This window comes from Rutidosis leptorrhynchoides, chromosome 6 (genome assembly GCF_046630445.1).
Source record: "Rutidosis leptorrhynchoides isolate AG116_Rl617_1_P2 chromosome 6, CSIRO_AGI_Rlap_v1, whole genome shotgun sequence".
Classification (NCBI taxonomy): Eukaryota; Viridiplantae; Streptophyta; class Magnoliopsida; order Asterales; family Asteraceae; genus Rutidosis; species Rutidosis leptorrhynchoides.
This window is the reverse complement of record NC_092338.1, coordinates 130,455,455-130,527,543: the sequence shown is the minus strand read 5'-3', so window position 1 is coordinate 130,527,543 and position 72,089 is coordinate 130,455,455. Positions and strand designations below refer to the sequence as shown.

At 33.6% G+C, this 72,089-nt stretch overlaps 2 protein-coding genes across 2 annotated transcripts; both read right to left on the bottom strand.

Annotated features, from left to right (window-relative positions):
- Positions 1 to 40,576: 40,576 nt before the first annotated feature.
- LOC139854073 (uncharacterized) lies at positions 40,577 to 42,990 on the bottom strand. Its single transcript, XM_071843396.1, has 4 exons — positions 42,576 to 42,990; positions 42,130 to 42,257; positions 41,680 to 42,037; positions 40,577 to 41,382 (listed from the first exon to the last, which is right to left on the bottom strand). The coding sequence occupies exons 1-4, from the start codon at positions 42,988 to 42,990 to the stop codon at positions 40,577 to 40,579; spliced, it is 1,707 nt and encodes a 568-aa protein (XP_071699497.1).
- A 219-nt stretch (positions 42,991 to 43,209) lies between these two features.
- Positions 43,210 to 51,486, bottom strand: LOC139854071 (uncharacterized). Its single transcript, XM_071843395.1, has 5 exons — positions 51,393 to 51,486; positions 45,253 to 45,608; positions 44,105 to 44,804; positions 43,852 to 43,898; positions 43,210 to 43,737 (listed from the first exon to the last, which is right to left on the bottom strand). The coding sequence occupies exons 1-5, from the start codon at positions 51,484 to 51,486 to the stop codon at positions 43,210 to 43,212; spliced, it is 1,725 nt and encodes a 574-aa protein (XP_071699496.1).
- Between the last annotated feature and the right edge of the window lie 20,603 nt (positions 51,487 to 72,089).

Sequence of the window (72,089 nt, the reverse complement as noted above, 5' to 3'; positions counted from 1 at the left end):
GGTTCCAATTATTGATGAGAAACGTCTCAAAATTACAAGAGTACAAGACGCGAAATGCAAAATACAAGATATTAAATTGTACGCAAGGACGTTCGAAAATCCGGAACCGGGACCAAAGTCAACTCTCAACGCTCGACGCAACGGACTAAAAATTACAAATCAACTATGCACATAAATATAATATAATATTTAAATAATTCTTAAAATTATTTATATATTATATTTATTTATTAATCCGTCGGCAAAGAAAGAAACAAAGTTTTGTGAGCTGGAAAAAGTGGCCATGCGATCGCATGGCCTGGAAGAACAAATTCCATGCGATCGCATGGCAGTAAGTGGCTGGCCACATCCTATAAATTTCGCAGTTTGGTGATCAGTTTTATATATCCTTTCCATCTATCTCTCTCAAACGTATAATATATATATATATATATATATATATATATATATATATATATATATATATATATATATATATATATATTATAATTATAATTTTAATTTTAATTTTAATTTTAAATTCTAATAATAAGGGTATGTTAGCGAATGTTGTAAGGGTGTAAGTCGAAATTCTGTCCGTGTAACGCTACGCTATTTTTAATCATTGTAAGTTATGTTCAATCTTTTTAATTTAATGTCTCGTAGCTAAGTTATTATTATGCTTATTTAATGCCGAAGTAATCGTGATGTTGGGCTAAATATTAAAATTGGGTAATTGGGCTTTGTACCATAATTGGGGTTTGGATAAAAGAACGACACTTGTAGAAATTAGACTATGGGCTATTAATGGGTTTTATATTAACTAAACGATACCTCGTTAATTTAATATATAGACTTATAATTTGACGTATTTATATATAATGTAACGACCCTACTTTTTTCGTTATCTTTTACCGTTAATTATTTAACGACCGTTAACTGTTATTCGTGCCACGTCATTTCTATGACCTATATTATTATTTTTGTAATAATATATTAATTATTATGTGTTATATGAATATTTGTATTCATATCTTTAATTTTAGGTTTCTACGTGTCGCGGATTTCTATCCGGCGAATATTCTCGATTTTCAAACCAACGGTCGAGTTTTTGGGATTTTAAAACCTAATTATTTTAAATATGATATTTTAAGATCATGTTATTATATAGAGTATTTATATTTATTTTTTCGTCGCCCGTTTGTTATCTTTCCGAATAATTAATCGCGTAGTAGCGTTTTCGCGTTTCGGCCTTCGATCGGGCGTTCGGGCTAAAAGTAATTATCCAAATTATGAAGTTGGCCCACCATGGGGCCCACCCCATGCCAAATTCGGCCGAACCCTTGTAGAGGGGGGGAGTCTTGCCTTTTTTTTTTTTTTTGTCATTCCACATTTACACTTCAAAATTTATTTCCATTTCATTAAACCTAACAACTTTCTCTCAAAGTTTTCTTCTCCTCTTCTCCCTTTTGTGTCCGCCACTTTCACATCACCATTATCATCAATTGATCATCTTCTAGTACTTGGGTCAAGGGGCTTTTTGCATAATCGGATTCATCTCTTCAATCTCTACGCGTACATATTCATCAATTCTTGATTTGGGTATAAACCCTAACCCTAGATTTTCAAATTTTCAATTATTTTTCTGTTATTACATGTTATATTGATGGTATGATGATTATATGTTATTGTATTGATGATTGTATGCATAGAAATGCTCAAATATATATGTTTTCGGTTTGATTGAATTGGGACAGCAGCATATTCGTTCATTTCTGGTTATGTAACTGATATAAAAGTGAAATTAAAGTATCTATATGAGTTCCTCTCATCAAGATATTAATTTTAGACTCCGGATTCATGTCGTTTCGATTCCCGGAGCCCTAAATATGATCAAAGTGGTATTTTGTTAAGATTGAAATGTGATTTTGGTATGAACCAGGTTTGGTCCGACTTTGTGACCATATTTGGTGACTTTAGGGTGTGTTAATGTGTTAGGACTGATGGTGGGGAGAACTTTCATGTTCGGGTCATCTCAATCCGAGCCACGAATCACCCGTTACGTCTAAAACACGTTTTTGATTGAATTGAAGTTCCAAGTAGTGTAAGGGCTGTACATCACGACTTGTGGACTATTCTTGGGGTGTTCTTGAGTGTATCAAAGTGTCGGGTGGTTTGCTTAGGCGGAGATATATGTAAGGCTCGCCGAAAACCGACACCCGGGGCTCAGGATACGACCCGATGAACTTTTGATTTAAAACTTGTGACAAATTATTAAACTTATGATATAAATAATGGATTTCATTATCATTTAATTACTTATGATAAAAAATAATTATTATTATTTAAGACTTATGATATATATTTATTATATCATTTAATTAATACTTATGATTTAATTAACATTTTAATAATACTTTTATTATTAATGGAAAATACTTATGATAAGTATTAAACTTATATTATAAGATTACTATTATAAGACTTATAATAAGGATTAATTAATTATTTAATTATTATAAGGCTTAGTTATTATTTAATTATAATTTAATTATTAAATATTTATGATTTAATAATTATAATTAGAAACTTATGATATGATTAATAATTCATTACTAATTAATAATACTTATGATATGATTTAAAATTTATTATTAATTAATAATATTTATATTATGACTAATATTTAATTAATTAATTAAATACTTATGTTATATTAATTATATCATTTAAACTTATATTAACTTTAATAATTCATTTTAATTTAATTAAACTTATGTTATGACATAATTAGACATATTTAACTTTAATAAACTTTATAACTTATATTATTATTATAACTTACACTTTTAAAATTTACATTGACCATGTTTGACCAAGGTTGACTTTTGAGTTGACTTTCGGTTGACTTTGACTTTCAGTTGACTTTTGTTGACTTTCTAATTAAGGAAACTTTCCTAACTTATAAACTTTCCTAAAATAGCAACTTTCTAAATTTGGAAACTTTCCAAAAATAGAAACTTTCCAAGAATAGAAACTTTCCAAAAATAGAAACTTTCCAAAAATGGAAACCTGCTAAAAATAGAAACTTTCTAAAAATAGAAAGTGTGTGTCCGTAAGCTGTTCCGATCAAACCGATGCATATTGAGTATTGTTCTATGACTACTTGCAACATGTACAATAGCTATCATACTAAGACTTGACCTAAGTTAGTTATTTATATCGACCTGCTTTATTTATAGGTCGACGTTGTGATCATTCCTGATCACTGTACTACATTTGCTATTCGCTTAATTGTGTTGGTTACTTCGTTACTATTAAGGTGAGTTATAGTCCCATTTTTCTATTTTTAATCTTTGGGATGAGAATACATGCAATTTATTTTATATTTTGGACAAGTGGAAGTTGGTTTAAATTATTCATTGTGAGTTGAACAAAAATATTCCCTAGTCTGGTAACTGTAATCACTGGTTTCTACTGGTGAACGCGAATCCTACGGATAGATCTATCGGGTTTGACAACCCCATTTCGAGCTAGTCGCGCTAGCAATTTATAATCGGAATATTTAGCACTTCGTATTTTGTTGTAGATACACTTGTTCGGTGTATATTATTTATTGTGTTTGGCAAGGGTAAATAAAGGGTTAAGTGGTTACCAGGTGGCTCACGGAAAATGGAATAATGTTTTATTATATGGTTTCTAGCATATAATTTTGTGGTCCAAAAAGGAGTTTTTATGTTTTCAAACATAAATTTTTATGATTTAAATTAAATATTGTTTGTAATATTAAACCTATAATTCACTCAACATCTTTGTTGACAGTTACTCGCATGTTTTATTCTCAGGTTCATGATTGATTGCTTCCGCTGTGCTTAGAGAGTCTGCATATTTATGATGGCAGCTTTTGTTAAACATTAACTTGCATTCTATTTTGATACATTTAATAATGGATGTTGTTGACTTTGTTTAGGTCAACTTTTGGTTAAGTAATAATGTATGATTTTTTCTAAACTTACATATTTTGATAGGTTTCCTTTATAGGAAATCATTTTTAAATAAAGAATGCAAGGTTATTTATTAAATTCATATAGAGTTATGATCAAGCCGTGGGACCAAGATAACGATGGTCGTCAAGTGTACTTTGATGGGTCGTTAAAGTTGGTATCAGAGCGTTGGTTATAGGGAATTAGGCTGCATTGATGTCGTTACCCGAGTCAATAGGGTGCATTAGTGAGTCTAGTCTACAGCCCGTCCTATAATATATTATTATATGTGATTATTTGTATCGTATTGGTATGTATATTGTTATCATACATACATCTCTATTATATTTTGAATCCGGGAAGAACTCCCATTCCGATTTAAACGTATTCTCCGACTCATGCGAACTTATCCTTATAAGAACACCTCGGGTAGTTAAACCTAGAGATGTCATTCTTGACTTCTGAAATTCTCGACATTTCTATGTCATCTATTATGGTTATGTATATACCGTTTGAGTTATATTACACGAGATGTCATTCTTGACTTCTAAATGCTCGACATTTCAATGTCAGTTATTATGTTTAGTTATATAACATTCTTGTTATATTACGTGCCTTTGTGCTGTTGTGCCTATGTGCTTTGGTTTTTGAACCGGAAGACGTCATTCTTGACTTTTAGAGATTTTTGGTACTTCGAAGACATTTCTATGTTATCGTTACTCCTTTTCGTTACTTATGATGTTTTGTCTCTTGTGCTATCCTTAGCCTATTATTTAAGAAATTGTTTTAGAGAAATTGTGTGGAAATCCTAGGTTGATCGCGTGTCCTGACCTCATGTAGTGCTATTGGAATGGAACTATGAATTAGTGAAATATAATGGTGTCAGGCCAACGTGATTATATTACGTTAATTCATAAAGAAGTCCCGATATTGTGACATGAGGGATAGAAAGCGAGTCAAAGAAAATATTTTTTTTACACTACTCGTTTAGAAATTCCGATGTATTACATGGGTAGGGAAAATATTCATTATCTCATTTGTTGATATACGAGAAGCTCGTTTTAACTAGATTATCTATCTCATGCTCTATCCTTTATAACTCGCTTGTTAGCAACAGCTTCGCTCCGGAACAGTTTTGGCCCAATGACTTCTGTCCTGATAATAGTCAAAATAACATTTAACTCATTGGTTTTCATGACCTCGTAACATAGTTGGTTAAATGTCGCATGACAATTTAAGTCATATACACGATCTTTCACGATCTTACTTCAACTTGTAACCTCCGAAATACAGATACTCTATTTATCATCGGGAGTTTTACACATTTGTTTAATTGGGTGGTTCTCACGGATTTATAGGTGAATAGAAGTAATGAAATATTTTGTCATGTATACAATTTATAAAATCATATATGTACGTATGGATTCAAATGAATAAGTTTACCTTAACCTATTTTGATTAGTACATACTAAATTATACCTTCAAAATTATTTTAAAACCACACCTTTATTGAGTTATTTAATTAAGTCAAATTATTTTATATAAAATGGTACACATTGTACATACTTCTAAATTACTAAGAACTTTGTTCCGTTTATGTTGTTACATCAAACATTTAAAGCTTTTTCAAAACTCCTTTGATTAATTTTATCAACTTTTCGCATTACCCTACAGAGTGTCTGGATCACAGTTCTTCTCATCCTCCGTTTAAGGATGAAACTTTCCATTAAGTTCATTGATAGAAACTCTTACGCCACTTTGGATGCCGGTTTTATAAAATTTGTTGGAAAGTCTTTGCGTTCATAAAATTTTCCCTCTTATGGTTGGACATGGCTGAAACGCGGACCGATAAATTAATTTTCTAGGGTACACTCGGTGGTCACCCTATTGTAGAAAAGGCGCTAGGTGGGTTTCTACCCCAACTGTAGTTATAGTGGGTATCATGGATATATATTACACTAGACCGTTTGAGGAGTTTCTACTCTCAATATTCGCTGTCAACCGCAACACCCTCGTAAACATCAATCCTAGGATTCAATACTTTGAGGTGCACGAAATTATTTTTGGAGATTCATCTCACCCGGAGTCGGCCTTTCCTTATAGTCCACGATTCACGTTTCCTTTCATCCGCATATAAGTTTAAGAATATGGATGAATCCTAGATTTCCTCGCTCATTGTACAAGGAAGTTCACTCTCGTTGAAATATCACACCTTTCGTACGTCTTCCTTTCGGAAATGTAATGAAAATTTACTTTGAAGTCCATGATCCTCGTTATTTCCCTTGAGAGAATTGCCTTATATATCTATGCCACCGATGTGACTACTCTATATATTTCTTCCTTCGTTGTTGCAACTATATTTCATTCGTCCCAGTTCGTCCCCTTGGGGAGCTCCTGTTTTGTTTATTAAGAAGAAAGATGGTTCGTTTCGGATGAGCATTGATTATCGTGAATTGAACAAGCTTACGGTTAAGAATCGTTACCCTCTTCCGAGAATTGATGATCTATTCGATCAACTTCAAGGTTCGTCCATTTATTCTAAGATTGATCTTCGTTCCGATTATCACCAACTGCGGGCTAAAGAAACTGATATTCCGTACCCGTTATGGTCACTATGAATTTCTTGTTATGTCGTTCGGATTAACCAACGCACCTGCTGTGTTCATGGACCTCATGAACCGTGTGTGTATACCCTATCTGGACAAATTCGTTATTGTTTTCATCGACGACATCCTTATTTATTTCAAGAGTGATGAAGAGCACGAAGAACATTTGAAGTTACTGCTTGATTTATTGAGAAAAGAAGAGTTGTACGCTAAGTTCTCTAAGTGTGCTTTCTAGTTAAGAGAAGTTCAATTCCTTGGACACATTATTAGTGAACAGGAAATACAAGTTGATCCTGCTAAGATTGAGGCGATTGAAAGGTGGGAAACTCCGAAAACTCTTACTCAGATTCGTCAGTTCCTAGGATTAGCAGGTTAATATCGATGGTTCATTCAAGATTTCTCTCGTATAGCGAAACCTCTACCTGCTTTAACGCATAAGGGGAAGAAGTATGAGTGGAAGGATGAACAAGAGGCTGCTTTTTAGATTTTAAAGAGGAAGTTGACTACCGCTTCGATATTATCACTACCTGAGGGTAATGATGATTTTGTTATTTATTGTGATGCTTCGTGTCAAGACTTTGGTTGTGTTATGATGCAACGAAAGAAAGTCATTGCTTACGCGTCGCGTCAGTTGAAGATTCATGAACATAATTATACAACCCATGATTTAGAATTGGGAGCTGTTGTGTTCGCACTCAAGAATTGGAGCCATTACTTATATGGGGTCAAATGTACAGTGTACAGTGATCACAAAAGTCTTCAACAGATCCTTGATCAGAAACAGTCGAATATGAGGCAACGAAGATGGATTGAGACGTTGAACAATTATGATTACGAACTTCTTTATCATCCGAGGAAGGCCAATGTTGTGGTCGATACGTTAAGTCGTAAAGAGATGACTGAACCTCGTAGGTTTAGGGCCTTTAATATGACCATTTGAACAAACCTCGCAAGGCAGATTCTTGCAGCTCAATAAGAAGCCTTGAAGGAGGAGAATTTTGTAACGGGAAGGTCCGAGGCTTGAGTAAACAGTTAGATGTACGAACCAATGGTACTCGGTATTTTATGGGACATATTTGGGTTCCAGAGTTTGGTAATCTACGACAACTTGTTTTAGATGAGGTTCATAAGTCTAGGTACTCTATTAATCCTGGTTCAGGAAAGATGTATCATGATCTTAAGGAGCTGTATTGGTGGCCTAATTTGAAAGCTGATGTGGCTACGTATGTGGCTAAGTGTTTGATCTGTGCTAAGGTTAAAGCTGAACATCAGAAACCGTCTGGACTTTTGGTGCAACCTGATATTCCTGAGTGGAATTGGGAAGGTATTACAACGGATTTTATTACGAAGTTACTGAGAGTTGTGGGTGGTTATGATACCATTTGGGTGATTGTTGACCGACTCACAAAATCAGCTCATTTCTTACCGATTAAGGAAATAGATTCGAAGGAGAAGCTTACTCGTTTGTATTTGAAGGAGATTGTTTCTAGACATGGTGTTCCCGTATCTATTATTTCAGACCGAGACAGTCAATTTACATCGAGGTTTTGGCAGTCCTTACAAGATGCTTTGGGGACTAAATTGGATATGAGAAGCGCTTATCACCCACAGTCGGATGGTCAGAATGAAAGGACCATTCAAACGTTGAAAGGCATGTTGAGGGCATGCAAAATTGATTTTGGTAATGGTTGGGATAGATACTTACCGTTGGCTAAATTTTCTTATAACAAGAAGTTATCATGCAAGTATTAAAGCCGCACTGTTTGAAGCTCTGTATGGTAGGAAGTGTAGGTCTCCTGTCTATTGGAATGAGGTTGGGGATGCTCAACTCACAGGTCCAAAAATTATTCATGAGACTACCGAGGAGATTGTACAGATTAAGGAGAGATTGAAAACCGCCAGGAGTCGGCAAAAGAGTTACGCCGATGTTAGAAGGAACGATATTGAATTTCAGGTTGGTGATCGTGTTATGTTGAGGGTATCACCTTGAAAGGGCGTAATATGTTTTGGTAAAAGGGGAAAGTGAATCCTCATTTTGTTGGACCGTTTGAGATTATTGAGAGAGTTAGACCCGTGGCTTATCGTTTGAAATTGCCACAAGAACTCAGTGCTGTTCATAACGTTTTTCATGTATCGAACTTAAAGAAGTGTTTGGTCGAGGCCGATAAGACTATTCCTCTGGAGGAGCTTCATGTTGTTAAGCAACTATATTTTATTGAGGAACCTGTTGAAATTATGGGTCGAGATGTTAAGACTCTCAAGCAGAACAGAATTCCTATTGTTCGAGTTAGATAGAACGCCAGACGCTATCCCGGGTTTACTTGGGAGCGTGAAGATCAGATGAGGCAGAAGTACCCGCATTTGTTCTCAGATGCCGAGTCAACCCCTGCACCTGCTTAAATTTCGGGACGAAATTTCCGTAACGGGAAGGTACTGTAACGACCCTACTTTTTCCGTTATCTTTTACCGTTAATTATTTAACGACCGTTAACTGTTATTCGTGCCACGTCATTTCTATGACCTATATTATTATTTTTGTAATAATATATTAATTATTATGTGTTATATGAATATTTGTATTCATATCTTTAATTTTACGTTTCTACGTGTCGCGGATTTCTATCCGGCGAATATTCTCGATTTTCAAACCAACGGTCGAGTTTTTGGGATTTTAAAACCTAATTATTTTAAATATGATATTTTAAGATCATGTTATTATATAGAGTATTTATATTTATTTTTTCGTCGCGCGTTTGTTATCTTTCCGAATAATTAATCGCGTAGTAGCGTTTTCGCGTTTCGGGCTTCGATCGGGCGTTCGGGCTAAAAGCAATTATCCAAATTATGAAGTTGGCCCACCATGGGGCCCACCCCATGCCAAATTCGGCCGAACCCTTGTAGAGGGGGGGAGCCTTGCCTTTTTTTTGTCATTCCACATTTACACTTCAAAATTTATTTCCATTTCATTAAACCTAACAACTTTCTCTCAAAGTTTTCTTCTCCTCTTCTCCCTTTTGTGGCCGCCACTTTCACATCACCATTATCATCAATTGATCATCTTCTAGTACTTGGGTCAAGGGGCTTTTTGCATAATCGGATTCATCTCTTCAATCTCTACGCGTACATATTCATCAATTCTTGATTTGGGTATAAACCCTAACCCTAGATTTTCAATTTTTCAATTATTTTTCTGTTATTACATGTTATATTGATGGTATGATGATTAAATGTTATTGTATTGATGATTGTATGCATAGAAATGCTCAAATATATATGTTTTCGGTTTGATTGAATTGGGATAGCAGCATATTCGTTCATTTCTGGTTATGTAACTGATATAAAAGTGAAATTAAAGTATCTAGATGAGTTCCTCTCATCAAGACATTAATTTTAGACTCCGGATTCATGTCGTTTCGATTCCCGGAGCCCTAAATATGATCAAAGTGGTATTTTGTTAAGATTGAAATGTGATTTTGGTATGAACCAGGTTTGGTCCGACTTTGTGACCATATTTAGTGACTTTAGGGTATGTTAATGTGTTAGGACTGATGGTGGGGAGAACTTTCATGTTCGGGTCATCTCAATCCGAGCCACGAATCACCCGTTACGTCTAAAACACGTTTTTGATTGAATTGAAGTTCCAAGTAGTGTAAGGGCTGTAAATCACGACTTGTGGACTGTTCTTGGGGTGTTCTTGAGTGTATCAAAGTGTCGGGTGGTTTGCTTAGGCGGAGATATATGTAAGGCTCGCCGAAAACGACACCCGGAGCTCAGGATACGACCCGATGAACTTTTGATATAAAACTTGTGACAAATTATTAAACTTATGATATAAATAATGGATTTCATTATCATTTAATTACTTATGATAAAAAAAATAATTATTATTATTTAAGACTTATGATATATATTTATTATATCATTTAATTAATACTTATGATTTAATTAACATTTTAATAATACTTTTATTATTAATGGAAAATACTTATGATAAGTATTAAACTTATATTATGAGATTACTATTATAAGACTTATAATAAGGATTAATTAATTATTTAATTATTATAAGGCTTAGTTATTATTTAATTATAATTTAATTATTAAATATTTATGATTTAATAATTATAATTAGAAACTTATGATATGATTAATAATTCATTACTAATTAATAATACTTATGATATGATTTAAAATTTATTATTAATTAATAATATTTATATTATGACTAATATTTAATTAATTAATTAAATACTTATGTTATATTAATTATATCATTTAAACTTATATTAACTTTAATAATTCATTTTAATTTAATTAAACTTATGTTATGACATAATTAGACATATTTAACTTTAATAAACTTTATAACTTATATTATTATTATAACTTACACTTTTAAAATTTACATTGACCATGTTTGACCAAGGTTGACTTTTGAGTTGACTTTCGGTTGACTTTGACTTTCAGTTGACTTTTGTTGACTTTCTAATTAAGGAAACTTTCCTAACTTATAAACTTTCCTAAAATAGCAACTTTCTAAATTTGGAAACTTTCCAAAAATAGAAACTTTCCAAAAATAGAAACTTTCCAAAAATAGAAATTTTCCAAAAATGGAAACCTGCTAAAAATAGAAACTTTCTAAAAATAGAAAGTGTGTGTCCGTAAGCTGTTCCGATCAAACCGATGCATATTGAGTATTGTTCTATGACTACTTGCAACATGTACAATAGCTATCATACTAAGACTTGACCTAAGTTAGTTATTTATATCGACCTGCTTTATTTATAGGTCGACGTTGTGATCATTCCTGTTCACTGTACTACATTTGCTGTTCGCTTAATTGTGTTGGTTACTTCGTTACTATTAAGGTGAGTTATAGTCCCATTTTTCTATTTTTAATCTTTGGAATGAGAATACATGCAATTTATTTTATATTTTGGACAAGTGGAAGTTGGTTTAAATTATTCATTGTGAGTTGAACAAAAATATTCCCTAGTCTGGTAACTGTAATCACTGGTTTCTACTGGTGAACGCGAATCCTATGGATAGATCTATCGGGTTTGACAACCCCATTTTGATCTAGTCGCGCTAGCAATTTAAAATCTGAATGTTTAGTACTTCGTATTTTGTTGTAGATACACTTGTTCGGTGTATATTATTTATTGTGTTTGGCAAGGGTAAATAAAGGGTTAAGTGGTTACCAGGTGGCTCAATGGAAATGGAATAATGTTTTATTATATGTTTTCTAGCATATAATTTTGTGGTCCAAAAAGGAGTTTTTATGTTTTCAAACATAAATTTTTATGATTTAAATTAAATATTGTTTGTAATATTAAACCTATAATTCACTCAACATCTTTGTTGACAGTTATTCGCATGTTTTATTCTCAGGTTCATGATTGATTGCTTCCGCTGTGCTTAGAGAGTCTGCATATTTATGATGGCAGCTTTTGTTAAACATTAACTTGCATTCTATTTTGATACATTTAATAGTGGATGTTGTTGACTTTGTTTAGGTCAAATTTTGGTTAAGTAATAATGTATGGTTTTTCTAAACTTACATATTTTGATAGGTTTCCTTTATAGGAAATCATTTTTAAATAAAGAATGCAAGGTTATTTATTAAATTCATATAGAGTTATGATCAAGCTGTGGGACCAAGATAACGATGGTCGTCAAGTGTACTTTGACGGGTCGTTAAATATAACCACATACGCTTGACTGGGTACGGTGGGCGGGATATCTATAAATACCAATAATTGTTCATTTTACCGGACACGGGATTGGATTAATAGTTAATAGACTTGTTGAAACAGGGGTGGATTACATTCAAGGGTAATTGGTGTAATTGTTAACAAAGTAGTAAAACCTTGGACTACACGCAGTCGATAACCTGGTGTATTCATTAAATAAAGTATTAAGACCTTGTTACAATTCGAATCCCCAATTAGTTGGAATATTTGACTTCGAGAATAAGAATAATTTGACGAAGACTTCCGCACTTTATGATTATGACTGATGGACTATTATGGACAAATCCATATGGACATATCAAATAATCCAGGACAAAGGACAATTAACCCATGGGAATAAACTAAAGTCAACACGTCAAACATCATGATTACGGAAGTTTAAATAAGCATAATTCCTTTATTTCATATTTAATTTCCTTTATTTCATATTTAATTGCATTTTTAATTATCGCACTTTTATTTATTGTCATTTTATTGATCGCAATTTTATTTATCGCAATTTCATTATCGTTATTTACTTTACGCTTTAAATTAAGTCTTTTATATATTTAATATTTTACATCAGGTTTTAACTGCGACTAAAGTTTTAAAATCGACAAACCGGTCATTAAACGGTAAAAATCCCCTTTTATAATAATAATACTACTTTTATATATTTTTGTATTTTTACAATTATAAGTTACAAATATAGCGTTAAGCTTGGCTAGAGTTCCCTGTGGAACGAACCGGACTTACTAAAAACTACACTACTATACGATTAGGTACACTGCCTATAAGTGTTGTAGCAAGGTTTAGGTATATCCACTCTATAAATAAATAAATCACTTGTGTAAAATTGTATCGTATTTAATAGTATTTCCTTGTAAAAATTAATAACTATTTTATACACCACCTCGCACACATCAAGTATTTTTGGCGCCGCTGCCGGGGAACTCTTGCTTAAATGCCGGAAGCGCAACGCTATATAAAAAAAAAATTATTAGAGTTTTATTAAGTTTTTATTAAAAAATATACGTTTTAAATATTAAAAATATACAAAAATATAAAAAGAAAAATAACAATATATATATATTTTTAAGAGTTTGTTAAATATATGTATAAAATTATAAAATATTTCTATTTCTATTTTTAGTTTGTAAAAATATAAGTTTTATTTAATTTATACTTTTTATAAATTTTAATACAGAAAATTAAAACAGGTAGCCAAAAAAAAAAAAAACATTCGGCCTGGTACTGTATCAGCCCATATACTGGCCCGAAACCCTTGCTCATGCGACCGCATGAGCCCGAAGACAAAAATTCATGCGATCGCATGAAACCATCTGACACGTCAGAGTTGACTGGTAACAGCAATAATTACGGAGTATATTATTATTATTATTATTATTATTATTATTATTATTATTATTATTATTATTATTATTATTATTATTATTATTATTATTTAATCAAAACCCTAATTAGGGTTAGTGTATTTAATTAATTAAGTTTTAGTTTTATATTTTTATATTTTACGTTTAATTAGTTTTAATAAATTATAAAATTAATACTTTTATAAAATAAATAATATAAAAATAATATATTTTTATAAAAATTGTACTTTTTACAACTTTAAGATTATTTTTATTTTTTTTGTATCTTTTTATTTGTTTTAGCGTAATATTTGTATTTTTCGCTCGTATTTAGTTTTAAGACATAGTTTTTTGCCATAGTTATTTTTATTTCTAGATTTTTAGGCTTTGTCGTAAAATCCATTAAGTGATTTTTCTTTAGACTAAGATTTAGGTGCTTTAGAATTTTGCGACGCCGTTTTTAATATTTTAGTACCTTTTTAAGTTATTACCATTTGGGATATAGTTTTTCTTTTAAACTTTAATATCTTTAGACGCAAATTTTAATTCTTAGTTTTTAGTTCCTTTTTACGTTTCGATGCGCTACGTTCTTCCTATTATTTTTCGATTTTTTATTTTTCGACGTTTTTCGACGTTTTTCGACGCGCTCTTTTTCTTTCTTATTTCTCGACATTCTAGTTTTTAGGACATAGAATTTTATATTTCTTCTCTAAATTTTTTTTAAATTTCAACGAAAAATTATTTTAAGCGGTTAAATTGATAGACATCCAAATTTTCTACTTCGTAGTAATAGTTGGATTTGTTAGTGGCTGAGTTGTGAGCTTCCGATTTAAAGGGTTCTGGCTCCCTACTGCATCTATTGGCTATTCGAAACGTGGGCAAAAGCAGAAAAGTCTATTATTTTGATAACTTATATAATTTTTATTTTTATAACTAATAGGATATTCAGTGAATGCACCGAGCAAAACGTTCACCACCTTTTGTACGTTCACCACCTGTAACTCGATCAAGACATCTAGCCAATATTGTCGCCGTTGATTTTTCTTTAGAATCGTCATCCAGTCGACTAAGTACTCCAATTCAAATTTCCGATAATCCATTTTTTGAACCCGACCTCACAATTGAGAACCCGGAGGATATTCAGGGACAATTCATAGATCCTGAACCATTAATCTTTCCTCCGAAACCACCAATCATTCAAACGGAGATTGTCGAGGAACAACCCATTAAATCAGAATCCTACAGTGATTCAGATTCAACAAATTCAATTATGAAAAATCTGAAACCTCTAAGTATGTAAGACCGAATGCGAGCTAAACGCACTGGCCAAGGTCACGCAATTACTCAACCTGACATTAATGCGCCAGATTATGAAATCAAGGGACAAATCCTACACATGGTAACTAATCAATGCCAATTTAGTGGTGCGCCGAAGGAAGATCCAAATGAACATCTTCGTACCTTTAATAGGATCTGTACTTTATTTAAAATCAGAGAAGTTGAGGATGAACAGATATATCTCATGTTATTTCCCTGGACTTTAAAGGGAGAAGCCAAAGATTGGTTAGAATCGTTACCTGAAGAGGCGATTGATACATGGGATGTTTTAGTTGAAAATTTTCTTAAACAATTCTTTCCGGCGTCTAAAGCCGTGAGACTTCAAGGAGAAATTGTTACGTTCACGCAAAAGCCAAACGAAACTCTATATGAGGCGTGGACAAGATTTGGAAAGTTATTGAGAGGATGTCCGCAACATGGTTTAGACACTTGTCAAATAGTACAAATATTCTACCAAGGATACTACATCACTACAAGGAAAGACATCGATATAGCAGCTGGTGGTTCCATTATGAAGAAAACCGCAACTGACGCTTACAAAATTATTGATAACACTGCTTCCCACTCACATGAGTGGCACCAAGAAAAAGATATCGTTAGATCATCTAAAGCAGCTAGAGCCGATTCTAGCCATGTGTGACGACCCCGTCAAAACACTTAACGGATCCGTCAGTTGGTCCCACAGCTTGATCGGACTTAAATGAATTAAATAAACAAAGTTGCATTCTGTTATTTCAAAAGTTTTCCCAAAAAGGAAACAAACCAAAATATGTAGTTTAAAACAACCCAACATATTAATAATCCAAAAGTTGACACAAAACATTGCCAACAAACCCACAATTTAAATTATCCAAAATAGAATGCGAACTTAAGTTTCATAAATAGTTTCATAAAATCTGCCCAAATGCATGCAGACTCTTCTAACGACAGCGGAAGCATCAAATAACTCAAGTACCTGTGAAAACATGCAAGTAAACTGTCAACACAAAGGTTGAGTGAATTATAGGTTTAAATAAATAAGTAAACTTTAGACCACAAGATTTAAAAATGTTAGAAAACATTAAACATTATTCCATTATCAATGAGCCACCTGGTAACCACTTAACCCTTTATTTACCCTTGCCAAACACAATAAAAATATACACTTGGACAGTGTATCTACAACAAATTACGAAGTACTAAACATTCCGATTATAAATTGCTAGCGCGACTAGCTCGAAATGAGGTTGTCAAACCCGATAGATCTATCCATAGGATTCGCGTTCACCGGTAGAAACCAATGATTACAGTTACCAGACTAGGGAATATTTTTGTCCAACTCACAATGAATAATTAAATTTAACTGTTACTTGTGTCTAACCGTAAATAAAAATCTGCATGTAATCACATCCCAAAAATATACTTTGAAAAGTATGTAAAAACGGGACTATAACTCACCTTAAATAGCAACTGAAGAAATCTCACAAACAAGCGAGCAGCAAGTAAAGTAATGTGATCAAGAAAGATCACAACGCCGACCTATAAATAAAGCAGGTCGAAATAAATAACTAACCTAGGCCAAGTCTTAGTATGATAGCTATTGTACATGTTGCAAGTAGGCATAGAACATTACTCAGCAAGCATCGGTTTGATTGGAACAGCATAAGGACACACACTTTCTATTTTTAGAAAGTTTCTATTTTTAGCAGGTTTCCATTTTTGGAAAGTTTTCTATTTTAGGAAAGTTTCTATTTTTGGAAAGTTTCTATTTTTGGAAAGTTCCTATTTTTGGAAAGTTTCTATTTTTGGAAAGTTTCTATTTTTGGAAAGTTTCCAAATTTAGAAAGTTCTATTTTTAGAAAGTTTTGAAGTTAGGAAAGTTTCCTTATTTAGAAAGTCAACAGAAGTCAACTGAAAGTCAAAGTCAACCGAAAGTCAACTCAAAAGTCAACCTTGGTCAAACATAGTCAACATTAATTTTAAAAGTGTAAGTTATAATAATAACATAGGTTATAATGTTATTTAAAGTCAAAAGTGTATAATAATGTCTTAACATAAGTTTAATTAAATAAAATGAATTATTAAAGTTAATATAAGTTGAAATGTTATAATTAGTATAACATAAGTATTTAATTAATTAATTAAATATTAATCATAATATAAATATTATTAATTTATAATAAATTTTAAATCATATCATAAGTATTATTAATTAATAATGAATTATTAATCATATCATAAGTTTCTAATTAAAATTATTAAATCATAAGTATTTAATAATTAAATCATAATTAAATAATAATTAAGTCTTATAATAATTAAATAATTATTTAATATTTATTATAAGTCTCTTAATAATTTCTCAAAAACAAATTTAATACTTATCATAAGTATTTTCCTTAAATAATAAAAGTATTATTAATCATAAGTCTAATTAAAATGTTAATTAAATTATAATTAATAATTAAATGATATAATAAATATTTATATCATAAGTTTTAAATAATAATAATTACTTCTTTTATCATAAGTAATTAATTAATAATGAAATCCATAAATTTTAACATAAGTTTAATCATTAACCATAAGTTTTAAGTTTAAAAGTTCGTCGGGTCGTATCTTGAGCCCCGGGTGTCGGTTTCGGGCAAGCCACATATGCAACTTCACCTTCTAAAACCACCCGACACAAATATGATCTCAAGAACACTCCAAGAACAGTCCCTAGGTCGTGGATATCAGCCATGACAACATTTGGGAAATCAATTTACTCAAAACAGTAATTCGGGCACAACGGGTGAACCGTGGCTCGGATTTAGGTGACCCGAACATAAAAGTTCGTCCCACCATCAGTCCTAACCAAATAACACACCCTAAAGACACCAAGGATGGTCACAAAGTCGGACCCAACCTTGTTCATGCCAAGAACACCTTTCAATCTTTAACATAAACCAAATTAAGCATATCTAGGGCTCCGGGAATCGAAACGACATGAATCCGGAGTCTAAAATTAATGTCTTGATGAGAGGAACTCATTTATGTACTTTATTTTAACATTCATATCAGTTACAAAGTCAGAATATACGAATCAAACTGCTGTCCAAAATTTACAAACCGAAATCATATGCAAACGAGTAATTCTACGCATCCAAACAACATTACAACAACTAATATACATCATACTAATAATATAAACTCAAAATACAGAAATATAAATAAATATGAAAAGTTCTAGGGTTAGGGTTTATACCCTAATCGAGAATCAAAGAATATGATCGCGTAGAGAAAGACGAGAGGAATCCGATTATGCAAACGATCAAGTAATACAAGCCTTTGATGATTAGAAAATGGTGATGATGATGATGCTTGTGGGGGTCGGCCGAAAAAGAGAGGAAAGGGAGAGGGGAGAGCAAGAGTGATTAGGTTAGAATGAAAAATGAAGTGGAATTAGGAGTTTAGGATACAAGTTTTCAAAAATTGCACAAAGCACCCCTCCCCTAAAAGGGGTTCGGCCGAGATTTGCATGGGGGTGGGCCCCATTGGTCCAATTTTGATAAATGTTAATTTCCTGATGGCCCGAAAGCCCGAACGAGTCCCGAAACGCGAAAACGCACTTACGCGATTAAAAATTCGGAAAGATAACAAACGCGCGACGAAAAATAAATATAAATACACCTAATAATAATATGACCTTAAAATATCATATTTAAAATATTTAGGATTTAAAAATCCCGAAAGCTCGACCGTTGGCTTAAAAACCGAAAAGATTCGCCGGATGGAAATCCGCGGAACGTAGAAACGTATAAATTAAAATATGAATACATATATTCACATAACACATAATAATTATTATATATATATTATTACAAAAATAATAATATAGGTTATAGAAATGACGTGGCACACTAACAGTTAACGGTCATTAAATAATTAACGGAAAAAGATAACGGAAAAAGTAGGGTCGTGACAGTACCTCCCCGTTACGGAAATTTCGTCCCGAAATTTAAGCAGGCGCAGGGGTTGACTCGGCATCTGAGAACAAATGCGGATACTTCTGCTTCATTTGGTCTTCACGCTCCCAAGTGAACTCGGGACCGCGTCTAGCGTTCCATCGGACCCGAACAATAGGAATTCTGCTCTGTTTAAGAGTCTTAACCTCTCGGTCCATGATCTCAACTGGCTCCTCAATAAAATGCAATTGCTTGTCAACTTGAAGTTCCTCCAAAGGAATAGTCTGATCAAATTCAGCCAAACACTTCTTTAAGTTTGAAATATGGAAAACATCGTGAACCGCACTGAGTTCTTGTGGCAACCTCAAACGATAAGCCACCGGTCCAACTCTTTCAATGATCTCAAACGGTCCCACGAAACGAGGACTTAACTTCCCTCTTTTACCAAAACGAATAACACCCTTCCAAGGCGAAACCTTTAACATAACACGATCACCAACTTGGAATTCAACATCTTTCCTTCCCTTATCGGCATAACTCTTTTGCCGACTTCTGGCAGTCCTTAACCTTTCTTTAATTCGTACAATATTCTCGGTAGTCTCATGAATAATTTCTGGACCTGTAAGTTGAGCATCCCCAACCTCATTCCAACAGACAGGAGACCTACACTTCCTACCGTACAAAGCTTCAAACGGTGCGGCTTTAATACTTGCGTGATAACTGTTGTTATAAGAAAACTCAGCTAACGGCAAATACTTATCCCACCCATTCCCAAAATCAATCACACAAGCTCGCAACATATCTTCTAATGTCTGAATGGTCCTCTCACTTTGACCATCCGTTTGAGGATGATAAGCGGTGCTCATATTCAATCTAGTGCCCAAGGCTTCTTGCAACGATTGCCAAAATCTCGATACAAATCGACCATCTCTGTCGGAAATTATAGAAACAGGAACACCATGCCTCGAAACAATCTCTTTCAAATACAAACGAGTGAGCTTCTCCATTGAATCTGTTTCCCTAATCGGCAAAAAGTGAGCCGACTTAGTGAGTCGATCTACAATCACCCAAATCACGTCGTAGCCACCCGAAACTCTTGGTAACTTAGTGATAAAATCCATAGTGATTCCTTCCCACTTCCACTCAGGAATCTCTGGTTGTACCAACAATCCGGACGGTTTCTGATGTTCAGCTTTGACCTTAGAACAGGTCAAACACTTAGCCACATACGTAGCCACATCACCTTTCAAATTTGGCCACCAATACAGCTCCTTAAGATCATGATACATCTTTCCTGAACCAGGATGAATAGAGTACCTAGACTTATGAGCCTCATCCAAAACAAGTTGTCGCAGTTCACCAAACTTCGGAACCCAAAGACGTCCTACAAAGTACCTAGTACCATCTGCTCGAATCTCAAATTTCTTAGCCATACCTCTTACGTTCTCTTTCACGAAATTCTCCTCCTTTAAGGCTTCTTGTTGTGCCTCAAGAATCTGCCTAACGAGGTTTGATCTAACTGTCATATTCAAAGCTCTAACCCTTCGTGGTTCAGCCCTTTCTTTACGACTCAAAGCATCAGCCACAACATTGGCTTTACCCGGATGATACAAAAGGTCACAATCATAATCATTCAACGTCTCAATCCATCTTCGTTGTCTCATGTTCAAATGTTTTTGATCGAGAATATGTTGAAGACTCTTATGATCGGTGTACACAGTACTCTTAACACCTAAAAGATAGTGTCTCCAAATCTTAAGTGCAAAAACAACGGCCCCCAACTCTAAATCATGAGTTGTATAGTTCTGCTCGTGAATCTTCAACTGACGTGATGCGTACGCAATAACTTTCTTTCGTTGCATCAAAACACAACCAAAGCCTTGACGCGAAGCGTCACAATAAACAACAAAATCATCATTACCCTCCGGTAGAGACAATATCGGAGCGGTAGTCAGTTTCTTCTTCAAAATCTGAAAAGCATTCTCCTGTTCATCCTTCCACTCATACTTTTTCCCCTTATGCGTTAAAGCAGTCAGAGGTTTCGCTATACGAGAGAAATCATGGATGAACCTTCGATAGTAACCTGCCAATCCTAAGAACTGACGAATTTGAGTAGGAGTTTTCGGGGTTTCCCACTTTTCAATCGCCTCAATTTGAGCAGGATCAACTTGTATTCCTTGTTTGCTAACAATATGACCAAGGAACTGAACTTCTCTTAACCAAAAAGCACACTTAGAGAACTTAGCGTACAACTCTTCTTTCTTTAACAAATCAAGCACTAACCTCAAATGTTCTTCATGCTCTTCATCACTCTTAGAATAGATAAGGATGTCGTCGATGAAAACAATAACGAACTTGTCCAGATAGGGTCTACACACACGGTTCATGAGGTCCATGAACACAGTAGGTGCATTCGTCAATCCGAACGGCATAACAAGAAATTCAAAGTGACCGTAACGGGTGCGAAAAGCAGTTTTTGAAACGTCAGATTCCTTAACACGCAACTGATGATAGCCAGAACGAAGATCAATCTTTGAATAAACAGAAGAACCCTGAAGTTGATCGAACAGATCATCAATTCTCGGAAGAGGATAACGATTTTTAACAGTGAGCTTATTCAGTTCACGATAATCAATGCATAAACGAAAAGAACCATCCTTCTTCTTAACAAACAGAACAGGAGCTCCCCAAGGGGACGAACTAGGACGAATAAAACCTTTGTCTAACAACTCACGGAGTTGACTTGACAATTCTTGAAGTTCAGAAGGCGCAAGACGATAAGGAGCACGTGCTACAGGAGCAGCGCCGGGAACAAGATCAATCTGAAATTCTACCGCGCGTTGCGGCGGAAGGCCAGGTAAGTCATCGGGAAACACCTCGGGAAAATCCCTAACAATGTGAACGTCATCAACGTTCTTCACTTCTTTACTAGGATCAACAACATGAGCAAGGATAGCATGACAGCCTTTGCGGAGATGTTTACGAACTTTCATACAGCTAATAAGGTTTAACTGTGCGCATTTCTTATCTCCATAGACCATCAGTGGCTCTCCAATCACATCAGTAACACGAATAGCCTTATCATAACAGACGATCTCGGCACGGTTCGCAGACAACCAATCCATACCAATAACAACATCAAAACTACCAAGTTCAATCGGTATCAAATCTATGTCAAAATCCCTACCACCCAAATTAATGTTACACTTAGGATGTACAGTCTTAGCAGTAAGTTCCTTACCATTAGCTACTTCAACAACATAAGTATTGTCTAAGAGAGTTAACGGCGTTTTATTCTCGGACTTAATTTACTCGACACGAAACTTAAATCAGCCCCTGAATCAAATAGAACATAAACTGATAAATCGTTGACTGAGAACGTACCAGTAACAAGCTTAGGATCTTCCTCCGCATCCTTAGCATTAATGTTGAACGCTCGGCCGCGTGCAGTCTCTGCAGTCTTCTTGTTGGGACAAGCATCTAGGAAATGCCCCGGCTTCCCACACTCATAACAAACCCTTGGATTACCTCCATTATTCGATTTCCCATTACCGTTACCGTTACCACCTCTATTACCAACATTATTATTATTACCACTAGTCGCGGGAGTAGCAGACCCCGGCAAAAGCACTGTACAATCTTTAGCAATGTTCCCTTGCTTAGAGCACCTCTTACAAGTAACTGTGCAGTAACCATCATGAGCTTTATAGCAACGAGGACACACACGCTGATTTCTGTTATTAGCACCTGAGGTATCCTGTTTCTTCTGCTGATTTTGGTTTTGATTGCGGTTGTTATCCCACTTTCGTTTCCCATTATCAGTCTTCTTGACAACCTCCTCACTACTTTCAACAACTGTAGTCTTGCTTCTTCTCAACACCTTGTCATTAAGTTTGTGGGCCATAGACATAGCTGCCTCAATAGTCTGGGGTTCACTGGACTCAACCCCGTGTTCAATCTTCTCGGACAAACCATCAATGTAAGCCTCAATTTTGCGGTCCTCATCCGCATAAACCCTAGGACACAGCAAAGTTAACTCGAAAAACCTTCGTTCATAGGCATCTAACTCGGTGCCATGCATTTTCAAATTCTTGAGCTCAACCTCTAGCTTCTTAAGCTCACCCCGAGGTCTATAGCGGGTGATCAATCTTTCCTTAAAATCATTCCAGGCCAAACCATAAGCTACATCGCTTCCCAAACTACTAACCAGATTGTTCCACCATGCCAAGGCACTATCCTTGAGAGTGCAACTAGCGAAACTAACTTTGTCCTCTTCACGAACTCGACTGACCCTGAAAATAGATTCGATTTTCTCGAACCAACGAGTAAGCCCTATTGGTCCTTCCGTACCACTGAATTCTTGGGGTCGACCAGCCATAAAAGTTTTGTGGGAGCATCCCACCTGGTTGTTGTTCACATTGGCGTTAACATTAGCATTTGCTGCCATAGCAGCAGCAATTCCTTCATTGATCAGGCGTTGCATACGCGCTTCAGTGGACTCTCTTGGAGGCATGATCTTCAAAATAGAATAACACATCCGTTAGTACCAAGAATAATACTAGTGTCATAAAGGAATAGATCAAAACATGAAAAGACTAACCATTAAGATATTAGTCAACTAACACTATGAGTAATAACATGACAGTTATGATTGTTATAGAAATAACCATCACATGCATACATATTTTATGATAACATCATACAACATACATAGCACCTAACATACATGAACATATATTACGCATAATATAACATGCCAAGAGCCACAACATCAGAAATAAAACATGATAATGATAATAGATGTCATAAAAATAACCATCCATACATAATGAAAAATATATCCCATAACAAAATCTTAATAAAATCCTCGGCAAAACGCCGTACATAACCCAAAATGTATGTATAAAAAGGACATTAAGTCTGATGAAATAGATAATCAATATGAATAATCACATCACATTCGCTTAGAGCGGGTGTGATAAGCTGGTCCATCATGAGTCTCAGCAGGATCCTCATACTTACGCAACTTCCCTTTCACAACATCCAACTCTTCCTTCAACACACGAACAGTGCTCTCGAGAGCCTCGAACTTAGCATTAACTTCTCGATCACGCTTGCGGTTCGCATCCTCAACCCTATGCTTGAAAGTGATAAAGTTACCCATGTCGGCACGGATCTCGTCCATAACTTCATTATGTGGCAAGGTGCGCAAACAGTCACTAAGGGCGTTAATACGTGTCACCTCATTATAAGCCCGGTTCATATGAGTAATGGTAGAAAAATAGTAATGAACAGGATCATCGATCTCTGGTTGATTAGCACGACGTCTAGCAGGAGACGGTGGAGCAGGAGCAGCAACAGAGTTATCGCTCGAAGTCGACATCTGCAAACAGCAAAACCGCAAACCACATACAAAAAAGATATGAAAGCTAATAACATAACTTATACGAAATGAAATGCATAATAATGCTATAGCAAAAAGGTCGGGCTGTAGACTAGACTCTAATGCACCCTAATAACCACGGGTTGACCACATTAAGACCGCCTAGTTCCCTACAACCAGAGCTCTGATACCACATGTGACGACCCTGTCAAAACACTTAACGGATCCGTCAGTTGGTCCCACAGCTTGATCGGACTTAAATGAATTAAATTAACAAAGTTGCATTCTGTTATTTCAAAAGTTTTCCCAAAAAGGAAACAAACCAAAATATGTAGTTTAAAACAACCCAACATATTAATAATCCAAAAGTTGACACAAAACATTGCCAACAAACCCACAATTTAAATTATCCAAAATAGAATGCGAACTTAAGTTTCATAAATAGTTTCATAAAATCTGCCCAAATGCATGCAGACTCTTCTAACGACAGCGGAAGCATCAAATAACTCAAGTACCTGTGAAAACATGCAAGTAAACTGTCAACACAAAGGTTGAGTGAATTATAGGTTTAAATAAATAAGTAAACTTTAGACCACAAGATTTAAAAATGTTAGAAAACATTAAACATTATTCCATTATCAATGAGCCACCTGGTAACCACTTAACCCTTTATTTACCCTTGCCAAACACAATAAAAATATACACTTGGACAGTGTATCTACAACAAATTACGAAGTACTAAACATTCCGATTATAAATTGCTAGCGCGACTAGCTCGAAATGGGGTTGTCAAACCCGATAGATCTATCCATAGGATTCGCGTTCACCGGTAGAAACCAATGATTACAGTTACCAGACTAGGGAATATTTTTGTCCAACTCACAATGAATAATTAAATTTAACTGTTACTTGTGTCTAACCGTAAATAAAAATCTGCATGTAATCACATCCCAAAAATATACTTTGAAAAGTATGTAAAAACGGGACTATAACTCACCTTAAATAGCAACTGAAGAAATCTCACAAACAAGCGAGCAGCAAGTAAAGTAATGTGATCAAGAAAGATCACAACGCTGACCTATAAATAAAGCAGGTCGAAATAAATAACTAACCTAGGCCAAGTCTTAGTATGATAGCTATTGTACATGTTGCAAGTAGGCATAGAACATTACTCAGCAAGCATCGGTTTGATTGGAACATCATAAGGACACACACTTTCTATTTTTAGAAAGTTTCTATTTTTAGCAGGTTTCCATTTTTGGAAAGTTTTCTATTTTAGGAAAGTTTCTATTTTTGGAAAGTTTCTATTTTTGGAAAGTTCCTATTTTTGGAAAGTTTCTATTTTTGGAAAGTTTCTATTTTTGGAAAGTTTCCAAATTTAGAAAGTTCTATTTTTAGAAAGTTTTGAAGTTAGGAAAGTTTCCTTATTTAGAAAGTCAACAGAAGTCAACTGAAAGTCAAAGTCAACCGAAAGTCAACTCAAAAGTCAACCTTGGTCAAACATAGTCAACATTAATTTTAAAAGTGTAAGTTATAATAATAACATAGGTTATAATGTTATTTAAAGTCAAAAGTGTATAATAATGTCTTAACATAAGTTTAATTAAATAAAATGAATTATTAAAGTTAATATAAGTTGAAATGTTATAATTAGTATAACATAAGTATTTAATTAATTAATTAAATATTAATCATAATATAAATATTATTAATTTATAATAAATTTTAAATCATATCATAAGTATTATTAATTAATAATGAATTATTAATCATATCATAAGTTTCTAATTAAAATTATTAAATCATAAGTATTTAATAATTAAATCATAATTAAATAATAATTAAGTCTTATAATAATTAAATAATTATTTAATATTTATTATAAGTCTCTTAATAATTTCTCAAAAACAAATTTAATACTTATCATAAGTATTTTCCTTAAATAATAAAAGTATTATTAATCATAAGTCTAATTAAAATGTTAATTAAATTATAATTAATAATTAAATGATATAATAAATATTTATATCATAAGTTTTAAATAATAATAATTACTTCTTTTATCATAAGTAATTAATTAATAATGAAATCCATAAATTTTAACATAAGTTTAATCATTAACCATAAGTTTTAAGTTTAAAAGTTCGTCGGGTCGTATCTTGAGCCCCGGGTGTCGGTTTCGGGCAAGCCACATATGCAACTTCACCTTCTAAAACCACCCGACACAAATATGATATCAAGAACACTCCAAGAACAGTCCCTAGGTCGTGGATATCAGCCATGACAACATTTGGGAAATCAATTTACTCAAAACAGTAATTCGGGCACAACGGGTGAACCGTGGCTCGGATTTAGGTGACCCGAACATAAAAGTTCGTCCCACCATCAGTCCTAACCAAATAACACACCCTAAAGACACCAAGGATGGTCACAAAGTCGGACCCAACCTTGTTCATGCCAAGAACACCTTTCAATCTTTAACAAAAACCAAATTAAGCATATCTAGGGCTCCGGGAATCGAAACGACATGAATCCGGAGTCTAAAATTAATGTCTTGATGAGAGGAACTCATTTATGTACTTTATTTTAACATTCATATCAGTTACAAAGTCAGAATATACGAATCAAACTGCTGTCCAAAATTTACAAACCGAAATCATATGCAAACGAGTAATTCTACGCATCCAAACAACATTACAACAACTAATATACATCATACTAATAATATAAACTCAAAATACAGAAATATAAATAAATATGAAAAGTTCTAGGGTTAGGGTTTATACCCTAATCGAGAATCAAAGAATATGATCGCGTAGAGAAAGACGAGAGGAATCCGATTATGCAAACGATCAAGTAATACAAGCCTTTGATGATTAGAAAATGGTGATGATGATGATGCTTGTGGGGGTCGGCCGAAAAAGAGAGGAAAGGGAGAGGGGAGAGCAAGAGTGATTAGGTTAGAATGAAAAATGAAGTGGAATTAGGAGTTTAGGATACAAGTTTTCAAAAATTGCACAAAGCACCCCTCCCCTAAAAGGGGTTCGGCCGAGATTTGCATGGGGGTGGGCCCCATTGGTCCAATTTTGATAAATGTTAATTTCCTGATGGCCCGAAAGCCCGAACGAGTCCCGAAACGCGAAAACGCACTTACGCGATTAAAAATTCGGAAAGATAACAAACGCGCGACGAAAAATAAATATAAATACACCTAATAATAATATGACCTTAAAATATCATATTTAAAATATTTAAGATTTAAAAATCCCGAAAGCTCGACCGTTGGCTTAAAAACCGAAAAGATTCGCCGGATGGAAATCCGCGGAACGTAGAAACGTATAAATTAAAATATGAATACATATATTCACATAACACATAATAATTATTATATATATATTATTACAAAAATAATAATATAGGTTATAGAAATGACGTGGCACACTAACAGTTAACGGTCGTTAAATAATTAACGGAAAAAGATAACGGAAAAAGTAGGGTCGTGACACCATGACTTAGATTCCATTTCCGCAAAGATAGATGCTGTCGAGAGATGAATGAAAAAGATGACTAAAGATATCCACTCAATACGAATTAGTTGTGAGCAGTGTGGAGGACCACATTTAACAAAAGATTGTCTCAATATTGAACTAACAATGGAACAAAGAGAGAATGTTTCATACATAAACCAAAGGCCTGGAAATAATTATCAGAATAATTATCAACCGCCAAGACCAATCTACAATCAAAACCAGAATTATAACCGAAATGTTCCATACAACAACCAACAAGGTCCAAGAAATCAACAAGTATCCAATAATACTTACAACCAGCAAAGACCTATTTTTCAAAATAAACCACCACAAACCGATGATAAAAAGCTAAATTTAGAAGATATGATGTCGAAGCTAGTTGATTCTCAAACTCAGTTTTTCACATCTCAGAAACAAACCAATGAACAAAATGCTCAAGCATTTAGAAATCAACAAGCTTCTATTCAAAATCTGGAACAAGAAGTGAGCAACCTAGCAAGGTTGATAGGTGAAAGAAAACCGGGAAGTTTACCTAGTGATACAAATGCTAACCCCCGGAATGAAACAGCTAAAGCTATTACCACAAGAAGTGGTATTACACTTAAACCACCTGAAATACCTGTAATTTCTAATGAAGCTATTCCTACTCCACAAGAACCACAGTCTGAGCAAGATAAGGAAACAGAACCGGTATTTGAAAAGGTTAATGAAGATAACACAGTTAAGGCAAAACCTTATGTTAAACCATACCAACCACCACTTCCTTACCCGAGTAAAATGAGAAAAGAGAGACTTGAAGCCGAGCAATCTAAATTTTTGGATATGTTTAAACAGATAAATGTAAATCTTCCTTTCATTGATGTAATTTCAGGAATGCCTAGGTATGCTAAATTCTTGAAAGATCTAATCACAAATAGAAAGAAAATGGAAGAACTCTCGGCTGTTACTATGAATGCTAATTGTTCTGCAGTACTGTTAAATAAAATACCAGAAAAATTATCAGATCCAGGAAGTTTCACAATTCCATGTTTTCTGGGTAGTCTTAGTTCAATAGAAGCATTGGCAGACTTAGGTGCTAGTATAAATTTAATGTCGTATTCACTATACGCTAAACTAGACCTTGGAGAATTGAAACCAACACGAATAAGTATACAACTAGCCGATCGATCAGTAAAATATCCTAGAGGGATAATGGAGAACATGCTAGTTAAAGTTGGTACCTTAGTATTTCCAGTAGATTTTGTTATTTTGGACATGGAAGAAGATTCTCGAGTTCCTCTCATATTAGGAAGACCATTCTTAAACACGGCTAAAGCAATAATAGACGTGTTCGGTAAGAAACTGACCCTAAGTATAGAGGACGAGAGTGTTACCTTTTCAGTTGATAGAGCCATGCAACAAACGCAATCTGCAGATGATACATGTTATTATATTCAAACTATAGATTCACATGCAGAATTGTTAGAAGAATTTCCAGAATTACAAGGAACAGGAGAATGTTCTTTAGGAGAAGGAACTGAACCAATTGATGAAGATGAAATGTTAGCTACACTTATGGCTAATGGATATGAACCAACAACAGAAAAAATTAAAATGCTAAAAGAAGAAGACAGATATCGATATAAATCATCGATAGAAGAACCGCCGACATTAGAGTTAAAGCCACTTCCAAACCATTTGGAAAACGCTTATTTACATGGTGAATCTGAATTACCTGTAATAATATCGTCTTCTCTTACTGAAAATGAAAAATCTCAACTCATTTCTGTGCTAAAAGCTCATAAACCAGCTATTGCATGGAAGATTCATGATATTAAAGGAATAAGTCCTTCGTATTGCACACATAAAATCCTTATGGAAGAAGGTCATAAAACGTATGTGCAACGCCAATGAAGACTAAATCATAATATGCAAGATGTTGTTAAGAAAGAAATTATTAAACTGCTAGATGCAGGTTTAATTTATCCAATTTCTGATAGTCCATGGGTAAGCCCAGTTCAATGCGTACCTAAGAAGGGTGGCATGACTGTCATCACAAATGAAAAAATGAGCTTATTCCTACTAGGACTGTAACAGGATGACGTGTTTGTATTGATTATAGAAAATTAAATGACGCCACCAGAAAAGATCACTTTCCCTTACCTTTTATTGATCAAATGTTGGAAAGATTAGCCGGAAATAGTTACTATTGTTTTCTTGATGGTTTTTCGGGATATTTTCAAATTCCAATAGCACCCGAAGATTAAGAGAAAACCACATTCACGTGCCCTTATGGTACTTTTGCTTACACACGCATGCCATTTGGACTTTGCAACGCCCCTGCAACCTTTCAAAGGTGCATGATGGTGATTTTTCATGACATGATAGAAGAATGCATGGAAGTTTTCATGGATGACTTTTCAGTCTTCGGTGATACTTTTAAATCATGTCTAGTTAATCTTGAACGAATGCTTATTAGATGCGAACAATCAAATCTAGTTCTTAATTGGGAGAAATGCCATTTCGTGGTTAAAGAAGGCATCGTTCTTGGACATAAAATCTCAAAGGAATGAATTGAAGTGGATAGAGCTAAAGTAGATGTAATTGCTAAACTTCCACATCCCACCAATGTTAGAGGTGTTAGGAGTTTTCTAGGGCATGCCAGTTTTTACCGACGTTTCATAAAAGATTTTTCTAAAATTGCCACTCCTATGAATAAACTCCTAGAAAAGGATGCTCCATTTATCTTTTCAGATGAGTGCATCAAATCTTTTAATATTCTTAAAGAAAAACTCACTAATGAGCCGATCATGATAACTCCAAATTGGAATCTACCGTTTGAACTAATGTGCGATGCAAGTGACTTTTTGCAATGGGAGCCGTTTTAGGACAAAGGATTGAAAAATGATTTCAACCTGTATATTATGCTAGTAAGACGTTACAAGGAGCACAAACAAATTACACAACTACCGAAAAAGAACTCCTTGCTATTGTCTTTGCTTTTGACAAATTTCGTTCATATCTCGTTCTAGCTAAAACGGTGGTCTATACTGACCATTCTGCTCTTAGATACCTATTTTCGAAACAAGATGCCAAACCAAGATTAATCCATTGGATCTTACTCTTACAAGAGTTCGATATTGAAATTCGAGATAAAAAGGGAGCAGAAAATCTCGCCGCTGATCATCTTTCTCATCTTAAAAATCCTGAATTAGAAGTTCTAAATGAATCGGCCATACATGACAACTTTCCTGATGAATATCTATTGAAGATAGATTATAATGAAATTCCATAGTTTGCAGACTATGCAAACTACTTAGTATGTGGATTCCTTGAAAAAGGATTATCGTACCAAAAACGAAAGAAATTCTTTAGTGATATAAAATACTATTTCTGGGAAGATCCACATTTGTTTAAAAGTTGTCCCGATGGAATAATATGCCGATGTGTATTCGGAGATGAAGCTAGTCAAATATTAAACTATTGTCACACAGGATTAACAGGAGGGCATTATGGGCCTCAGCTCACAGCAAGAAAAATTTACGATGCTGGATTCTATTGGCCTACAATTTTCAAAGACGCACACCTTCTTTGCAAATCCTGTGATGCTTTTCAAAGGGCCGAAAAAATAAGTCAACGTGATGAAATGCCACAAAATGTCATTCAAGTATGTGAAGTATTTGACGTTTGGGGTATTGACTTTATGGGTCCATTTCCAAAATCTCATAATAATCTCTACATTCTCGTTGCCATTGATTATGTATCTAAATGGGCGGAAGCACAAGCTCTCCCGACTAACGATGCACGAGTTGTAGTCAACTTTTTAAAACGTCTTTTTACAAGGTTTGGAACACCGAAAGCTTTAATAAGTGATCGGGGTACTCATTTCTGTAAAAATCAACTTGAGAAAGTTCTTAAAAGATATGAAGTAACTCATAAAATCTCCACTGCTTATCATCCACAAACAAGTGGACAAGTTGAAAATACCAACCGAGCTTTAAAACGTATTCTAGAGAAAACCGTAGGATCAAATCCTAAAGAATGGTCCATGAAATTGGAGGATGCACTCTGGACTTTTAGAACAACCTACAAAACTCCAATTGGAACCACACCTTTTAAACTCGTTTACGGAAAAGCATGTCATCTTCCAGTAGAAATTGAACACAAAGCATTTTGGGCTTTGAAGACATGTAATCTTGATTTACATGAAGCTGGACGTCTACAGTTAAGTCAATTAAACGAATTAGAAGAATTAAGACATGAAGCATATGAAAATTCGTTAATCTATAAGGAAAGAACGAAGAAATGGCATGATAAAAGAATCAGAAGTTCAAAAGAATTTAAGGAAGGAGACAGAGTTCTTCTTTTCAATTCACGATTCAAGCTATTTCCTGGAAAATTGAAATCAAGATGGTCTGGACCATTTATAGTCAAAAGAGTTTTCCCGTACGGAACAGTAGAATTAATAAATTCAAATGGGATTGAATTTAAAGTTAATGGTCACATAGTTAAACATTACATACATGGTCCGATGGAAGTTGACAATGAAGTCAATCATAATTTCACCACCCAAGAAAACCTTCAAAATGAAAACATAAATATGTTATCAACAACATATGAAAAATCAAAATTGAAAAATGGGGAGGATTCAAATTGGAGTGATGAAGAAGAATTCTTATACAAACCTCCCATTCCAAGAAATGAAGAAAAATGTGAACAAGAAGTTCAAATAGAAGTGAAAGAACCAAGAAAAGAACACCCTAAAAAGGCTTACAAACCAACTCGACTTACAAAAGCAGGAGACCCGGGTGAATTTATCATTTCTTGCTTGCTTAATGATGGTGCTGTATATAATGGACTCGCAGATTTAGGAGCAAGTGCAAATATTATGCCTCTTTCCTTATACAAAAGATTAGGTATGGGTAAATTAAAACCAACCAAAATAGGTGTTCAATCATTTGACCTAACCATTCAATACCCGGTTGAAATAGCAAATAATTTACTATTTAACGTGGGAAGTTTGACATTTGTTGCAAACTTCATAGTGATTAATATGGAGAAAAACCTTGATATTCCTCTAATTTTAGGTCGCCCATTTTTAGCAACCACCGAGGCGTTCATTGAAGTAAGAGAAGGTAGAATGACACTTAGGGATGGTGATAAATCGATCACCTTTGTGAACCGAAAGTTTAGATCTCCACCAACCAAAACTGTTAAACCAATAAAAACGAATAAGTGTGGGGAAGATGAAGAAACACTTAATGATGAACCAATCACAAAGAACCCCATTGATGATACGAAATTAGATGAACCCGTTTTTAACAGTTCAGCGAAGAAACTTTATAAACAGATTCACGATGCTAGGATTAAGGGAAACTTTAAGTTATGTAACCGATTAGTATCCAATTTATCGCCAAAAGAAAAGGCAATGTTAGTTGAATTTGTGGAAGTTACGGAGGAAATCAACAAATGGATTGAAGCAAAAGTCAGAGATATACAAGTTGTTGATGATACAATTGACAACGAAGTTAATCACAAATTCGATACCACAGCTAACTAAGTGCGGGGAGAATCGAGTCTTTTAAGGATAATATGTATTTCTGTTAGAGTTAGATATTCTGTTTTCGTGTAGTTTCCGAAAATGGAATCCGAATGGTCTTTCCCTAGCAGACCCTAAAGAACTAGTCTTCTCCCCCCATTCTGAATTTTTATTTTTTAGGTTTTACGAGATGAAGAATTCCTTTGATCTGAACCATGGTCTAATGCTACATGTTTTGATCACTAAACGTAATAATGACACACTCCCGAGTGACCTGGTATTAGTAATAAGAGCCAAATTGGACGGAGTAAGAAAAGAACTCAGGAACGATCATAATAAGTTACATTTTGGTAAAGGAAAATCAAAATCCGCAGCGAAAAGAAGAGCACGACACCTTGAAAGATGTCACAAATGCGGAAAATGGTCACACGAAGGAAAATGCCCGACGAATCAGACATATTCCAATATCGAGTTCGTTACTTTATGTAGAGAAGGACCGTTCATATGTTTCGAAGAAAAATCGTTGAATGCTCGAGGTTATGCCTATGTAGCTATGGAAAACCAATTAGTCCGACTATCCTATGAGTGGGCTAAAGCAGGTCACTGAGAATTCTATCTCACAGGTAAGTTTGTACAGTTTTTATTTTTATTTTATTGCTTTTAACCTTTTGATAATAAACACTAAATCGTTCGCTATAAAGTATAAAATTGGTATTCAATAAAATTAGGTTTTGCGACCGAAATTATTGATATCATACAAAAATTTATTACATCACTGCGAAATTTACCGTTTATTCTTAAGGTATAAATATCTTTAATCGATCAAACCAAAATATTTCAAAAATTCATCATGAGTTAAACTAGGTTATGGAACCGAAATTACTTTACCGAAAAGAGGGGCGTATATTTTTGATAATATTTGATTGATTAAAGTGGGATAAAAGACCAAAAAGATTTTAAATTTTATTTTTACTTTGTTTTTAAAATTAATATATTAATATTAAATTATTATTGTAAACTTTTAAAATCAATATAATTAAGTTTGTAAATATTTGAAAAATTAATATTTTTAATATAAGTTTGTATGTATAAAAACAAAAATATAATATAAATTTGGTGTGAATTTTTAAAATTTTAAATATGAATTTTTAATTTTATGCATTTTAAATTTAAGTTTGGTGTGAATTTAAAAACAAAAATTTACTTTATTTCGTTAAGTTAAAAATTTGATTTTTAAAATTCGTCGTGAGTTGAAAACTAGGTCGTTGAACCGAAATTGCTTTACCCGAGGGAGGGACGAGAAATTTTATTATCATTATTTTTAATCTTATTGAATTAAAGTATTTAAAAAAAAAATCTTTGCTTTTAAAACAAACACCAATATGTTTGGAAACTTTGGTACAAATTTAATCATTTTTCTACGCTAATCACCCTTAATAATTTAAATTGTTACTGATTTCTTGCAAATGAGGGTATTGCAAGATCTTAAGTGTGGGAAGGGGTTAAATTCTTTCGGATTTTTAAAATTTTAAATTTAAACACTTGGTTACCATTAGAAATACTAGTAACGCAGTAGTTGTATTAGAATCTAGTGCTCTCTGATAATAAACAACAGCCCTAGTCTTATCTACTGACTACCCAATTCTAGTAAAAATTTTCAAAATTTTCAATTAAATGAATTCAAAATCATGTTTATACATATTTATGAACGATAAAACTAGGTGTTAACACCGAAATTATTGTTACCTCGGAAAGGACATAAATTGAGAAACAAACCAAAATATTAGAATTTATTTAAAATTGAATAGAGGACAATAAAAAGGCAAAGAAAGAAAAATAAAAGTCAAGTGTGGGAAAAATTTACCAAGTTATTTTGAACATATATCACATATTTTTGTACAAATAACTGAAGATGCTTTTGCTTTAGACTAAACTAATCAGTTTTACCCGATTTACTGTAATATATTTGAAAGAAAGATGGATCTACACGATGAATCAATTCCATCATTAAAAGGAAGTAAAGTGTTCCGAAAAAGACACGCGCTTCTTGATTTAGGTCATGAAGTTGTCGTCCAGACCAGCTGTAGGTTGACGAAAAATCTAGAAAAATCATCTCTAACATCAGCAGGAAATCCACGGACCTCAGCATCAAACAGGGTCGCCAAGTGGTCAGTCTTATCCTAACCATGAGAGGATCTGTCTCGTAAAATGGGGAGGACGCCGTACAAATTAGCTTGATAAGACTAATGAATTAGACCCCTAGAAAGGATAATCTCCTTAAAGATTAAAAATCAGCTTTTAAGCCTGATATTACTCAATCCTAGAGATTGACCTTAAAGATTGAGAATTACAAACTCATGGAATTCGATGATATCTAAACTCGAGCTTGAACGAGAAAATATTTTGATCAAAATTACAAACTGATTTGTTTTCTGAAAACCCTATTTTTAATGCGTTCATTACCATTGAACGTAAAATCCTAGGGATTCACCTAGAATTCATTAGGTCACCTGAACCAAATCGGGTGTCAACCGTAAGAACGGTGGTTGCATAGTATGGTCGAAGACAGGACCTTGTGCCAAACCGAAAAATTATAAGGGTGAGCTTTACTATTGCTCCTACCAAGGATAGTAATTGCATCCGACACGTTATAGACCATAATTAAAAGCATGTCAGGGGACATTGCCTTAACAGTTGCTTGTTCAACGCTTTCCTTTACAACCGGACGGTAGTTTACCGAAAGGTAATATACGGAGCAAGTATACTGGATGTGTTGCTTTCCTAATACAAGGTTAGCAAGTGGGTGACACAAAACCGCAAGTTTTGAGCTAAAATTTTCAAATATGAAACCCACCAAACCCACAAAAATAATTTTGTAAACACCGGTGAAGGGTTATTCCGGAAAACTTATCTAGGATAAAAGCTAGATTTAATTTTCAAAAAGATCAAATGTTTTCATAAAGATCCAATTTCCTAAAGGATCTAAATTTTTATAGTCATGTGGGACTGTAAACCACATCGTTACTATCATTGTTTATACCACCGTATAGAAATCACTGATGTACAAAGTGTGAAGAATAAAGAAGTGATTCTAGTATGTTTTTATTTCAAGACTATATTGCTTGAGGACAAGCAACGCTCAAGTGTGGGAATATTTGATAATGCTAAAAACGAACATATATTTCATAGCATTATCCCTCAAGAAAGACAAGCTTTTAGTTGCAATTGTTCTATTTACAAGTGATATTCGTTTAAATAATAAAAGGTGAAGACAAAAGACAGATTCGATGATTTGAAGACGCAAGAGACCAAAAAGCTCAAAAGTACAAAATACAATCAAAGTGGTTCCAATTATTGATGAGAAACGTCTCAAAATTACAAGAGTACAAGACGCGAAACGCAAAATACAAGATATTAAATTGTACGCAAGGACGTTCGAAAATCCGGAACCGGGACCAAAGTCAACTCTCAACGCTCGACGCAACGGACTAAAAATTACAAGTCAACTATGCACATAAATATAATATAATATTTAAATAATTCTTAAAATTATTTATATATTATATTTATTTATTAATCCGTCGGCAAAGAAAGAAACTAAGTTTTGTGAGCTGGAAAAAGTGGCCATGCGATCGCATGGCCTGGAAGAACAAATTCCATGCAATCGCATGGCAGTAGGTGGCTGGCCACATCCTATAAATTTCGCAGTTTGGTGATCAGTTTTTATATATCCTTTCCATCTATCTCTCTCAAACGTATAATATATATATATATATATATATATATATATATATATATATATATATATATATATATATATATATATATATATATATATATATATATATATATATATTAATTTTAATTTTAATTTTAAATTCTAATAATAAGGGTATGTTAGCGAATGTTGTAAGGGTGTACGTCGAAATTCTGTCCGTGTAATGCTACGCTATTTTTAATCATTGTAAGTTATGTTCAACCTTTTTAATTTAATGTCTCGTAGCTAAGTTATTATTATGCTTATTTAATGCCGAAGTAATCGTGATGTTGGGCTAAATATTAAAATTGGGTAATTGAGCTTTGTACCATAATTGGGGTTTGGATAAAAGAACGACACTTGTAGAAATTAGACTATGGGCTATTAATGAGTTTTATATTAACTAAACGATACCTCGTTAATTTAATATATAGACTTATAATTTGACGTATTTATATATAACCACATACGCTTGACTGGGTACAGTGGGCGGGATATCTATAAATACCAATAATTGTTCATTTTACCGGACACGGGATTGGATTAATAGTTAATAGACTTGTTGAAACGGGGGTGGATTACATTCAAGGGTAATTGGTGTAATTGTTAACAAAGTAGTAAAACCTTGGACTACACGCAGTCGATAACCTGGGGTATTCATTAAACAAAGTATTAAGACCTTGTTACAATTCGAATCCCCAATTAGTTGGAATATTTGACTTCGGGAATAAGAATAATTTGACGAAGACTTCCGCACTTTATGATTATGACTGATGGACTATTATGTACAAATCCGTATGGACATATCAAATAATCCAGGACAAAGGACAATTAACCCATGGGAATAAACTAAAGTCAACACGTCAAACATCATGATTACGGAAGTTTAAATAAGCATAATTCCTTTATTTCATATTTAATTTCCTTTATTTCATATTTAATTGCACTTTTAATTATCGCACTTAATTTCATTATCGTTATTTACTTTACGCTTTAAATTAAGTCTTTTATATATTTAATATTTTACATTAGGTTTTAACTGCGACTAAAGTTTTAAAATCGACAAACCGGTCATTAAACGGTAAAAACCCCCTTTTATAATAATAATACTACTTTTATATATTTTTGTATTTTTACAATTATAAGTTACAAATATAGCGTTAAGCTTGGCTAGAGTTCCCTGTGGAATGAACCGGACTTACTAAAAACTACACTACTGTACGATTACGTACATTGCCTATAAGTGTTGTAGCAAGGTTTAGGTATATCCACTCTATAAATAAATAAATCACTTGTGTAAAATTGTATCGTATTTAATAGTATTTCCTTGTAAAATATAAACTATTTTGTATACACCTCGCATAACATCAGCCAGCCTTCCAAATATCAACTTCTCTTGAATCACAGATATGGGTAATCTTTTTTTGTACGTACCGTTATAGTGAAACAACACATGATCCTTCGGGCTTTCCCGTCCCTTATATGCAGATTTGAATTTTTTAGCCATTGTCTGTCATAAATTAAAAAAATGTAAATAAATGTTGAAAATAATCAATCAATTAAAAATTAATAGTGTATTGGACTAAAAGTATCATGGCAATGTGTTTTAATAATAAATCGCAATATTAATTGTAAAATAATAAGTTAAATATTTAATTTGATTTCAAAGAATGTTGTATGTAAATTGACGTATTACTTAATAATCGACATACCAGTACATTAACGTTGGTTCCATCTAGAATCTGCATGAATGAAGGGAATCTCCTATAATGGGCGTTTTCGAACATTCTTAGCTGAAGTTCAGTAATTTTCACCCAATTTTTTAGTGATGTTGAACCAATTCTTTGGAACCATTATTTTTTTCGAATAAATAACTAACTCGTAATTGCCTTTGTCAAATGCAATAATGCAGAGAATATCAGACATTTTAATTTTAAGATCGGTTGATCTTTCCTAATCCTTCACTTAGAAATAAAGTGAGATCGTGTATGCTGAAAGCGACTTCTGACTTATAGCCTTGTAAAGTGTGTAGCCAAACGTTATGTGCAGGTAACGTCTCCTGATAATATTCTTGAAACCAAGATAATGGCAGAGGCTGTAACAAAATAGAGAAGTTTTGTATTAAAATCCAAGATTACAAGTAAGTTACAAAAAAAAAAAAAAAAAAAAAAAATAATAATAATAAGTATATTATGCTTGTATAGAGTAAACAATAACAATACCACTAATATATCATCTTGACGGGATAATGTGTGGATGAAGGACGGTCGATGCATTTTGTTTTGCACTGTAGCCATTGAATCTGTAACATTTGATATTTGTTTTAGTAAAAGAAATAATTAGTAATACCTTTATCGAATACAGAATTGTTTTATCTGATTCAATTGATTCTCAAATGTTGAAGTAAGAGACATATATATCAAAAGACTAACTGATATTTTATTGGTTATTATTGATTTATTAAAGTTGTAAAGTACTGTACGTCATATTGAATTTAAACAAACTATAAACTTGTATCTAGTTAATTATATTGTATAGGTATAGAAGTTTGACTCTATATTGTGATGAGTAATTCCTAAATATAAATTTTTCATTCATATATAATCCTGGTCATACTGGTGCATATAATTATTATGTAATCCGATGGGTTGTATTTCTAAATAATATGTACAAATTAGTTGTATATATTTTTGTAGATTTAAAACATATATAAATAGACATTCAAACAATTCCTAATCTAACATTAAACAGAAATCGAATGAGTAAAACTTACATGATTGAAAGCTATGTTGAGGATGACGGTTATAGGGTTGTGGAAGAATTCATTCGATAGAGCGATAGTAATCTAGGGTTATTTTAAGTATATGTATTTGTATAACTAACTGGCCTTTTAACTTGATTGGGCTTAAATAATTTGATGGCCTTACAATTAGTTAACATAATCGTTAACAGTGTCTGACTTATTATGTTTTGTAGTCGAATATCATTGTTTGCACGTATACAATATTCGTTTGCAAGTCAATATTAATTAAAGGATACGGTATTACATTTTAACAACAAAAACATATTGGCCATTTAACTGACTTATGGTTAATTAAATTCTATATAAAGGTAAGTTAGGCGATTTGTTTTTACACATCAAACAGGCTTACATTATTTTAAATCAGTGCCAATGTTCTTCTGATTAGTTACAATTTGATTAGTAATATAATTCAAATACTTATATATGCACTATATACATATGCTTTGTTTAATTTAAGAAAGTGTAGAGAAACATATGTTTGCTGACATGACCAAAATTTGATAAACTGATCAGACAATTGTTTTGAAAACATAAATATAGTCTGGATTGTAATAATCTGAAATACATTTTTATGAAATTAAAAAAACTGAATACAGAAAATAATGTCAAATATAAACCTAAAGTATCAATATAGTTATACAGTTTGGTCTATAGATGTTTTAACACTTCTTTAAAGACGACGTTTTTTGTTGTATTTGCTAACTCATTATCTTTGTTCAAAATGAGCACCTTCAATCCTTTCTTGGAAGTGACCCTCGATAATGCAACATACAGCTGACCATGACTAAAAACTGGTTTAGGAAGGAATAAATCAACATTGGTTAATGATTGGCCTTGGCTCTTGTTGATAGTCATTGCAAAGCATATTGCAATAGGAAACTGTCTCCGTTGAAATCTAAAAGGAATTCTTTTGTCGGATGGGACAATTAGCATTCTTGAAATAGCGTTTATTTTACCAACATGTGTACTTGTTAAAATTTTAGCTTTAATGGCCTTATCTCGAAGTTCAATCACTTGTAATCTTGTCGCGTTGCATAAACCGCCTGCTTGATCAACATTCCTAAGCAACATAACCGGTACGCCAACTTTCAGTCTCAGATGATGTTTCGGTAAACCTCCAATGTTTATACTGTTCAAGTAATCATCTGTATACAACTCACTATTAAAGTCTGCATCTTTTTCCGATTGGCAGATGCTGTCAGAACTCAGATACGACCTTGCTTCACCCTCAATTGATTCCATCATCCGATCATTGATTATTTTAACAACTTCATGTGTTGGAACGAGGATTGCTCGTTGTTGATAGTACGTTGGAGTTTCGAGGTTATCCAAGTAATCTGGATATATGGATGCAATAATTGAACCAATTGGATCATGAGTATCAGTGATTAACACATCTTCAGGCATTTGAACGTCAGAAATGCCATCATCAGTTGGGTTTACTGTTCCATCACCTATGTTTAGCAACCAATCAGCAAAGTTTCAAATATCCTCTAGTTGTTTTTGAGTTTCATCTTCTGAAGATCCTTCTGAAATGTTAGATAATCGCATGTTAACTGACAGTTTTAGAATAGTGACATGATCCCATATGTATGATGAGTTTAATGTTGCGTTAACAATATCTTCTCTTTTTCCTTTCGTGATAACTGGTAATACCTATCTAAAATCCCCTCCAAAAACAACCACCTTTCCTCCAAAAGGAGTTTCCATGCTATTTGGATTAATTGTGCGGCATATGTCTCTAAACGAACGATCCATGGTTTCAACACATATCCTTTTCACCATAGGTGCTTCATCCCATATTATCAACTTAGCTCTTCTGATTAGTGCAGCCAGATTACTATTAGGTAGAATTCTGCAAAAAGATTCATTAGTAGGATCAATAGGTATTGCAAATCGTGAGGGAGCAGTCCTTCCACCAGGTAATAACAACGCTGCTATACCACTCGATGCAACATTCAAAACAATTTCACCTTTACTTCTAAAAGCAGCAGACAAAGTTTGCCATAAGAATGTTTTGCCAATTCCGCCATATCCGTGTAAGAAGAAGACTCCACCATTGTCTGATTCAGCTGCTGTTTTTATGGTGTCATAAGCATGTTTTTTTATCTGAATTGAGTTTGGCAATAAGATCCAAATGTTCTATGTCAAGGGCAGACATATCGTATGAAAGTCCATCTATAATTAGGGGATTTTCAGACATCAAGGGTTGTTGTAGTAGGCGTTGGCATTGAACTGTAGTTTCGTAACGATTTACCATTACGTTGAAGGATCTTTTCAATATCCTTGAGAATTAGGTTTTGTAGCATTTCTCTGGTAGGTTGAATAGCTGCAATATAATAGAATTTGTTAAATTTATTAATTTTTTGAGTTGCATAAATATGTAAAATAAAAAAAATATCTGCCAACTCTTTTAATATTTAATAATTTTTGAATGAGTTAGATATGTTTTTAACTGTTTGTTTAGTGTAGACAAAATATAATTATATAATGTATAAGGTTAAATTAATAATTGTCGTTAAGAGTAAATTCAATGAGTTAGCTGAAATTAAATATTGATAAACTAAAAAAAAAAGTGTCAACTGCTACTATAAACTTTTGAAAGGATAATGTAATCATACCTGATATGTGATGATGAATGATGTACACGGATAAGTATTCAAAAGATTTTCGAAAACATATTCTGGTCTACTTAAACTCTCTGACAACAGTAGTTGAGAAAAAAAGTCTCTTAAAAAATCTCCTGAGCCCCAATGACTTGCATCTTTAATAGCGTCAATGTATTCCTGATCATCATCTAACAATCCCATTTCATAGCAAGCATATTTGAAAGTTGGACATATTTGACCATTGACTATTCTTATATCTTCATAACATGTAGGCCCTTTGACTTTGTTCAATAAAATCCTTATGTGAAAATGTTCACCGGTTTGAGGTGACACATGATGAATACGCCCAATGGATCCTGTGAATTTTTTCCTTGATGTCCATTTTCTGGTATCTTTGTTCCACACAAATTTTGTTGGAAATTCAACGTATGTTAAATTTCGAGCTTCTTCCATCAGTTGATTACATAGCATCCACTCAAGAAATTGAGATGTATTAACTGAAGGAGCATCTAGTAAATTTTCAATCAAATCGTCTTCATCAAAGATAACTGAGTGTTGGTCCTCCAAGTGAAAAGCTAACCTTATAACTATTAGATTTCGATGGTGTATATCAAAAGCTAATATTCGCCAAACTGCCTCACAAGAAGAGACATATCTGCAGTCGTAATATTGTTAAATTTCATCAGTTTCTTCTTCATAAACTCCTGCAGTAACACGATCATCTCCTTTATGTATGTATTTGAATAAGTATCTAATAGCACCAACTTGGTTACACCATTCAACGTTTATATGTGCTTGATATTTATTAAGTAGAAATGGATTATAAGGAACAACACTTCCATTATCCAGATCATGACCCTGTTTTGAGACCTTTCTACCATTGTCTCGTCTCCTATAAACCGAATAGCCATCTGTATCTACACTTGTAACGTCAGCGAAAGGCTTCAGAAAATGTTTTGTACATTTATTTTCGATGTCAGTACATGGGCATTTTGGATTATTTTTTTCACCACATGGTACGTGTATCATTAACTCTGACACAAGTTGATAAAGTTCTGGATCTGCGTCTTTATCTGGTATTTCTGCTAAAATATATTTCATCAATATCTTCTGGTTCTGGCAGTTTGTTTTGTTCATCCAAGAAGATGCATATATGTGCATGGGGTAATCCTCGCTTTTGAAACTCGATGGTATATAATTCTGCATTAGACATGAATGAAATTAAACAGTAAGAGTCATAAAAATTAAACAACGAATATTTAATTTTTATTTCAATTGTGGTTAAAGATATGTAAAGTTGTGAGGATAGGTAACATTTTTATATAATGTCATAGTATTATATCGAGATCCATTAAATGGTACTGTAAGTAACAGATTAAAAAGTGGAAATTAATAGCATGTATCTGACGATCTGTATATTTAAGTCTATTTTGGTAAAAGTTTCAATGATGTTTGAGAAGTTAAACAATAATCTGCTATATATAACGCATCAACCTATAAAATTAAAAAAATGAGAATTGATTATGATGGAAAAGTAGTCGGCAATAGAAAATAGTTAACTTTTTACCAGTTGTAAACTTTCTGAAAATTCTGTTACGCTTGATATCATCCATTAGCCTGTCAAGTTTGATTTTAAACATTCTTGATTGGTAAGCGGGTCTGTCTTCTGGGTTAAAGCCTGTATCTTCTAGTGCTCGAGTAATTTCAGGCCATTTGGAGTTACATGTGAATGTTATAAATAAGTCGGGATATTCATAAACACGACATAAAGCCATAGCATCACGATAGTTTTTGATCATATATCTTGCACTCCCGGTAAATGATGATGGCAATTTGATCCGATTACCCAACATACTATTTACAACATCACCCGTAAGTGTAGCAGTTGCCAAGTTTGAGAAAGTATCTGCTCTTTGTATTCTTTTATTCATTCTGATGTAATAGATTCTCTCAGACTCAACCATGGTGTAAGCATCAACCAACAATTGTTGGTACAACTTACGTGTTAAGTGTAACAATGTTGGCAGTGATCTTTCTTGAATTTTGTATGCGAAGAATTCCCGCATAATGACTCTCTTTGGTTTTTTAGTGGTTATGCCAGGTATATCCTGGTGATAAATATCTGGTCGGTAACCATCCTCAGCATACGCAAATAAAAGTGGAAATTGTAGTGCCAAGTATTGTGGATGAAGTTCACTAATTCTCATTAAGCCTTCTTTTTTACTATCGACAACTATATCTCTCTTATCAAATTTCCAAATCGATATCTCCAACGATTAATGCAGCAACTTCCAACAGTTGGTAAAATATAGTTACGACCATCAGTGGGCCTTCTAGCAATCAACTTGATTTTGAAATTCTTATTTTGATCTTCTTCAAAATGGTCACACACCATTCTATAAATTTTCACAAGAGGGTTGCACCGGTCAAGAAATTCCATCAACTCTTGTATAAGTGAAGTATCAAGTTGGTTTTTCTAAGAATTTGCTTCATTTCCATTTCTGCCTTTGAAAAAAAGAAATTTTGAAGCTAATACATATGGGTAGTTACGTATTATTATAATAAAGTTTATCAAGAAATACATAATAATGAAATGTAATTAAATTTCAAAGTATATTTAAAGTACCCAATTGCTGTTGTTCTGTTGTTTGCCTCATTACATGTGTCATAAATATATAGCTGTGAAAATTTTGGTTTGGTACCAGATGATGGCACCAAACCACCCATTCTATGACAGTTATGTCCCCGAATGCGAAATGAGTAACGACCCTTGTCGTTGTTAACTGAATTGTCTACCTTTCCACCCATGGATGTGAATGCAAAGACCATGTTGTATTGTCTAACATTGTCGATAAAATGTTTGTTTTTTGGATGTTTATTGGTGTATAAATCCATTAGAAGCTTATGTGGTTCTTTTGTGAACTCCGGAAGTTTTATGCGACATTTTAGACAACATTGAGAAAATGCTCCTGGTAGACCTTTTGTACTTTCACCACGTTTTGTTTCTTTTTTCCACAATTTAGCTCCACATGCTGAGCACGTGTAAGACAAATCACCTTCATCATAGTAAGCTGTATATTTTATATGTTATTCAAGTTAGTAACAAAAAGTGTGTAATACAATGACAGAATAATGTATATATAAGCTAACAATTATAATCAATAAAAATTGTAAATGAAATATTTTCACCTTTAGATATGCCCTTGTAACGACCCAACCCGTTATCCAACCGAATACGCAAGGAATTTTTTTATTGTTTTTTATACAAGACAGAAGGGTGTGCGGCACGCTCCACTGCTTGTGCGCGGCGCGCACAAGCCTGGTCAGCTTCTGTCTGAAATTTTCATTTTTCGTTTAAAGATTTCCCACTTCCCGACACTTTTAGACGAAACGGTTTTCACAACACATAATATTAGTAAAGACTAACACGTTCCAATAATAAAATGAGTTTTACGACACCGGGCCTACATCGGCCGTTTTACGACTTTCGTACAAAATACAAGCTTTCGACCACGTGAGTTTTAACAAAAATTAAGACCGAGCATGGCGATTGGGGATACGCTACCCAATCCTAATCAATCCAAAAGCACATCTTCTAAAGCAACCTACGCGAGTTCACTAGTTTCCACGCTTACCCGAGCCACCGCCTCCATGCAAATCTATAAAAATGTAAACAACGAGAGGGTAAGCTAACGCTTAGTGAGTGAGAATATACTACATACATATATATGCATAAAATGGACACGCCACACAATAATAAACAAATAGCACATACCGGAGTCCATGCATAAAGGCAAGCTAAACTAAGCATACCGTACGATCGATATACACAAGCTAAAAATATCAACAAAGTAAGCACACCGACGATAGGTACCACGCCAAATAAGCTACACCCGGAGGGTTAGCTACAACACAACAATACAACAATATCCATATATATACAAAGCATAAACCACCCAAGGTTAACCCCTTAACCCAATACCAAATGAAGATTGGCCGAACTACACGAGCCTTAGTAAATCCACATCCACACGAGACTTGTAGTGACCCGAACTTTTCCATGTTTATATATATTAATTGAGATTGATATTTACATGACTAAATGTTTCCAACATATTAAGCAATCAAACTTGTTAAGACTTGATTAAATGAAATAAGTTTCATATAGACAATTGATCACCCAAGTTGACCGGCGATTCACGAACGTTACAAAATTATAAAAAATACATGTTGTGGTATATATAGATATATATATATATATATATATTGTTGACATGAGATTATGATGAGTAAGTATCTCACTAAGTATATTAACAATGTGTGATATACATAAGAAATGAGATTACTAAGTTAAGAAACTCGAAATGATATATATAACGATTATCGTTATGATAACGTCTACTAAATATATATGTATCATATTAATATATTGATACACTATATTTAACATGATAAAAATATTTAAATATATCATTAAGTGTGTTAACAATGAACTACATATGTAAAAACAAGACTACTAACTCAAGAATTACGAAACGAGACTTATATGTAACGATTATCGTTGTAACGATATTTTAATTTATATATCATATTAAGAGATATTCATACATCATAATATCATGATAATATAATAATTTAACATCTCATTTGATATAATAAACATTGGGTTAACAGCATTAATTGAGATCGTTAACTTAAAGGTTTCAAAACAACACTTACATGTAACGACTAACGAAGACTTAACGACTTCATTAGAATGTATATACATGTTGTGTTTTGATATGTATTCTTACACTTTTGAAAGACTTCAAGACACATATCAAAGTACTTCTACTTAACAAAAATGCTTACAATTACATCCTCGTTCAGTTTCATCAACAATTCTACTCGTATGCACCCGTATTCGTACTCGTACAATACACAGCTTTTAGATGTATGTACTATTGGTATATACACTCCAATGATCAGCTCTTAGCAGCCCATGTGAGTCACCTAACACATGTGGGAACCATCATTTGGCAACTAGCATGAAATATCTCATAAAATTACAAAAATATTAGTAATCATTCATGACTTATTTACATGAAAACAAAATTACATATCCTTTATATCTAATCCATATACCAACGACCAAAAATACCTACAAACACTTTCATTCTTCAATTTTCTTCATCTAATTGATATCTCTCAAGTTCCATCTTCAAGTTCTAAGTGTTCTTCATAAATTCCATAAGTATAGTTTCATAAAAATCAAGAATACTTCCAAGTTTGCAAGTCTACTTCCAAGCTTTCTAATCCATTCCAAGTAATCGTCTAAGATCAAGGAACCTTTGTTATTTATAGTAGGTTATCTTTCTAATTCAAGATAATATTCATATTCAAACTTTGATTCAATTTCTACAACTATAACAATCTTATTTCGAGTGAAAATCTTACTTGAACTGTTTTCATGTCATGATTCTGCTTCAAGAACTTTCAAGCCATCCAAGGATCCTTTGAAGCTAGATCCATTTTTCTCATTTCCAGTAGTTTTATCCAGAAAACTTGAGGTAGTAATGATGTTCATAACATCATTCGATTCATACATATAAAGCTATCTTATTCGAAGGTTTAAACTTGTAATCACTAGAACATAGTTTAGTTAATTCTAAACTTGTTCGCAAACAAAAGTTAATCCTTCTAACTTGACTTTTAAAATCAACTAAACACATGTTCTATATCTATATGATATGCTAACTTAATGATTTAAAACCTGGAAACACGATGAACACCATAAAATCGGATATACGCCGTCGTAGTGAAATCGGGGGCTGTTTTGGTTTGGATAATTAAAAACTATGATAAACTTTGATTTAAAAGTTGTTCTTCTGAGAAAATGATTTTTCATATGAACATGAAACTATATCCAAAAATCTTGATTAAACTCAAAGTGAAAGTATGTTTTTCAAAATGGTCATCAAGATGTCGTTCTTTCGACGGAAATGACTACCTCTTTAGTAATTGACATGTAACTTAAATTTCTGACTGTAAACCTATACTTTTTCTGTTTGGATTCTTAAATTATAGTTCAATATGAAACCATAGCAATTTGATTCACTCAAAACGGATTTAAAATGAAGAAGTTATGGGTAAAACAAGATTGGATATTTTTGATCTTTTTAGCTACGGGAAATGTTTAACAAATTTATACAAATCATATCCTAGCAAACTTATATTGTATTATACATGTATTCTAATATATTATGTAATCTTGGGATACCATAGATACGTATGCAAATGTTTTGACATATCATATCGACCCATGTATATATATTATTTGGAACAACTATAGACACTCTATATGCAGTAATGTTGGAGTTAGCTATACAGGGTTGAGGTTGATTCCAAAAATATATATACACTGAGTTGTGATTTAGCCTGAGACGTGTATACACTGGGTCGTGGATTGATTCAAGATAATATATATCGATTTATTTCTGTACATCTAACTGTGAACAACTAGTTGTAGGTTACTAACGAGGACAGCTGACTTAATACACTCAAATCTTTAAAACATAATAAAAATGGTTGTAATTATATTTTGATCATACTTTGATATATATGTACATATATGTATAGGTTCGTGAATCGATCCGTGGCCAAGTCTTATTTCCGAGGAAGGAAATATCTGTGAAAGTGAGTTATAGTCCCACTTTTAAAATCTAATATTTTTGGGATGAGAATACATGCAGGTTTTATAAATGATTTACAAAATAGACACAAGTACGTGAAACTACATTCTATGGTTGAATTATCGAAATCGAATATGCCCCTTTTTATTAAGTCTGGTAATCTAAGAATTAGGGAACAGACACCCTAATTGACGCGAATCCTAAAGATAGATCTATTGGGCCTAACAAACCCCATCCAAAGTACCGGATGCTTTAGTACTCGAAATTTATATCATATCCGAAGGGTGTCCCGGAATGATGGGGATATTCTTATATATGCATCTTGTTAATGTCGGTTACCAGGTGTTCACCATATGAATGATTTTTATCTCTATGTATGGGATGTGTATTGAAATATGAAATCTTGTGGTCTATTGTTACGTTTTGATATATAGGTTAAACCTATAACTCACCAATATTTTTGTTGACGTTTAAAACATGTTTATTCTCAGGTGAATACTAAGAGCTTCCGCTGTTACATACTAAAATAAGGACAAGATTTGGAGTCCATGTTTGTATGATATTGTGTAAAAACTGCATTCAAGAAACATATGTCGATGTAATATATTTCTATTATAAACCATTATGTAATGGTCGTGTGTAAACAGTATATTTTAGATTACCATTATTTGATAATCTACGTAATGCTTTTTAAACCTTTATCGATAAAATAAAGGTTATGGTTGTTTTAAAAATGAATGCAGTCTTTGAAAAACGTCTCATATAGAGGTCAAAACCTCGCGACGAAATCAATTAATATGGAACGTTTATAATCAATATGAACGGGACATTTCAAGACTACTATCTTCAATAACACAACAACATCGAGGTTGGCCGAACTACCTCAATAAGATGACCGAACTACACGCGTCATCGTGAATCCGCATCCACACGTGATTCACTTCCCAAATCAAAACCCACGGTCCCGGGATTTATAAAATCCACATCATCAGGGATATTCAATTCACAACTCAATATCAGCCCTTCGCCATTGGGGTTATATAGTCCACATCACAAGCACATGTGATAACGTACACACAAAGTGTGCACCTCGCCAAAGGTGGTCAACCAAAATGCACAACCGTGCCAATTAGACCTATACACAAGTCCATCAAATCCACCTATATGTGAAGTGAGCTCTATAACCGAGGACTACTTCACCCGACCCGCACCCATCCTACACATACATATGCACATAGGATATTAACACTCACCTCGTCGTCTTGAAGAGTGATACCGAATAATCCGCAACTCGCCAATGGAAAGTACCTATTCCATTATCACAATACAAACAACACACTTAGAGTAGATTTACAAACCAACTCAAATCGACACTTAGTGCAATTTAGACCTATCGCACTTCCAAGCACGAAACGCCACCAAATTAACCAATAATCACTAACACTAGTGACCATGGTCCTAATATGCCAATTTAAGCCAATCATAAGTGTTAAACACTTATCATTCTCAAAATCACCCATAAACCCTAATTTTGACTCATTTCAAAATTAGTCTTTCAAATACACTAAATGGGTTCCAACACTTCCATAATCACCAAACCTAGTGATCAAACCCAATTCCAAGTCCTAAATCATGGCCATGTCAGTTTCTAACCCAAAACCCACCAACAACAACAATAAACCCGATTACTAGCAACACTAAATTCACGTCATGAGTTTAAATGGGTTTCTCAATAATTTAAGTTCAAACCCTAACTTGAATATCAAAATCAAACAATGAAATTCAGAGTTAGAACTTACCACAACAACCAAAACGTAGCTAGGAACGAGGTGAACAACTTTAATACTCGAGCTTTTGATCAATTCGAGCTTCTTCTTCTCCAAAACTCCAATTCTCTCTCTAGAACTCTCTCTCTCTCTAAGATAGTTGAGAGTGTTTGTGGATGTGAAAGTGATCTAAAGTTGGATCTAAACCAGCTGATATGGCTTCAGATCCGTCCCCAAGTGAAAAGACCAAAAAGCCCCTCATTTAACTCTAATTGGAAAAAGACAGAAAACTGTCGCCAGGCAGTGTGCGCGGCGCGCACGAGGCTTAAAACAGTCTATCAGTTAATAATTTATACCAAGCCTCACCCACTATACGTACATCATTTAACTCTATGTACCGTAAATATTTGGGTCTTACAGCCCTTTATTTGTTGATTAGAATGACCAGGTGCACGTACAGGGCTGATATCAAATGGGATAGGTGCACTCACGTCCCAACCCTCCGTTGACATGATTTTTGATTTTTTCTTTTATCCATTAGTTTGGAAGGTGCGTCTGTGAAAAAAGAAATAATTGATCAAAATGTAATTATTTTATAGTAACAAATGTATCAGTTTAATAATTACCTTTGGACTGCAATTTAGATTGGGTGGTTTAATAGTTTGTTAAATCTTTAAATGGATAAATAACTGCATGTGTTGGTGTTGGTGTTGATGGTTGGGCAACACCATTAGAGGTTGAGCATCTGTAATTTAAAGCTGATACACTCTGAAGGTGATGATTGAGAGATGTTGTTGATTGCGGTGTTGAAAACAATGTTGATTTTGGTGTCTTTGAGGGTGGTGAATTTATACTTCCATCTTGAAAAAAAAAAAAAAAAAAAAAAAAAAAAAAACTTAAATTGGTTATGCATGTAATTAAAAAAGATGTAGGTAAATAATAAATCTAAATAACTTCACTTAAGCATGTAACGAAGGATGCTGATAATGGTGTCTCCTTGAAATGTGATGAGGTGAATTCATGTCTCAGACTGTTAAAATTAGTGTGTCTCTCCTCTCTTTTGAGGAAAAGTTATGGGATCCTACAAAAACATGATTATTGTTAATAGTCGTTTTGTGTAAAAAAGGAATATGACAAAATTTAAAAAAAAAAAAAAATTCAGTTTACCATGATGAGATATGTGGTATGTTGTCGGATATGAAAAATAATTCATGTTCATGAATTCATCTGCAGTTGACCAAAACGTTAAATGTTGTTTTTTCGTTAAAACAAACAAAACAATGTTGATGCTGAAAAAAATAGTACTCTGGAATTCATGTGAATGTTAAATTTGTTATAAAAGTAATAATTGGATGATAATTTTATTATTATTATAGATATTGCATAGTATATTTTTTTTGAGTATAAATAGGTGTGTTGAGTTAGAGTTTATTGTATGTATTTTTTTGGTTAACAAAAACACTCTCTCTCTCTAGATTCCAAATGCCACCAAACTCTCATTGTACATTTTTCTATAAATAAAAAACCAATTACTCATACCTTTTGTTCAACCTTTGTTTTCTCCGTTTTACAGTATCTCTATCTCTATATACCTTCTACAGTCAAGAACTACTAAAGGTAGTTATAAGCCTACTGAATTATAACACGTTATCAGCACGATTATCTCAACATTTATACTAAATATGGTTGGCTCTGCCACCTAACTAATATATGGTCGGTTATTGAAATGTCCCGTTCTTATTGATTAAAAACGTTCCATATTAATTGATTTCGTTGCGAGGTTTTGACCTCTATATGAGACGTTTTTCAAAGACTGCATTCATTTTAAAACAAACCATAACCTTTATTTCATCAATAAAGGTTTAAAAAGCTTTACGTAGATTATCAAATAATGATAATCTAAAATATCCTGTTTACACACGACCATTACATAATGGTTTACAATACAAATATGTTACAACAAAATAAGTTTCTTGAATGCAGTTTTTACACAATATCATACAAGCATGGACTCCAAATCTCGTCCTTATTTAAGTATGTGACAGCGGAAGCTCTTAATAATCACCTGAGAATAAACATGCTTAAAACGTCAACAAAAATGTTGGTGAGTTATAGGTTTAACCTATATATATCAAATCATAATAATAGACCACAAGATTTCATATTTCGATACACATCCCATACATAGAGATAAAAATCATTCATATGGTGAACACCTGGTAACCGACATTAACAAGATGCATATATAAGAATATCCCCATCATTCCGGGACACCCTTCGGATATGATATAAATTTCGAAGTACTAAAGCATCCGGTACTTTGGATGGGGTTTGTTAGGCCCAATAGATCTATCTTTAGGATTCGCGTCAATTAGGGTGTCTGTTCCCTAATTCTTAGATTACCAGACTTAATAAAAAGGGGCATATTCGATTTCGATAATTCAACCATAGAATGTAGTTTCACGTACTTGTGTCTATTTTGTAAATCATTTATAAAACCTGCATGTATTCTCATCCCAAAAATATTAGATTTTAAAAGTGGGACTATAACTCACTTTCACAGATTTTTACTTCGTCGGGAAGTAAGACTTGGCCACTGGTTGATTCACGAACCTATAACAATATATACATATATATCAAAGTATGTTCAAAATATATTTACAACACTTTTAATATATTTTGATGTTTTAAGTTTCTTAAGTCAGCTGTCCTCGTTAGTAACCTACAACTAGTTGTCCACAGTTAGATGTACAGAAATAAATCAATAAATATTATCTTGAATCAATCCACGACCCAGTGTATACGTATCTCAGTATTGATCACAACTCAAACTATATATATTTTGGAATCAACCTCAACCCTGTATAGCTAACTCCAACATTCACATATAGAGTGTCTATGGTTGTTCCGAAATATATATAGATGTGTCAACATGATAGGTCGAAACATTGTATACGTGTCTATGGTATCTCAAGATTACATAATATACAATATAAGTTGATTAAGTTATGGTTGGAATAGATTTGTTACCAATTTTCACGTAGCTAAAATGAGAAAAATTATCCAATCTTGTTTTACCCATAACTTCTTCATTTTAAATCCGTTTTGAGTGAATCAAATTGCTATGGTTTCATATTGAACTCTATTTTATGAATCTAAACAGAAAAAGTATAGGTTTATAGTCGGAAAAAATAAGTTACAAGTCGTTTTTGTAAAGGTAGTCATTTCAGTCGAAAGAACGACGTCTAGATGACCATTTTAGAAAACATACTTCCACTTTGAGTTTAACCATAATTTTTGGATATAGTTTCATGTTCATAATAAAAATCATTTTCTCAGAATAACAACTTTTAAATCAAAGTTTATCATAGTTTTTAATTAACTAACCCAAAACAGCCCGCGGTGTTACTACGACGGCGTAAATCCGGTTTTAAGGTGTTTTTCGTGTTTTCAGGTTTTAAATCCTTAAGTTAGCATATCATATAGATATAGAACATGTGTTTAGTTGATTTTAAAAGTCAAGTTAGAAGGATTAACATTTGTTTGCGAACAAGTTTAGAGTTAACTAAACTATGTTCTAGTGATTACAAGTTTAAACCTTTGAATAAGATAGCTTTATACGTATGAATCGAATGATGTTATGAACATCATTACTACCTTAATTTCCTTGGATAAACCTACTGGAAAAGAGAAAAATGGATCTAGCTTCAACGGATCCTTGGATGGCTCGAAGTTCTTGAAGCAGAATCATGACACGAAAACAAGTTCAAGTAAGATCATCACTTGAAATAAGATTGTTATAGTTATAGAAATTGAATCAAAGTTTGAATATGATTATTACCTTGTATTAGAATGATAACCTACTGTAAGAAACAAAGATTTCTTGAGGTTGGATGATCACCTTACAAGATTGGAAGTGAGCTAGCAAACTTGAAAGTATTCTTGATTTATGTAACTAGAACTTGTAGAATATATGAAGAACACTTAGAACTTGAAGATAGAACTTGAGAGAGATCAATTAGATGAAGAAAATTGAAGAATTAAAGTGTTTGTAGGTGTTTTTGGTCGTTGGTGTATGGATTAGATATAAAGGATATGTAATTTTGTTTTCATGTAAATAAGTCATGAATGATTACTCATATTTTTGTAATTTTATGAGATATTTCATGCTAGTTGCCAAATGATGGTTCCCACATACGTTAGGTGACTCACATGGGCTGCTAAGAGCTGATCATTGGAGTGTATATACCAATAGTACATACATCTAAAAGCTGTGTATTGTACGAGTACGAATACGGGTGCATACGAGTAGAATTGTTGATGAAACTGAACGAGGATGTAATTGTAAGCATTTTTGTTAAGTAGAAGTATTTTGATAAGTGTATTGAAGTCTTTCAAAAGTGTATAAATACATATTAAAACACTACATGTATATACATTTTAACTGAGTCGTTAAGTCATCGTTAGTCGTTACATGTAAGTGTTGTTTTTAAACCTTTAGGTTAACGGTCTTGTTAAATGTTGTTAACCCAATGTTTATAATATCAAATGAGATTTTAAATTATTATATTATCATGATATTATCATGTATGAATATCTCTTAATATGATATATATACATTAAATGTCTTTACAACGATAATCGTTACATATATGTCTCGTTTAAAAATCATTAAGTTAGTAGTCTTGTTTTTACATATGTAGTTCATTGTTAATATACTTAATGATATGTTTACTTATCATAGTATCATGTTAACTATATATATATATCCATATATATGTCATCATATAGTTTTTACAAGTTTTAACGTTCGTGAATCACCGGTCAACTTGGGTGGTCAATTGTCTATATGAAACATATTTCAATTAATCAAGTCTTAACAAGTTTGATTGCTTAACATGTTGGAAACATTTAATCATGTAAATATCAATCTCAATTAATATATATAAACATGGAAAAGTTCGGGTCACTACAGTACCTACCCGTTAAATAAATTTCGTCCCGAAATTTTAAGCTGTTGAAGGTGTTGACGAATCTTCTGGAAATAGATGTGGATATTTCTTCTTCATCTGATCTTCACGCTCCCAGGTGAACTCGGGTCCTCTACGAGCATTCCATCGAACCTTAACAATTGGTATCTTGTTTTGCTTAAGTCTTTTAACCTCACGATCCATTATTTCGACGGGTTCTTCGATGAATTGAAGTTTTTCGTTGATTTGGATTTCATCTAACGGAATAGTGAGATCTTCTTTAGCAAAACATTTCTTCAAATTCGAGACGTGGAAAGTGTTATGTACAGCCGCGAGTTGTTGAGGTAACTCTAGTCGGTAAGCTACTGGTCCGACACGATCAATAATCTTGAATGGTCCAATATACCTTGGATTTAATTTCCCTCGTTTACCAAATCGAACAACGCCTTTCCAAGGTGCAACTTTAAGCATGACCATCTCTCCAATTTCAAATTCTATATCTTTTCTTTTAATGTCAGCGTAGCTCTTTTGTCGACTTTGGGCGGTTTTCAACCGTTGTTGAATTTGGATGATCTTCTCGGTAGTTTCTTGTATAATCTCAGGACCCGTAATCTGTCTATCCCCCACTTTACTCCAACAAATCGGAGACCTGCACTTTCTACCATAAAGTGCTTCAAACGGCGCCATCTCAATGCTTGAATGGTAGCTGTTGTTGTAGGAAAATTCTGCTAATGGTAGATGTTGATCCCAACTGTTTCCGAAATCAATAACACATGCTCGTAGCATGTCTTCAAGCGTTTGTATCGTCCTTTCGCTCTGCCCATCAGTTTGTGGATGATAGGCAGTACTCATGTCTAGACGAGTTCCTAATGCTTGCTGTAATGTCTGCCAGAATCTTGAAATAAATCTGCCATCCCTATCAGAGATAATAGAGATTGGTATTCCATGTCTGGAGACGACTTCCTTCAAATACAGTCGTGCTAACTTCTCCATCTTGTCATCTTCTCTTATTGGCAGGAAGTGTGCTGATTTGGTGAGACGATCAACTATTACCTAAATAGTATCAAAACCACTTGCAGTCCTTGGCAATTTAGTGATGAAATCCATGGTAATGTTTTCCCATTTCCATTCTGGGATTTCGGGTTGTTGAAGTAGACCTGATGGTTTTTGATGCTCAGCTTTGACCTTAGAACACGTCAAACATTCTCCTACGTATTTAGCAACATCGGCTTTCATACCCGGCCACCAAAAATGTTTCTTGAGATCCTTGTACATCTTCCCCGTTCCAGGATGTATTGAGTATCTGGTTTTATGAGCTTCTCTAAGTACCATTTCTCTCATATCTCCAAATTTTGGTACCCAAATCCTTTCAGCCCTATACCGGGTTCCGTCTTCCTGAATATTAAGATGCTTCTCCGATCCTTTGGGTATTTCATCCTTTAAATTTCCCTCTTTTAAAACTCCTTGTTGCGCCTCCTTTATTTGAGTAGTAAGGTTATTATGAATCATTATATTCATAGATTTTACTCGAATGGGTTCTCTGTCCTTCCTGCTCAAGGCATCGGCTACCACATTTGCCTTCCCCGGGTGGTAACGAATCTCAAAGTCGTAATCATTCAATAATTCAATCCACCTACGCTGCCTCATATTCAGTTGTTTCTGATTAAATATGTGTTGAAGACTTTTGTGGTCGGTATATATAATACTTTTGACCCCATATAAGTAGTGCCTCCAAGTCTTTAATGCAAAAACAACCGCGCCTAATTCCAAATCATGCGTCGTATAATTTTGTTCGTGAATCTTCAATTGTCTAGACGTATAAGCAATCACCTTCGTTCGTTGCATTAATACACAACCGAGACCTTGCTTTGATGCGTCACAATAAATCACAAAATCATCATTCCCTTCAGGCAATGACAATATAGGTGCCGTAGTTAGCTTTTTCTTCAATAACTGAAACGCTTTCTCTTGTTCATCATTCCATTCAAATTTCTTCCCTTTATGCGTTAATGCAGTCAAGGGTTTTGCTATTCTGGAAAAGTCTTGGATGAACCTTCTGTAGTAACCAGCTAGTCCTAAAAACTGGCGTATGTGTTTCGGAGTTTTCGGGGTTTCCCACTTTTCAACAGTGTCTATCTTTGCCGAATCCACCTTAATACCTTCTTTGTTCACTATGTGACCGAGGAATTGAACTTCTTCCAACCAAAATGCACACTTTGAAAACTTAGCGTACAATTCTTCCTTCCTCAATACTTCTAACACCTTTCTCAAATGTTCACCGTGTTCTTGGTCATTCTTTGAGTAAATAAGTATGTCATCAATGAAAACAATGACAAACTTGTCAATGTATGGTCCACACACTCGGTTCATAAGGTCCATGAACACAGCTGGTGCATTAGTTAAACCAAACGGCATGACCATAAACTCGTAATGACCGTAACGTGTTCTGAAAGCAGTCTTTGGAATATCATCTTCTTTCACCCGCATTTGATGATACCCGGAACGTAAGTCAATCTTTGAATAAACAGACGAGCCTTGTAGTTGATCAAATAAGTCGTCGATTCTCGGTAGTGGGTAGCGGTTCTTGATGGTAAGTTTGTTCAACTCTCGGTAGTCGATACACAACCTGAATGTACCATCTTTCTTCTTGACAAACAAAACAGGAGCTCCCCACGGTGATGTGCTTGGTCGAATGAAACCACGCTCTAAAAGTTCTTGTAATTGGCTTTGCAGTTCTTTCATCTCGCTGGGTGCTAGTCGGTAAGGAGCACGAGCTATTGGTGCAGCTCCTGGTACAAGATCTATTTGAAATTCAACGGATCGATGTGGGGGTAATCCCGGTAATTCTTTCGGAAATACATCGGGAAATTCTTTTGCGATGGGAACATCATTGATGCTCTTTTCTTCAGTTTGTACTTTCTCGACGTGTGCTAGAACAGCATAGCAACCTTTTCTTATTAGTTTTTGTGCCTTCAAATTACTAATAAGATGTAGCTTCGTGTTGCCCTTTTCTCCGTACACCATTAAGGGTTTTCCTTTTTCTCGTATAATGCGAATTGCATTTTTGTAACAAACGATCTCTGCTTTCACTTCTTTCAACCAGTCCATACCGATTATCACATCAAAACTCCCTAACTCTACTGGTATCAAATCAATCTTAAATGTTTCGCTAACCAGTTTAATTTCTCGATTCCGACATATATTATCTGCTGAAATTAATTTACCATTTGCTAATTCGAGTAAAAATTTACTATCCAAAGGCGTCAATGGACAACTTAATTTAGCACAAAAATCTCTACTCATATAGCTTCTATCCGCACCCGAATCAAATAAAACGTAAGCAGATTTATTGTCAATAAGAAACGTACCCGTAACAAGCTCCGGGTCTTCCTGTGCCTCTGCCACGTTAATATTGAAAACTCTTCCGCGGCCTTGTCCATTCGTGTTCTCCTGGTTCGGGCAATTTCTAATAATGTGGCCCGGTTTTCCACATTTATAACAAACTACATTGGCATAACTTGCTCCGACACTACTTGCTCCGCCATTACTCGTTCCGACACCATTTGTTCCTTTCGTTCTGTTAACCCCTAGTCCGTAGACATCACACTTCGCCGCGCTATGACCATTTCTTTTACACTTGTTGCAAAATTTGGTGCAGAACCCCGAGTGATACTTTTCACACCTTTGGCATAGCGGCTTCTGATTGTTGTTGTTGTTGCGGTTATTATTGTTGTTAAGATGATTGTTGTGGTTGCTGTTGTTGTTGTTGTTGTTGGGCCGTTTGTTGTAGTTGCGATTGATGTTGCGATTGTTAGGATAGTTGTTGCGATTATTGTTATAATTGCTGTTGTTATTGTATTGGTGATTCTTATCACCGTTTTCCTCCCACTTTCTTTTGACTTGCTTCACATTGGCCTCTTCAGCAGTCTGTTCTTTAATTCTTTCTTCAATCTGGTTCACTAGTTTGTGAGCCATTCTACATGCCTGTTGTATGGAGGCGGGCTCGTGTGAACTTATATCTTCTCGGATTCTTTCCGGTAATCCTTTCACAAACGCGTCGATCTTCTCTTCCTCATCTTCGAATGCTCCCGGACACAATAGGCACAATTCTGTGAATCGTCTTTCGTACGTGGTAATATCAAATCCTTGGGTTCGTAACCCTCTAAGTTCTGTCTTGAGCTTATTGACCTCGGTTCTGGGACGGTACTTCTCGTTCATCAAATGCTTGAATGCTGACCACGGTAGTGCGTACGCATCGTCTTGTCCCACTTGCTCTAGATAGGTATTCCACCATGTTAACGCAGAACCTGTGAAGGTATGCGTAGCGTACTTCACTTTGTCCTCTTCAGTACACTTACTTATGGCAAACACCGATTCAACCTTCTCGGTCCACCGTTTCAATCCGATCGGTCCTTCGGTTCCATCAAATTCCAAAGGTTTGCAGGCAGTGAATTCTTTGTAGGTGCATCCTACACAATTTCCTGTACTGCTAGATCCAAGGTTATTGTTGGTATGTAGCGCAGCCTGTACTGCGGCTATGTTTGAAGCTAGAAAAGTACGGAATTCCTCTTCATTCATATTCACGGTGTGTCGAGTAGTCGGTGCCATTTCCTTCAAAATAGTCAAATGGAACAAGTTAATCATACAGAATATTAAGAGTAGTTAATAGTATTTCGTAGCATAATATGAACTCATTTATAAAAGCTTTTTCTTCATATTAGCGTTTTATAAGTTTAAATTCGGGTAGTACCTACCCGTTAAGTTCATACTTAGTAGCTAATATACAATTCAACTACTACAATTCTATATGAAAAACTGATTATAATAATATTTCGCGTTCAAACTTTTATACAATATTTTACAAACTTACAATACCGCTTATTTTACATAAAGCATGAAATATAGCACACAATAACTTTGATACAAGATAGTTGTGAAGATAATTCTAGCTAGTACACAAGTCGTTCAGCAAAGGCAATAAAGACACGTAATTCATACGTCCAGAAACAAGTCATGCATTCTGGTTTTACTAGGACTACTTCCCATCCTTGGTCTTGTGCAACATAACCGTTATGGCCGTTGATAAGACAGCGTGTTGTAACGTCGTCAAAGGGACGAGGGTTACGTAATGTCCAACAGTCCCGTAACAATCTAAAAACCTCATTTCTTACCCCCAATTACCGACTCCGTCACTTGTGGGAACGTTTTGTTTAATAGCTGTAGCCCGATGTTTTTTTTTCTCACTTTGGTGAGAAGCGAACATTACTAACCCATAAGCATAGCATGCTTCTTTATGTTGCATGTTAGCCGCTTTTTCTAAATCATGAAGTCCTATATTCGGATACTTTGAGTCAAAATAATTTCTTAACCCGTTGCGTAAAATAGCATTTGGGTTCCCCGCAATATATGCGTCAAAGTAAACACATCGTAACTTATGGGTTTCCCAATGTGATATCCCCCATCTTTCAAACGAAAGTCTCTTATAAACCAAGACATTCTTGGAACGTTCTTCGAATGTCTTACAAACTGATCTCGCCTTAAATAGTTGTGCCGAGGAATTCTGACCGACTCTAGACAAGATTTCATCAATCATGTCTCCGGGTAGGTCTCTTAAAATATTGGGTTGTCTATCCATTTTGCGTTTTTATACTGTAAAATAGACAAGAGTTAGATTCATAAAAAAAAATACTTATTAATACAAGCAATTTTTACATATATCATAAAGCATAAGCACACTATATTACATATATTACACCACATGAATACAACTATCTTATTCCGACTCGCTTGTTTCTTCTTCTTCGGTTTTGGTTCGTTTTGCCAAGTTTCTAGGGATATATGATTTTCCCCTAATATGAGCCGTCGTTATCCACATTGGTTTAGAAAAACCTGGTGGTTTAGAGGTTCCCGGGTCATTGTTACAACTTAAGGACTTCGGGGGTTGACGATACATATAAAGTTCATCGGGGTTGGAATTAGATTTCTCTATTTTTATGCCCTTTCCCTTATTATTTTCTTTTGCCTTTTTAAATTCAGTTGGGGTAATTTCTATAACATCATCGGAATTCTCGTCGGAATCCGATTCATCGGAGAATTGGTAATCCTCCCAATATTTTGCTTCCTTGGCAGAAACACCATTGACCATAATTAACCTTGGTCGGTTGGTTGAGGATTTTCTTTTACTTAACCGTTTTATTATTTCCCCCACCGGTTCTATTTCTTCATCCGGTTCCGATTCTTCTTCCGGTTCCGATTCTTCTTCCGGTTCCGACTCTTCTTCCGGTTCCTCTTCGGGAACTTGTGAATCAGTCCACGAATCATTCCAATTTACATTTGACTCTTCATTATTATTAGGTGAGTCAATGGGACTTGTTCTAGAGGTAGACATCTATCACATAATATCAAACGCGTTAAGAGATTAATATATCACATAATATTCACATGTTAAAAATATATAGTTTCCAACAAAATTTGTTAAGCAATCATTTTTCAAGTAAACACGGTCGAAGTCCAGACTCACTAATGCATCCTAACAAACTCGATAAGACACACTAATGCAAAATTCTGGTTCTCTAAGACCAACGCTCTGATACCAACTGAAATGTCCCGTTCTTATTGATTAAAAACGTTCCATATTAATTGATTTCGTTGCGAGGTTTTGACCTCTATATGAGACGTTTTTCAAAGACTGCATTCATTTTAAAACAAACCATAACCTTTATTTCATCAATAAAGGTTTAAAAAGCTTTACGTAGATTATCAAATAATGATAATCTAAAATATCCTGTTTACACACGACCATTACATAATGGTTTACAATACAAATATGTTACAACAAAATAAGTTTCTTGAATGCAGTTTTTACACAATATCATACAAGCATGGACTCCAAATCTCGTCCTTATTTAAGTATGTGACAGCGGAAGCTCTTAATAATCACCTGAGAATAAACATGCTTAAAACGTCAACAAAAATGTTGGTGAGTTATAGGTTTAACCTATATATATCAAATCATAATAATAGACCACAAGATTTCATATTTCGATACACATCCCATACATAGAGATAAAAATCATTCATATGGTGAACACCTGGTAACCGACATTAACAAGATGCATATATAAGAATATCCCCATCATTCCGGGACACCCTTCGGATATGATATAAATTTCGAAGTACTAAAGCATCCGGTACTTTGGATGGGGTTTGTTAGGCCCAATAGATCTATCTTTAGGATTCGCGTCAATTAGGGTGTCTGTTCCCTAATTCTTAGATTACCAGACTTAATAAAAAGGGGCATATTCGATTTCGATAATTCAACCATAGAATGTAGTTTCACGTACTTGTGTCTATTTTGTAAATCATTTATAAAACCTGCATGTATTCTCATCCCAAAAATATTAGATTTTAAAAGTGGGACTATAACTCACTTTCACAGATTTTTACTTCGTCGGGAAGTAAGACTTGGCCACTGGTTGATTCACGAACCTATAACAATATATACATATATATCAAAGTATGTTCAAAATATATTTACAACACTTTTAATATATTTTGATGTTTTAAGTTTCTTAAGTCAGCTGTCCTCGTTAGTAACCTACAACTAGTTGTCCACAGTTAGATGTACAGAAATAAATCAATAAATATTATCTTGAATCAATCCATGACCCAGTGTATACGTATCTCAGTATTGATCACAACTCAAACTATATATATTTTGGAATCAACCTCAACCCTGTATAGCTAACTCCAACATTCACATATAGAGTGTCTATGGTTGTTCCGAAATATATATAGATGTGTCGACATGATAGGTCGAAACATTGTATACGTGTCTATGGTATCTCAAGATTACATAATATACAATATAAGTTGATTAAGTTATGGTTGGAATAGATTTGTTACCAATTTTCACGTAGCTAAAATGAGAAAAATTATCCAATCTTGTTTTACCCATAACTTCTTCATTTTAAATCCGTTTTGAGTGAATCAAATTGCTATGGTTTCATATTGAACTCTATTTTATGAATCTAAACAGAAAAAGTATAGGTTTATAGTCGGAAAAAATAAGTTACAAGTCGTTTTTGTAAAGGTAGTCATTTTAGTCGAAAGAACGACGTCTAGATGACCATTTTAGAAAACATACTTCCACTTTGAGTTTAACCATAATTTTTGGATATAGTTTCATGTTCATAATAAAAATCATTTTCTCAGAATAACAACTTTTAAATCAAAGTTTATCATAGTTTTTAATTAACTAACCCAAAACAGCCCGCGGTGTTACTACGACGGCGTAAATCCGGTTTTAAGGTGTTTTTCGTGTTTTCAGGTTTTAAATCCTTAAGTTAGCATATCATATAGATATAGAACATGTGTTTAGTTGATTTTAAAAGTCAAGTTAGAAGGATTAACATTTGTTTGCGAACAAGTTTAGAGTTAACTAAACTATGTTCTAGTGATTACAAGTTTAAACCTTCGAATATGATAGCTTTATACGTATGAATCGAATGATGTTATGAACATCATTACTACCTTAATTTCCTTGGATAAACCTACTGGAAAAGAGAAAAATGGATCTAGCTTCAACGGATCCTTGGATGGCTCGAAGTTCTTGAAGCAGAATCATGACACGAAAACAAGTTCAAGTAAGATCATCACTTGAAATAAGATTGTTATAGTTATAGAAATTGAATCAAAGTTTGAATATGATTATTACCTTGTATTAGAATGATAACCTACTGTAAGAAACAAAGATTTCTTGAGGTTGGATGATCACCTTACAAGATTGGAAGTGAGCTAGCAAACTTGAAAGTATTCTTGATTTATGTAACTAGAACTTGTAGAATATATGAAGAACACTTAGAACTTGAAGATAGAACTTGAGAGAGATCAATTAGATGAATAAAATTGAAGAATGAAAGTGTTTGTAGGTGTTTTTGGTCGTTGGTGTATGGATTAGATATAAAGGATATGTAATTTTGTTTTCATGTAAATAAGTCATGAATGATTACTCATATTTTTGTAATTTTATGAGATATTTCATGCTAGTTGCCAAATGATGGTTCCCACATGTGTTAGGTGACTCACATGGGCTGCTAAGAGCTGATCATTGGAGTGTATATACCAATAGTACATACATCTAAAAGCTGTGTATTGTACGAGTACGAATACGGGTGCATACGAGTAGAATTGTTGATGAAACTGAACGAGGATGTAATTGTAAGCATTTTTGTTAAGTAGAAGTATTTTGATAAGTGTATTGAAGTCTTTCAAAAGTGTATAAATACATATTAAAACACTACATGTATATACATTTTAACTGAGTCGTTAAGTCATCGTTAGTCGTTACATGTAAGTGTTGTTTTTAAACCTTTAGGTTAACGGTCTTGTTAAATGTTGTTAACCCAATGTTTATAATATCAAATGAGATTTTAAATTATTATATTATCATGATATTATCATGTATGAATATCTCTTAATATGATATATATACATTAAATGTCTTTACAACGATAATCGTTACATATATGTCTCGTTTAAAAATCATTAAGTTAGTAGTCTTGTTTTACATATGTAGTTCATTGTTAATATACTTAATGATATGTTTACTTATCATAGTATCATGTTAACTATATATATATCCATATATATGTCATCATATAGTTTTTACAAGTTTTAACGTTCGTGAATCACCGGTCAACTTGGGTGGTCAATTGTCTATATGAAACATATTTCAATTAATCAAGTCTTAACAAGTTTGATTGCTTAACATGTTGGAAACATTTAATCATGTAAATATCAATCTCAATTAATATATATAAACATGGAAAAGTTCGGGTCACTACAGTTATACCACCTAAATGATATATGGTCGACACTGTCGCCTAATTTACATTTATGTTATCTAACATTTATTTATGTATACTAACATTTACATTTATGTTATCTAACATTTATTTATGTATACTAACATTTACAGTTATGTTCACTAACATTTATATTTATGTTATTTAAGTTATATATGGTCGGTTATACCACCTGAATTATATTTTCTGTAATCTAACTCCTATTAACTTCACTAACATTTATATTTATGTTATTTAAGTTATATATGGTCGGTTATACCACCTGAATTATATTTTCTGTAATCTAACTCTTATTAACTTCACTAACATTTATATTTATGTTAATAAGACCTCATGATTGTACGCAACACGTCATTTGACAACACGGTACTTTATGTACGCAACACGTCATTTGACAACACGATACCATGGGTCGAGATTAATTCCGATCAATACGAATACGATGGGGTCTTTATATGTTATCTAACATTTATGATTACTTATGCAATTAATCATTATTTATTTCATGCATACTAATGTTTATTCTTAAATTTATAATCTTAAAAGTTAAAATAGAAAAAGTAATTTGTATTTTTATTAAAAGTAAATCTTAAAAGTTAAAATAAAAAAAAAAGTAGTTTGTATTTTTATTAAAAGTAAATCTTAAAAGTTAAAATAGAAAAAATAGTTTGTATTTTTATTAAAAGTAAATCTTAAATCTACGAAAAAAAATATTATGATTATGATTATGATTATGATTTATGTTGTTCATCTTTCTGAAAATAGAAAATGTCAAACTTATCAAAGCTTGAGTTTGATGCCTTAGACGTATCGGGAACAAACTACACATCATGGGTTATGGACGTAGAAATAAATCTTGGATCATTGGGTATTCTAGAAACTTTAAAAGAAAATAATACTTGTTCCGATCAAGATAAATTAAAATCAATTGCTTTTATTCGCAAACATATTGATACCACCTTAAAACATATGTTTCTCACTATCAAAGATCCACATGTTTTATGGGAAAGTATCAAGAGTAGATTCGATAATCAAAAGGAAATATTACTTCCAGCTGCGAGGGAAGAATGGAGAAATCTAAGGTTCCAAGATTTCAAAAAGGTAAGTGAATACAGCTCGGCCATGTTCAAGATCCGTTCAAAGCTTCAATTCTGTGGTCAAGAAATAAGTGATGCTGATATGATGGAGAAAACTTTCTCCACAATGCATTCTGCAAATATAACTGTGCAAGAAAATTTAAGATTGCAGAATTATAAAACTTTTTCCAAACTTCAAACTTATCTCTTAGTTGCAGAAGTTAATAAAGAATTACTGATAAAAAATCAAGAATCTCGTCCTACCGGTGCGCTAGCATTTCCTGAAGCTAATGCTATTAACAATAATAATAATAATAATAAAAGAAGAAATGCACATGGACGAGGGTGTGGAAGAGGTCGTAGCCATATTGGCCAAAACCATCATCATGGAAATTACCATAACAATAATAAAAATCATAACTATGTTCGAAATCACCCTTATGGTAATGGTCGTGGTGGTGGTCGTGGTCGTGGTGGTCGTGGTGGTCGTGGTCGTGGACAAAGAAATAATAATCCACAAAATTATAAAATCCAAACACCATAGAATCCCACAAATCACAATGTTGAAGAAGGCTCTTCAAAGAATGTTGAAGATTCTTGTTACCGATGTGGTAAAATTGGCCACTGGTCTAAAAACTGCCGAACAAATCAGCATTCTGTTAATCGGTATCAAGAATCCCTAAAGGGAAAAGGAAAAGAAGCAAATCTTGTGGATGACCTTGATACAAAAATCACTGAGCCAACTTGTGACTACTTTAATGAATAAATTTCTAATATCTATATATATATATATATATATATATATATATATATATATATATATATATATATATATATATATATATATCCTATTATATGTTCTCGTTAAATAAATGGTTGTAGATTTTCAATCTACACCATATCTAGTTTACTACATATTTCCTTATTATGTGCTATCGTTTGTAACATGTTTTGAATGTAATATATTGATGAATTATATACTCATTATTTGTTTCTCATATTTTTTTTGAAGTTCATGATGTATACTGCTGGAGTAAAAAATCAGTCAAATGGTGGAGATATTTGTATTGCAGACAGTGGTGCCACTCACACCATACTCAAATCTAAAAAATATTTCACAGACTTGAAAGAAACGGAAGGAACTATACATACTATATCAGGTCCTGTGGACTTAATAAAAGGAATGGGAAAGGCAAAATTCATGTTACCAAATGGTACGAATTTTCTGATAAATAATGCCTTATTTTCTCCCATGTCAAAGAGAAATTTGTTAAGTTTCTCTGACATATACCAAAATGGATATGATTATCAGTCAGTGACAACAGAAAATGAAAAATATTTAAGTATCACTGATAAGAATCGTGTAATTGAAAAACTACCAAGACTTCATTCTGGTTTACATTATACACATATAAATGTACCTGAAGTAAATGTGGTAGTTAAAGAAAAATTATGTGATCCTGTAATGATCAGTTTGTGGAATTAGAGATTAGGTCACCCAGGATCAACAATGATGAAAAGAATAATACAAAATACACATGGACATCCATTGGCGGATCAAAGGATCCCTCATGATGCACTTATCCCATGTACATCATGCTCACTTGGAAAGTTGATAATAAGACCATCACCTCTTAAGGTTGAAAAAGAATCACCAATTTTTCTTGAAAGAATTCAAGGTGATATATGTGGACCAATTCATCCACCATGTGGACCATTTAGATATTTTATGGTTCTAATAGACGCATCTAGTAGATGGTCTCATGTTTGTCTATTATCAAGTCGAAATATGGCATTTGCAAAATTTCTTGCTCAAATTATTAAATTGAGAGCACATTTCCCTGATTATACTATTAAAAGGGTGAGACTAGATAATGCCGGTGAGTTTACGTCTCAAGCATTTAATAACTTTTGCATGTCTATTGGGATTATTGTTGAACATCCCGTTGCCCATGTGCATACACAAAATGGTTTAGCTGAATCATTAATTAAACGATTGCAGCTAATATCTAGACCATTGATAATGCGAACAAAACTCCCAGTATCTGTATGGGGCCATGCAATTTTGCATGCTGCATCATTGATTCGCATTAGACCAAGCGCAAGTCATACATATTCTCCTTTGCAACTTGCTTTTGGTCATCAGCCAAATATTTCCCACCTTAGAACATTTGGTTGTGCGGTTTATGTCCCTATCGCACCACCACAACGCACTAAAATGGGTCCTCAAAGAAGGATGGGAATATATGTTGGATATGAAACATCTTCAATAATAAGATATAATGAACCCATGACGGGTGATGTTTTTACAGCACGTTTTGCTGATTGTCACTTTAATGAAACATTATTCCCTAGATTAGGGGGAGAAATAAAAAATAAAGAAAATGATGTTTCATGGTGTGAACCTCAATTAATGTATCTTGATCCTCGCACAAAAGAATGCGAGATCGAAGTTCAAAAAATAATGCATATGCAAGAACTTGCAAATAAATTGCCTGATGCATTTACAGATACAAAAAGAGTGACTAAATCATATATACCAGCAGCAAATGCTCCAGCTCGAATTGAAATTCCAAAAACTGGCAATAATGTTATTCTTGAGTCTTTGCCACGCCAGAAATGTGGGAGACCAATTGGTTCCAAAGATAAAAATCCTCGGAAAAGAAAATCAGCTGATAATGAGATAAAAGAAAGTGTTCAAGAAGAACTACAAATCAATACTCCTTCTGCAGAGGAGATTGATGATGTCAATACGGAATTTTCAATCAATTACGCACATTCAAAAATATTATGGAACCGAAATGAAATGAAAAATCTTGATGAGATATTTTCATATAATGTTGCATATGACATCATGAATGATGATGATGATCCAAAACCAAAATCTGTCATGGAATGTCAAAATAGACATGATTGGGATCATTGGAAAGGAGCAATACGAGCTGAATTTGAATCACTCAATAAAAGAAAAGTTTTCGGATCTATCATTCTCACACCTAAAGATGTGAAACCTGTGGGATATAGATGGGTTTTTGTGCGAAAAAGAAATGAGAAAAATGAAGTTACAAGGTATAAAGCTAGACTTGTAGCTCAAGGTTTTTCTCAAAGACCGGGAATTGATTATGAGGAAACTTATTCTCCTGTTATGGATGCAATTACTTTTAGATACTTAATCAGCCTGGCAGTTTCTGAAAATTTAGAAATGCATCTCATGGATGTTGTGACTGCTTATCTTTATGGATCACTTGATAGTGATATATATATGAAGATACCTGAAGGATTTAAGGTATCAGAAGCAACCAATGCAAAACCCAAAGAAATATACTCAATCAAGTTACAAAGGTCTTTATATGGGTTGAAACAATCGGGTCGCATGTGGTATAAACGATTAAGTGATTACTTGATAAGCAAAGGGTATACCAATAATCTTATTTGCCCATGTGTTTTCATTAAGAAAACAACATCCGGATATGTGATCATAGCTGTTTATGTTGATGATCTTAATATCATAGGTACAAATAAAGAGATCCATGAAGCCATTCAACTTCTAAAGAAAGAATTTGAAATGAAAGATCTCGGAAAAACCAAGTATTGCCTTGGTTTACAAATTGAACATATGCCTAATGGTTTACTTGTACATCAAACAACATATACTGAAAAGATTTTAAAATGTTTTAATATGGACAAGGAAAAACCATTAAGTACTCCTATGGTTGTTAGATCACTTAATGTTGACACTGATCCATTTCGTCCCTGTGAAGATCATGAAGATATCCTGGGACCAGAAGTACCATATCTTAGTGCAATTGGAGCTCTTATGTATCTTACAAATTGTACAAGACCTGACATTTCTTTTGCAGTTAATTTGTTGGCAAGGTTCAGCTCAGCTCCTACCAAAAGACACTGGAATGGGATCAAACACATATTTCGATACCTTCGAGGAACTACTGATTTAGGATTATTTTATTCTAACGAATCAAAACAAGATTTGGTTGGTTATGCAGATGCAGGTTATTTATCTGATCCACATAAAGCTAAATCTCAAAATGGATATGTATTCCTAAATGGAGGTACCGCAATATCATGGCGTTCTCAAAAACAAACACTTGTTGCAACATCATCAAATCATGCCGAAGTAATTGCATTACATGAAGCCAGTCGGGAATGTTTTTGGTTGAGATCAATGACACAACTCATTACTGATTCTTGTGGACTAGAACGCAATAAAAGTTCAACAACTATCTATGAAGATAATGTAGCTTGCATAACACAGATGAAAGAAGGGTATATCAAAAGTGACCGAACAAAACACATACCCCCTAGATTCTTCTCATACACTCAAAATCTCATTAAGGACAACCAGATTGAAATGAGATATGTTCAGTCCAGCAAAAACTCTGCTGACCTTTTCACCAAAGCACTTCCAACTGCTATTTTCAGAACACACGTTCATAATATTGGCATTAGGCATGTTCAGAAGATGTAACAACTCAGGCGTTGCCTACTTGAGGGGGAGTCAACTCTATGCTGCACTCTTTTTCCCTTAGCTAAAGTTTTATCCCAAAGGGTTTTCTTTAGCAAGGTTTTTAACGAGGCAGTACTAGTTATTCACTAATAAAATTATCATCCAAGGGGGAGTGTTATAAAAGTAATAATTGGATGATAATTTTATTATTATTATAGATATTGCATAGTATATTTTTTTGAGTATAAATAGGTGTGTTGAGTTAGAGTTTATTGTATGTATTTTTTTGGTTAACAAAAACACTCTCTCTCTCTAGATTCCAAATGCCACCAAACTCTCATTGTACATTTTTCTATAAATAAAAAACCAATTACTCATACCTTTTGTTCAACCTTTGTTTTCTCCGTTTTACAGTATCTCTATCTCTATATACCTTCTACAGTCAAGAACCACTAAAGGTAGTTATAAGCCTACTGAATTATAACAAAATTGATAAAAAAACAGTAGATGGTAATTTGAAACAAATCTCAAAGTTACTTACAGTTGTGTAAATGAAAGTGCTGATGTGTGTGGTTGAGTAGTATTGTCTTGCAGAATATTAGCACGAGGATGATGATTGACGTAACCAACAGAGTTGTTTACCTTATCTTTTCCCTTAGTTGAAACATTTTGTTGATGCTTATCTGATGAAACTGATATGGAAAAAAGATTGATGTCAATTAAATGATGACTATCAAC

Excerpts from the sequence above, each read along its gene's own strand:
- LOC139854073 (XM_071843396.1), bottom strand. The coding sequence starts at position 42,990 with ATGGAAGAAGCTCGAAATTTAACATACGTTGAATTTCCAACAAAATTT. Across the intron at positions 42,258-42,575 it reads TCTTTTGAATACTTATCCGT|CTATTCAACCTACCAGAGAA; the intron begins GTACATCATTCA and ends ATTATATTGCAG. Across the intron at positions 42,038-42,129 it reads CTACTACAACAACCCTTGAT|ATAAAAAAACATGCTTATGA; the intron begins GTCTGAAAATCC and ends AACTCAATTCAG.
- LOC139854071 (XM_071843395.1), bottom strand. The coding sequence starts at position 51,486 with ATGTCAACGGAGGGTTGGGACGTGAGTGCACCTATCCCATTTGATATC. Across the intron at positions 45,609-51,392 it reads TAATCAACAAATAAAGGGCT|CTTACTATGATGAAGGTGAT; the intron begins GTAAGACCCAAA and ends TAAAATATACAG. Across the intron at positions 43,738-43,851 it reads CTATGACATTATATAAAAAT|AATTATATACCATCGAGTTT; the intron begins GTTACCTATCCT and ends TGTCTAATGCAG.